Source organism: Brachyistius frenatus, unplaced genomic scaffold (assembly GCF_029030835.1).
Source record: "Brachyistius frenatus isolate BFR_SWC_R1_liver_20210118 unplaced genomic scaffold, ASM2903083v1 Contig_43, whole genome shotgun sequence".
NCBI classification, from domain to species: Eukaryota; Metazoa; Chordata; class Actinopteri; family Embiotocidae; genus Brachyistius; species Brachyistius frenatus.
Window position 1 is genome coordinate 1,759,454 of NW_027210642.1, and position 69,202 is coordinate 1,828,655.

At 41.7% G+C, this 69,202-nt stretch overlaps 7 protein-coding genes across 10 annotated transcripts; 4 read left to right on the top strand and 3 right to left on the bottom strand.

The window, feature by feature from the left end:
- Positions 1-27,147: 27,147 nt before the first annotated feature.
- On the bottom strand, positions 27,148-30,272 carry cenpx (centromere protein X). Its single transcript, XM_069702720.1, has 5 exons — positions 30,217-30,272; positions 29,525-29,576; positions 29,381-29,434; positions 29,204-29,292; positions 27,148-28,547 (listed from the first exon to the last, which is right to left on the bottom strand). Exons 1-5 carry the CDS (start codon positions 30,250-30,252, stop codon positions 28,533-28,535), a joined length of 246 nt encoding a protein of 81 aa, XP_069558821.1. The 5' UTR covers positions 30,253-30,272; the 3' UTR covers positions 27,148-28,532.
- A 492-nt stretch (positions 30,273-30,764) lies between these two features.
- LOC138623402 (uncharacterized) lies at positions 30,765-32,103 on the bottom strand. Its single transcript, XM_069702918.1, is given in 6 exon segments — positions 30,765-31,110; positions 31,281-31,421; positions 31,539-31,634; positions 31,767-31,775; positions 31,777-31,853; positions 32,021-32,103. Coding segments are annotated over 6 exon segments (366 nt in total). The 5' UTR covers positions 32,031-32,103; the 3' UTR covers positions 30,765-31,077.
- Positions 32,104-33,206: 1,103 nt separating this feature from the next.
- Positions 33,207-41,326, bottom strand: LOC138623404 (transmembrane channel-like protein 6). Its single transcript, XM_069702919.1, has 20 exons — positions 41,183-41,326; positions 40,615-40,745; positions 40,253-40,381; positions 40,002-40,151; positions 39,738-39,891; positions 39,500-39,587; positions 39,145-39,402; positions 38,855-39,060; positions 38,625-38,769; positions 37,803-37,946; positions 37,123-37,277; positions 36,521-36,611; positions 36,194-36,291; positions 36,013-36,108; positions 35,858-35,933; positions 35,631-35,764; positions 34,613-34,789; positions 34,239-34,317; positions 33,448-33,523; positions 33,207-33,290 (listed from the first exon to the last, which is right to left on the bottom strand). Exons 1-20 carry the CDS (start codon positions 41,236-41,238, stop codon positions 33,280-33,282), a joined length of 2,454 nt encoding a protein of 817 aa, XP_069559020.1. The 5' UTR covers positions 41,239-41,326; the 3' UTR covers positions 33,207-33,279.
- A 1,538-nt stretch (positions 41,327-42,864) lies between these two features.
- syngr2a (synaptogyrin 2a) lies at positions 42,865-46,708 on the top strand. The gene is made up of 6 exons (XM_069702917.1): positions 42,865-43,074; positions 44,183-44,282; positions 44,646-44,656; positions 44,904-45,030; positions 45,183-45,316; positions 45,401-46,708. Exons 1-6 carry the CDS (start codon positions 42,976-42,978, stop codon positions 45,599-45,601), a joined length of 672 nt encoding a protein of 223 aa, XP_069559018.1. The 5' UTR covers positions 42,865-42,975; the 3' UTR covers positions 45,602-46,708.
- A 1,646-nt stretch (positions 46,709-48,354) lies between these two features.
- On the top strand, positions 48,355-55,329 carry cant1a (calcium activated nucleotidase 1a). Of its 4 annotated transcripts, none has more exons than XM_069702863.1 (4): positions 48,355-48,429; positions 53,334-54,002; positions 54,092-54,295; positions 54,383-55,329. In XM_069702863.1, exons 2-4 carry the CDS (start codon positions 53,357-53,359, stop codon positions 54,751-54,753), a joined length of 1,221 nt encoding a protein of 406 aa, XP_069558964.1. In that variant the 5' UTR covers positions 48,355-48,429; positions 53,334-53,356; the 3' UTR covers positions 54,754-55,329. The 4 variants fall into 4 exon arrangements, with proteins under 4 accessions (XP_069558964.1, XP_069558962.1, XP_069558963.1 ...); XM_069702861.1 differs by lacking the exon at positions 48,355-48,429 and adding an exon at positions 50,254-50,463; XM_069702862.1 differs by lacking the exon at positions 48,355-48,429 and adding an exon at positions 52,287-52,669.
- Positions 55,330-57,640: 2,311 nt separating this feature from the next.
- On the top strand, positions 57,641-61,337 carry LOC138623288 (galectin-3-binding protein A-like). Its single transcript, XM_069702721.1, has 6 exons — positions 57,641-57,687; positions 58,007-58,112; positions 58,348-58,551; positions 59,439-59,573; positions 59,679-59,970; positions 60,116-61,337. Exons 2-6 carry the CDS (start codon positions 58,028-58,030, stop codon positions 61,128-61,130), a joined length of 1,731 nt encoding a protein of 576 aa, XP_069558822.1. The 5' UTR covers positions 57,641-57,687; positions 58,007-58,027; the 3' UTR covers positions 61,131-61,337.
- Positions 61,338-61,655: 318 nt separating this feature from the next.
- Positions 61,656-65,251, top strand: LOC138623377 (galectin-3-binding protein A-like). Its single transcript, XM_069702865.1, has 6 exons — positions 61,656-61,746; positions 62,046-62,151; positions 62,421-62,624; positions 62,807-62,941; positions 63,076-63,367; positions 63,991-65,251. Exons 2-6 carry the CDS (start codon positions 62,067-62,069, stop codon positions 65,087-65,089), a joined length of 1,815 nt encoding a protein of 604 aa, XP_069558966.1. The 5' UTR covers positions 61,656-61,746; positions 62,046-62,066; the 3' UTR covers positions 65,090-65,251.
- The last annotated feature ends 3,951 nt before the right edge of the window (positions 65,252-69,202 follow it).

The following is a 69,202-nucleotide window of genomic DNA, read 5'->3' on the forward strand; positions in this document are numbered from 1 at the left end:
TCAGTCTTGGGCGATGATTTAAGAAAGCACTCGTGGTGATTTTAATGCGATGTCAACCTCAAAGCGCCTTCTAAAGTTTCACTTCATTTCAACAGTAAACTAGAAAATGCGCCGACGTAGGGGACAGTCATGTAGCTGCCACTGACACCTGTTGAGGACATTTTTTTTATTTAATCATGCCATGTATTCTTTTTTTTTCTTCTTGTACAAAATACCTCCATAGCACAATATTTACCATGTTATCCCTCATTTCTTTATTCCATATAAAAAAATTACCTGTAAAATGATACGTTTGTGTTAGTGGTTGGATCTTTTTTTCCTTTTAGCCAGAGGCGGGATAGATTGGTTTCCCCGTTTTAAGTCCTCGTGCTAAGCTACGCTAACCAGCTGCTAGCAGTAGCTTACTATTTACGTCACAGACATGAGAGTGGTATCGATCTTCATCTGTCGCTCAACAAGGAAGTGTAAATTTCCCAAAATGTCCCAAACTTAACTCGAAGCTCACATTTATAGGCATATTTGTTGCAACTATATGAATTAATGGTAGCTACAATGCTACTTCTACTCAGAAGATTTTGAACTTTTGCAACAATACTTCCAGTAAATTGCTTCATGACTGATATTGAAACGTGGAAACTGAAAACTGTTGACAATTGGTTAATACTTTCCTCGAAGGAGCCAGGGTGCAGAAGTTTATTAGAAAAAACATGGAATGAATCAAAGATAAGAATACTGACTTTAACAGCCATCATTCAACATGTGCATCAAAGAGCCTGTTTTTATTCTGTAGTTGTTGTTTTTTTCATGCAGATGCTTTTTTTTTTTCTCCTGTGGATGCTCTTTTATCTTTGAGATGAGTATTCAGTCAATGTGACATTCTATTTTCATCTGTGTCCAGATGGCAGACTTAAAATCACATCCACAAAAATACATGGATAACATCCATTCTCACATGCATAAAAATCTAAACAATTGTAAATATTCAAGCCGCACGAGCCAAACCCGCTGTGATAGCTGGTTAACCCCTGGGGTGTTGCGTTGTAAAGCTTTTATAATCATGTTTTGTTTAAATCAACCTGAATGAGTGGATTTAAGTCTTCAGAGGACGCCATTAATGGCCCAACAGTCTGGCGTGGGCATATATAGTCATTACTGGAATGACTGCTGACATATTCTGCTAAACAAGACCGCGCTCTCATGTGAGGGACAAATGAAGATGAGCAGATGAGAGGTCTTGATGGAGACTCACTCTCTCTCTTCATCCTCAGCTATAATTATGGCCTTTCTTTTTTCACTCTGTACTTCCAGTCAGCTGTGGTATTTTTTTTTTTTTTTTTGTGAAGAAAAGAAAAGAGCCGAAAGACTAACATGCTGCTGAACTGAATGTCATGTTCAAGCTCAGAATAGTAAACACAAAGCCTTGTAATTTGCAGAATGCTTTTGTCATCTTTACCTCCTTTTTTTTTTTTTCTTTCAGCACAGTGAGTGCCACATATGAAAAGCGGCAATCAAAGGAAGCTGTGGAATGCGTCAGGGTAAACAAAAATGAATGACGGTTGTTCAGACCGCTGGTCTTACTGTCACTGCGCTTTATTTCACATCCAAATGATATTCAGTTCGTGTAATCTTATAATAGATCTGTTCCAAGGATAGATTGATTTGCAGCAGACAAAAAGAAGACAGGCAAGATACAGATGGAGAAAAGGAGAATAGTAAAAAAAAGGCTGGCATTAAAAATACAGCGTGGAAATTTCATATGCACACAGTCCAACGCCAAAGTCTGAGCCGTAAGATTGTGTATTACACAGCTCTGACAGACATACTGTGTCTGCTTTGACCCTATGGTTGTTGTCGTGTGACCAACAAGAGTGAAAAGCAGCAACTCTTGAATATATTGTAGAAAACTGACCCAACAAAAGGCTTTAAAATAATCACCCTTCATCCTTTTGATCTCAGTCATCCAGCTCACCTTTTTACACCACTGCGGTTCTCAGTTCTCACGAATTCATCTTCCGTCTATTATGGGACTGATTCACACCCGGACTCAGAATAAATGCATTTGGACTTTTAGTTAACTTTAACCCCTCCTCACCATCAGCTTGCAGCTACACGGCAGAAAAAGAAAACGGTAACGTCTGAGTCGAAAAGCAGTTCCTGGTGTCGTGAAGTGTTTTCATTTCAACTTGTCACTCCAGCAGGTGATTTTGTACCCTCAGTTTTAAAGATAAATGATTTAGTATACCAACATACAGTAACTATAAGCATTGAAATCATCTGCCCATAGTTCGCGGTGAGATTGAAATCTGGTATATTCCTGCCTTTGTGCACATTTGTTACATTTATTGAGATGAAACCTTCCCCAAGGACACTGACTAAACACTGTTCTGATAATCACTCCTGCAAGTCCCTGGCCAAGACTTTCATTTTTTTGTGAACCTTAGAAGGACGAGGTGTGTCGAGCAGCTGTTGCTGTTTCCAACATCTACCTCAGGAGGGAGCTGCAGCTGCTCATGAGTCTGTTCTAATTTCAGCCACAACCATGGACTGCAGGCTCCGTCACCTTCTCTGCACGCCACCATCTTATTCCTCCTTGACGTACGCAATAGATGTGTTTGTAAAATACGAGAGACCTCGACGAAACATGTAGCCATAGACTCACTGGAACCGAAATGACAGCTGTGTGTCAGTGTTTGAGGTCTTCTTATCTCTCTCCTGTTGTGTCGATACTCTTCCTCTGATCTGTCCATGGTTTCCTTTGATGACGAGAGTTAGACAACGGCAGCCTTGTTCTGTGTCTTCCTCCAGGGGACAAATGATGATGTCAAAGTGTGGCAGTTTGTTTTCATCTTTTCATTCTTTCACATGCGTGTACCTCTATACCGCCCTCGTATTGTCTTCGTTTTCATATTCATCCTGTTGTGGTAAGTGAAGAGTTGATATAATGCACTTGTTTAGTTGACAGGGTAGGGCACCTCTTTCATGTCCCTTCTGTAATTACTTCAATTAGTCATGCGAGGGAGGATGGTTTCAGCTGCTGTCCCCGAGAATATAATTTACTCCCATGCCATGATAAAACTCCTCTGCCAACCGTGACATATTCATCATTTTAATTTCTGTCTTTTCATTTCAGGGGTAACAGGATGAAAGACACCCAAAAGTCATCCCCTCATTCAGAGACATGATATTAGGTTGTTACTGTGTTTTATAAGTAGCGCCGTTTTAAAATGAAGGCCTGCTCTTTCCTCCTTCCTTACATTAACCCTGGCGTTTGTCCTCCGTCTTTGAAATGTAAATAATTTGACCGCTCCCATGGTAACACCTCCCATGTAAACAGCCTCAGCAGCACCAGCCCTCCGCAGATATGAACTTTGTTTAGGGGTAGAATCGGATCAGAGAGAGGCGGCTACTCGAGGAGACTTAACTTTAAAAAAAAATCCCTTTCATGTTGTGGAAAAGCGATGAACTTCTGTTGTAGTTTATTGCCGGTGTGATTTTTAAAAGCATCCCACTGGCGCTTTGAAGTGAGGATGGGTCTGTTTTTTCTCTGCAATGGTGTCACTATGTCACCACTCGTCTGTTTCTTGTCTGTGATTGGATCAGATGAAATCCTTTTTGAGTGTCCAAACTGGTCAGACTGTTCTACCAAAGAACTACAATTAAAAATGTAATTCTGTCAAACAGGTGTTTGAACAAATCTGGTGTCTTACCCAATCTGATATGAGGAGGATCACAGGAAGTGATTTGTTTGAGACTCTGCTGTTACTATAAAGTTTATTTCAACATTAGCAGATATAACCTTTGAAGTAGTTTGATCTTTTTTAAGAGTCGATAGCACTCCCATTTCTGAGTTTAGCTTAGCATAAAGATTGGAAACACGGGTGTGTGGGCTTCCAGTAAGTTTGTGCCACATTTCTGTGCATCTGTCCTGCACATAAACTGTATTATTCATCATTTTAATATGATTTCGATTTGAATGTCAGAAATCTATTTTGTCCTCACCTCAATGAAGTTGTCTGTTTGCTAGCATTCAAATAAGTGCACAAAGATAACCTCTTTCACTTAGTTTACTCATGTCCTCTCTCAGTGTTCCTACTTGGTTCTCGCAAACCCTTAAACACTCTCTCAGTAGTTGTCCCAAACCATCTCTGCCATGGATGTTTTCACTTGAACTGGATACCTCACTCAAAGATGGTGTTCGGTTCATTCCTATTAAAGTTGTTCACTTTGCTCTGTCACGCATCAGTGTTGTTGGGTTCATAGCTATTTTAGATTTCCCACATCGAACTGGACTGAATGGATCAAATTCTGATAGAAACAGACATTTTGTGGCTCCAAGAAAAACATATTCACTCCTTGTTCAATGATTTTGTTTCGGAAAAGTGCTGTTTGGCTCTCCGTCCATCACGTATCGAATGAGGACGTTTCTGTAAACAGTTGAATGCATTTTTCTGAGCACAAACTCTGTGGATTGATTATTTTTATGATCAGAATATGATGTACACTTATCTGGACAAATAGGATTCGTTAGTTATAAAGTGTGCTATAAATGTGCCATTTCACGTTCAAGAACAAGGACCATTTGTCATGAGTCATCAAAAATTGTGCTGTTTAGAAAACTAAGCACATAGTCGACAGTTTGAATCCGTTTTGAATTTGTTTTCCTGAGAGTCCCACGTGTTGTAGAATTAAGACCTAAAGTGATGGAAAAATCATGATTTCTCAAAAAGAAAGTTGAAATAATTAAAACTGATGGCTAAAACATTAAATTATAGAATCATTACATTATCTGAGCCACTTACCTGTTTTTTGGTTCAGTAACATTAAGGGCATTTTTTTTGTTGTTGTTGAGAAAATTGAGGTGGGAATACAGATAGGCACTTAACCCCCTTAAAATCTTTTTACCCTTCAGTTTTTGTCGGGATTAAACAACCAAGATATGTTAATTTGTGATTTTTAGCGGTGCTGTTACATTTTGCTGCCTTTGGAGATATCTGGTCAGCTGTTTCCCACTGTTTCCAGTTTTTATGCTAAGATAAGATAACCAAGCTGTTGGCTTTAGTTACATATTTAGCTCACAAACACGAGACTGGCATTATGTTTTCATTTAACTCCCAGCAAAAACATTTATTTTAGTCCAACTATTCCTTTTTAATATGACAGTTTATACAGACCTTTTAACTGAGAACAAGTAAAGGCTCACGAAGAGTGATTGGAGTTAAGAAGATTGATGCCTTCACTGACAAAAACGCCCCCTCTTCAAAGTTAGCTGACCAGACCATAATCGTAGCATCTTTCCTCACTTTTTACTGATTTTGTCATGCATGCCTTCATGCTGCTGAAGCCAGTGCTTCATTATGTTTTTATGGCCTATTCCGGTCAAAGTCACACTGCGGTCACACACGTCGACTTGTTCTCCTGACAGCTGTCTGGGCTTTTTATAATAGCTACTTGAAACAGAGGAAGGTTTTATTTTCCTTTGGAGCATTATTTTGACTGATTCATGTGTTTTTTTTATGATGTTATTTCAGCTCAGAGTGGGTATAAAGATAGTCCCTAAGAGCTATTCCCAAACATTTATATACCTAACACATAAACATTTTTATTGCGCAAATGTAATTTTGTGGGCAGAAATAAGAAGGGAAGACAAAAGGGCACACATTTTTTGATTTCCTTCCAATAAATGTTTGGAATTGTAATAACCTCTGGGAGAGACAGCCTGTTACTGTCTCATGTGGCTACAGGATACGGGTTGCTCTCCCTCTCTGTGGTATGTGTGTCCAAGGGCTTGTTACTCTTTGAGGACTTTGTTTGTTTAATGAAGTGGTAATCTGTTTATACCGAGAATCACCCTCAAATCTGAAGTTCACTGTGTCAAGTGGCACTGTTTATAACCTGCTTAGTGTCTTTAATAGAAATGGCTTTGCCTCCCCCCTCCTCCTCCCCCCATTTTTAAGAATGGTATGTCCGAGATAATGATGTATTTCATTTCATTTCATTCAGCTTCGTTGATTGCGATGCTACCACCTCTGGCCTTGTTCTAAGTAAGTTTGACCCGACACTGATATTGAACTCTATGCCTATGGCTCCGCTGTGCTGAGGGCCAAATGCAAATTGTGTCCTAGAGGGCAGCTGGCAGGGAAGTCCACGCCGGCCAAATGATGTTGTGTTCTGCCTGACTCGGGTGTGTTTGTGCAGCCTTTTTTTTTTTTTTTTTAAGCTTGCTGGGCACTTTCCAGCTGTGGCACTGCCATTTTCCTCACGACCGTCAGAAAAACAACATCAACATTGGAGTTACAGGGAGGGGGACTAAAAACATGATTCACTCCACAGCGTGTTTGAAATGCTAACTAAAGAAAACAAGCCAGCTAATGGTTTTGTATTTATATATTTTCTTTTGGAGGCTTTGAAGTCAAAACCCATGTTGCATGTCAGCCCCAGGCAACTCTGAAAAGTAACTGTGAATATAATGATACCAAAAGAAAAAGCTGGATTGACCTCTAACCCTAAGGGAATATAGATTTCATTTATTAACACTTTTGCTCTGGTTCTGTATTTGGTTTTGATAGCAATATAATTTTATTCAAATGTTTTTGCCAGTGCTTTAAATACCTTCAATGTACAATCAACAGTCATAGTTTTTATTGATACATTTTCCTTAATGATAGAGAGAATTCTTTAACAAATTTTCAATATTAAGTTAAAAAGAGAATAATGAAACAGTCAGACTGTTATCTGCTTGATCCTTGTAGATAAACAGAATAAGAAGTGCAAAAAAGGCTCAACTTTATTTTACAGCCCACATACCTGGCTTGTATAATGTGTACATATGTGTCCAATCCAAAGAACATACAGTGGCAGACCAAAATCTATAAATTAGCCAATCCACGAAACTGCTTTGTAGCTCAATATTATGTCTGTACTTCATAATGAATTCACAAGTTCATCAGAAGTCCCATCATGTTTGGAGTATGCAAAAATAGTCATAATGCGATTGATTTAAAGAAATCCTTCATACCCTTACAGGTGCAAAGTTTTTCAATTAGCTTAGACTTCCTCTATAGTTCCTCATAAGCATATCACTGTGTAATTGTCCCCTAAACATATATTTGATATTCATAATTAAACAAAATATTTTTCAGACAGAATAATAAATCATTGTATCCATCTTTTGCAAGAAGATGTCACCATTTTTTCATTTACCAAAGAGTTCAAATGACTTTCTAGAGCGGAAATAGTCCTTAAGAAAACTATTTTTCTGTGTATTATCTGTTGTAAATTAATATTTCAACACTGAGCACCACAAATAAAATCCCCCTTTACTTTCATTGTATTAGGGAGGGTCAAAAACAGTCAATTATGGAAGATCTGAAAATCTGTGCAGACACAACACAAAGTCTTTGTATGGTCAGAACCAGCAGAGTTATATGAGAAAATATGTTGTTGAAGTCTAGAGGCTGCATTTAATGTTCTGGAGAAGATTTAATGCAGCCCACTTGACCCCTCTGTGTCTGTGTGTGTGTGTGTGTGTGTGTGTGTGTGTGTGTGTGTGTGTGTGTGTGTGTGTGTGTGTGTGTGTGTGTGTGTGTGTGTGTGTGTGTGTGTGTGTGTGTGTGTGTGTGTGTGTGTGTGGGTGTGTGGGCTGGGGGGGTTATTATTACTGCTTCTTGTTGGTTGCGGCGCAGTTCTGTCTGTTCTCTGGGACATCTGTGGGTTGCGTGATGGGCTTTGTGGAACGGTGCTCTGTTAGTGGAGTTAAACAGGCACAGTCACGAGCTCTACCAGACGCCATGGGCACAAGTGGCCTCGTCTCTTTCAGGCTTCGTATACACACACATTCAACAACAACGTACAGCTTCGAGGATGCAAAATAACACGGATACACAAACATAAAGCATGTTCACTTATAACCACAGGCAGACATCCTGATGAGTTTTCAGGCATACTTGATGCGGTGGAGGACCTGGAACATAGATTTTTCCTCAATCCAGCAAAGACTGCCAAATCTCTCAAAGCTATGATTGAGTTTACTTGAGCTGCCATATATTTAGTTTTTATTGGCCTGAGAGCACATGTTTGATACATCCTGACCACAACAGCACCCACCGTTCATTTGTTTCTGAAAGACTTTACACAGCAGCCAGAAGCTTAGTTTCATTCCTAATGTGTTGCTGTCCAACAATTTAATAGCTGCCTTTTTTAAAGCTATCGATTTATTTTATTTGAGGATTGAGTGGGTGTCTGTGGTGTAAGCCTTTTATCTCCTTCTTGACCATTTGTCAAAAAGTGAGCCATAAACCTCCCTGGAGGTTGAGAACAGAACATCTATTACAACTACCACACTGCTGTGTTCAAAGCGACATGGTATCCCACTTAAGATGTGTAATTTGGTAGATGATGATGCGAGCCTGGCCGGTAAATGTTGTGAATCGCGTCGGTCACCGTGCCCTTCACTTGACTGCTATATCTGAAAAGCTGCGTTTCCCTCTTCTCATGTCAGACCCTGATATAGTTTAAATGATTTGAAGGCCAGAGGAGGCTAATGAAGACCAGAGTGTAAACAGGCTAGAGTCATGTTAAAAAGAGAGGAAAAACTCGGGGAGATCAAACAGCCAGTCTTTTGACTTTGATGTTTGTCTCTTTTTGTTGTGAGTTACAGTAGTTTTAAACGTTTTATTAGTCTTCCACAAAGACGCTTCATGTCTTCTTCCTGCCATCTATTTTTCACACGCAGATTTTGACATTTTACTGACACAAACAGGCAGCGTCTCCCTGTAAGATTTAAAACTCCCAAATGTTGACACGAAAGCATCCTTTGACCACTTTGACCAAAGCATTTGACATTCGGTTCTGGTTGCCGCTCCACACTTTACTGTTCAAACAGTCTGAGCAGGATCAGAATTTAATTGACATTGCTGTTACTATAGTTTGTTTTTAGTTATTATAGGAACAACCTGCAGAATCAGCTTGTTGCCTGCTTCATCTGCTCCGTTATGGACGATACGAACTTGATAAGCGAGATGAAAAAAGAAATGACCTGCAGAAGAGGAAGTGCGCAGTCTTTATGCCGTTGTTAGATTTTGTTGTGTTTTTCGCAGAGCTCTGATACGAGGACCGAACCAGCAGAACTACACCCACCGAGGTGCCAGCATGCCAGGCTCGGCAGGCAGGCAGGCAGGCTCTGTCCATCAGCGTGCTCGGCCTTTTATGAGATTACATGAAAGTGTGGGAAATACGACAAGCGTTTGATCACCGGAGACCAAGCTGATTTACTGGTGAACCCAACACCTCGACGTTTAGACCTGGCAGAGCATCACCTGCGGCTGCCGGGGAGAAAGATGAGCGTGAAACGCGGCTCTCTCCCTCCATGGCGGTTGCTACGATGGCTTCGGGTCGAGGTTTGATGCCTGGCCTCGTGGTCCCGTCCGGCCACGGAGCCCCCGGCTTTATCGTTACTGTGAGAGAAACAAATGAGCTAACGCACACCTGAAAATCTGATGACGTGCAACAGAACGTAATTAACAGCATTCTCGTCAAACGAAATGGAAACGTCTGTTTTTCATTTCGTGGCATTATGTCATGCGATCGCACTCCACCTTTGAAGTTGTTTTACCTGAGCGCGGTGGGATTGCGTCCCACATGTTTGTGTCGGGTAAACAGTTGATAGATGATTGTGTTGGCAGTTGGCAACTCTGAGCTGTTGGCAAAGAAGCACCTGGCTATTTGTCAGCAACATTTGTAGCTTCTCGAGTGCGGCGTAGCGGCGTAACAAGCTGTTAATAAGTCAACAAAAACTTAATGGTAAATCAACAACAACAACAACAAGCAATGAAACCATTATTACACAGACTTTATTCACAGGAAATGTTGTTTCCTAATACTTCCCCACTGAGCAGAGTCTGACACATAACCATCAAAGACTATGTTTTCATTCCGGGTTGCCCACCAAGAGGCATTCATGGAACCGTTTGATCGCAGATTGTTTTAATTTGTATTTGTTTTAGTGTTTAGTTCAATATTCTTAAATCCAAATCTGGGATTAGTAATTGATTACGTACAAATGTTCCCAGGAATCCACACACTAACTGCGGCTTTAAGTATCTTTGCCCTCCAATGTGTGTCCAAAAGATATGCCTTTGATGAGTGGATGCCTGACGGAGATGGAGACAGACGAGAAAAGACAGAGACCCGCGAGAAACCACAGCAGTCGATGGCATGCTTTACAAGCATGAGACAAAACATCGAACAAAAGAAAAAAATAGGATAAAGGATGTATTTGCTTCAAAGGTCTTACTGTAAGTGTAATTTTCAAAAGGACTGGGTTGCCCCCGTTCTGTAATTAAGTTCTTCACATTGGGTCTGTCTGGAATTAAAAGGACTATTGCCACTTTGCAACATGGATGTTTTTATATGTCTATGTTTGTCTGTGGTGAAGGATGAAAGGGAGATGCCTTCCCCTGTTTCCTGAAAAGTCTTTATGCTACTGGAAAGTAGACGAGAAAGAGACTCTGCAGCGTTTGAACTTGGATCTCGTGCCTTCGAAGTCTTCAACCAGTCAACAGAGGTGGTTTCATTTTTATTGTGTGCCTGACACTACAATGCTTTTGTTTTCTTTCCATAAACTCTCCGCAGATGACTGTAGACGATCTGAACAGTGAGGACAATGTCGGTAGTGTTTGTCTGTCCGGAGGTCTTTATGTTTGTCTCCACATGGATGTTTTGATGGCTTTTTTTTTCAGACATATTTGGACCTTCTTGTGGCAACTTCAATCAGGTTTCTTGTCTTCTTCTTCTGTTCAGGTTCCAAGAATTCATATATTCAGTGTCTTTGATTTATTTTCATGTTGATCATCTGTGACTTTGCACACAAGTCTCATGCTCTGCGAAGCATGTCTTCATTTTGACATCAGTGCACTGCCCTTTGCTCTGGAGGGACCTGGAATGACAATCTTTTTCAAGTATCTTACAAAGTGAAAATCTGATGACAGTAGTTGAGACTAGTGGACTGTAAAGCATTATCTGTGGTTCCGTGGTTTCTTCCTCAAAGTACAGCTCCGGGGCAGCTCTGAGAGTTCAATCACAACCCCTGCTCTGCTTCCAAACTACTCTTAAAATGACAATGATACACTGACGTCAGGCGCGGGTGTTTTGCTAGAAAATCCAAGGCAGAAAAATAATAATGATACAATAAGACAGGAACTGCTGATTTTCCTGGAAGCTCTGATTCATTGGAGCCTTTTAACTGAAGCTTCTTTGCTTTCTTAAGTCTTTTTTTTTTTTTTTTTTTTTTTTTTGCTGCACTAGACATTATGTCTTGCTGATGAAGGATAGTCCGCAGCATTCTTCAAAGGCACTTAAGATGTATAATTAATAACAGAAATCAGTAATTTGAAATTACAGAAGAGGACACTCAGGTCTCTTTGAACCCATCAAAAATGGGATGACTTGTGGTCCTTTAATTAGCTGGGACTAAAGACACTGGGTTGGGTCTGTCTACCCTATCCCCACCACAAGCACCTCCACCCAACACCCCAGACCAAGAGGAAAATGAGTTATTCTTGATGCGCAAACATTTTCCTCTTATCTGACCCCAAAACGCAAGCTGAGGTTGCTGCTTGACACAGGGATTTTTAAAAAACAAATTTTTATTGGCTTTCCTAAAAAAAATATCTTCTGAATCAGACAGCCATATTGGTTGGCCTGTGATGAAAAACATCACTCACGATCCTCACTGGCATCCGGCCGGTTACTGGCAGAGCCATGCCTGGTCTATCGCGGGGGCTTCTCTGTCAGTCAGAGCCCTGAGATGAGCCACAAGCCACAACCAGTCTGCGGTGGTGTCCGTAAACTTCATGTGGTGTGGCAGTTCACGTAGCCCCACCCCCACCACCCCCGCACCCCCACCCCTCTCTCTGATTCTGGCCCCGGTGGTTAGTATCTCAGGCAGCACAGTGCAGCCATCACATGCTTGTCTAAGCTCTGCCAGCTTTGTTTACGTCTCTGCCTTCCAGCTACGACAGTCAGAGGTCTTTCAGAGAGACGAGAGCTAAATATAGACCAGGCCTATCATTATCAGGATCATTTGAGAGTAAAGCTGCTTGAAGCTACTTTTTCCCCCATTATGTGATAAGCCAGCAACACAAACGGCGACATGCAGTACATTGTGGGAGCATGACCTAATTATTTCTGATGTGCGTTGAAATGATAAATTTGGACCAATATAAAAAATAAAAAAAATTAAAAAAAACCATTAAAAATCTCTATCACTTCATGCCGTTACAAGACGATGTTAATTACCAAAAAAGGGCCACAACCTTTAGAAGCATCGGGACCAAAACTCTCCTGCCTCGTTCGTGTATTGATGGTGCCACAGAGGTCTTGGTGAAAAGCAGAGCATGTGGCCAGTCTCATATTCCTCTCTGCTCTTTGTGGGTGGTCCCATAGGGTGGGGGGTGGAGGCGGGGGGTGGGGGGTGGGGGCATTTGATTATTTTGGGATAATCTTTTGATTACAATTCAATATGGCCCTCTAGAGAGAGTTTGTGTGAATGAGTTGATTGCATGAGCAAAGGCAGGCACCTTCTCTGACTCTGCCTCGCCTCGGCACCATAAAGAGTTTGTTAGTTGTCAACGCTTTTAGTTTCGCAAAGTCTGTGTATCCCTCTTCAAAAGCCGGTTATTTTTTGGAAGAAAAAAAAAAAAAAAAAAAAAAAAGACTTTTCAAATCATCTTTCAGCTGTTCGTTTAGTTTGATGTGTATCTGGGGAGAGTTTGAGCTTTGAGGAAAGGATGATTTACAGAGGACAGATGACAGAGGAGCTTAGGAAAAATATTAACAAAATACCATTTTTGTTCGCTGTGACGCAATTATCTAACCCAAAAGAAAGTGGAAGGGTGAATGTGTGTCATTCTTATGGAGCCAAGTTGTTGCACCCATAGCAGCAGCCAAGCTGATTTTTACAACTTGGAGTGCGGCCTTTGGTAATACCTCCGAGATGTGTCTGAGGGATTCACTGTCTGTTGCTATACGCGATGTATGTTTTTCTTGACGTGTGGGGGAGAACAGGTGCACGCGTCGGGGCAAAAAAGGTCAGGAATGTTGTTTTTACTGTGAGGATAAGGGTAGAATTCACGGAGGATATTAAGATGCATGCCCCCCGCCCCTGTTTCCAAACCGTTTCCATTCTTTCCTCCACCCTCTTCACTGTCCCTTCTGCTTTCTGTGCCCATAAAGGGACAATGGATTAGCTTTCTCCCATTTCCATATGACCTCATCTGTGTTTGATTTTTGCCTACTTGAAATTGGCCATGGGGTTAACATTGAGTCCTTTGATCAGTCCTGCCAGGAATTGGACTTGTTTATCTTGTTTATCTGATGATGGCCCCTTAATAGGGGGGGGCGGGGCATACATTTGGCCGGGGCATGCCTTGATGTGGGCCTCGATAGCTGCAGGACACAGAGAGAAGAGAGGACCAGGACTTCGTAATGGTCGGAGGTGAAAGAAAGACGATTACAGATGTGCTTCGGGGGCATCTGAACCTTGTCCCTCTCTTTCTTCCAACACTTATCAGACCCCGTACAGATGGTCCGTCATCATTATCAAAAAGCGCAGCTTTGCAACATCTTTGCAACATCTTTGCAACATTTCTCTCTTTTCAACCTAAGCAGCTCCTCCCTGTAGCTCTGCGAGATTGACAGTTATTAATCCACATGCTGACGGCCTTTCAAGGCAGTCCGTAAGTGCAGGAAATGGCTTGTAATCAATGAGCTTCTCAAATGAAATGATGTTCTGCTCCCCCTGTTCATTGACTTGCTGATGGAGATGTATGGAAACGGTGCGGGTAGACAGCCAGGCCCCATCCCATCACTCGCCTGGGTCGACCTCAGCCCCCTTGAAATGAAAGCTTTCCTCTCCTGCACCACAGCTGGACTCCAGGGAGCTTGCAGAGGGCCTGTTTATTTGTGCAACAATGTAATCAAGGGTTCTGTCGTTACAAGACCTAGCCTTTGCACCTTTCCTCTCTCCACCAGCTCCATTCTTTCCTCTGTTCCCATCAGCTCCCCTCCCCTTCTTTTACCATCTCTCTTTCACCACCCTCAATCTTTTTCTTTGAGCCTCATCATTATCCAAATCCTTTTGCTGACCCTTGTTGACCTCAGGACTTGTTTGATGTGGTCCTGGCAAGGAGGTACATGAAGTAAAGTTGAAAGTTTATTGTTTGAAGGGGAGATTTCCATGCTTATACGGTTTTGGAAATAAACTTTCCATGTCTTACCAGATTGTTGAATTTTCGTGTGTGTGTGTGTGTGTGTGTGTGTGTGTGTGTGTGTGTGTGTGTGTGTGTGTGTGTGTGTGTGTGTGTGTGTGTGTGTGTGTGTGTGTGTGTGTGTGTGTGTGTGTGTGTGTGTGTGTGTGTGTGTGTGTGAGACAGCAGACATCCTGTGGTCTTGCGTCTTCCTGCGATAATCTACCAGGATGCCTGCCACTGTTGATCGACACATGCACACTTTCTCCGGTTCCAATCAGAGGGAAATGGTGCGCAGTGCTGTAACACGAGGATAATTTGGTCCGTTATGCTGTTGTTTAAATCATGAGATTCCTTCAGTCAAAAGTCGAGCGCAAGTAAACAAGCTCACACATGTGGCCACAATATTGCGATTCTTCTGTCCAGAGATGTTCTCTCTGTGGGGAAAAAGGGGGGGGGGGGTTCTCCGTCCTTTTCATTCAACACTGATGTTTGACAGAACCCATGAGAGCGCTGAGGTTTTGTCCAAACGTATAGAAAATATGAAGCAAAACTAAAGGAAATCTGTTGTAATGTCTCACCTCCACACACCTTTTTTTTTTACACAAACGGATGCAGTTTTTATATTCTGGTTGCATTTTTTTTGACATTATCTTTTCAGTACGTGTCCCTACTGGATGCAGCAGCATTAGAAGAAGGTTGCAAGCTTTTGTTCATGATGTTGGCCTTTCAGTTTTACCTCCGTGTTCTAATAATGAATAGCGTTGCATCTAAAGTAAGTAATGCAGCCATTCTTGCACACATGGAAGTTTATGAGTTATGCCAGCAGTCGTAAATTTGAACATATTTGAATTAATTCTTTAATTGCATGTACATTCACGTCTTTATATTTTACTTCACATCTCATTGTCTCGCACTATTCAGACTTAAAGTCTGCAGCTCATCCTGCTCTCTCACTCAGAATGAGTTCCAAGTGCCTTTGCTGAGCTGCGCTGTCTCCCGTTTCCCTGTTTGTCTCAAAAGACAGACAGGCGGGTTAGTTTTTGGGCTTGGCCGCCTTCTGAACAACAGCATCTCCAGTCTGCGCTGCTCGGCACTGAAGAAGCATCTTGTTTTTCAACTGGTGGTTTTCTGAAGCCACAATGTTTGATGTGGGCTCCCCTTAATCACACAACATGCTCTCTAAACATGAAATACATTCATCTTCGCTCTACGACTTCTGGTCTCCCCTCGCTCCTCGCCCTCTCCCCGGTTCCTCGCTGCTTTTGTTGAGTTATTGTGCAACCGAGTATAGTGAGACAAGAGGAAGACAGCGGCCTTGATCTCAATAAAGCGATTTTGATCCGGCCAATCCAGCAATTAGGCTACTGAGGGAAGAGTGAACCTCTAATCCTTGATGAGACACATGTTCTTTGTAGTCCTAATGTCTCTCTTCCTCCTATGTCCACATCCCTATCTGATGGGACGCAGAGTAAGTATTAAAACGATGCCTCAGATGGAAGCCTACCATTAAGATAGAGATGCTGTGATCTTTGAGGTTGAGGACATTTAATTATAAGCTGTGGGCCCGATGTAGTTGTGTTTCCTCCATCTTGCTGAATAGAGGGTTTTGCTCGACGCTGACTGGAGACCTGGTGCCAAGCTCTGGAGTCAGTGTGTCACTGGCGGGTACTTTGTGGGTACGAGACGAGGCATGCTGCCACGCTGAGCTTGACTCCACGGGAGTCCAATGTGGGGGCAGAGATGAAAGGCTTTTATCTCCCCTCCCTGCTCCCCTCCACCGTCCCCTTCCCCTTGGAGAGCTAACTGGCAGAGCAATAGGTGGAGGATAGAACTAGAATAACCAGACTGGTTGTTAGCATATCAGCCCTTGATGAAGCTTCAAGGGCATCCCGTGTGATCAAAGCAAAGCATTGAGTCCAAAAGCATGACATTGTCTCGCACAACAATCCAATTCATCTGTCGCTGAATGAGGAAGTGGCCACAAACGGCACTGGAAGGCCTTTCACTGTCCCCTAATGGGCTTTGATGATTCAGCACAAAGAAAGTGCCATAATGGTCTCATACAAAGTCTAATGTCTTTTTTCATTTGTTTATTGTGGTCATTAAATCTAGAAAGACCCAACCCACACCTTTGTGTATTCAGCAAATGATGATGAATGTCTCAGCTTCAACTGCTGCAGAGAAACATTAGGCCTTTCTTTCTTTCTTTCTTTCTTTCTTTCTTTCTTTCTTTCTTTCTTTCTTTCTTTCTTTCTTTCTTTCTTTCTTTCTTTCTTTTGCTCTTTCTTTCCCCTTTCTTCAATTCTCCTTCTCTTTCTCCCCCTCTGTCCTCTTTCCTTTATTTCCTCCTGTATATAGTAGCTCTTTTTCCTTCCCTCTCCGGGGTGATCTTGTGAATATCTCCCATCCCCTCTGGGACTTCTTTATTTTTCAGTTTTGTTTTGTTTTTCAGGCACTCTGCAGTTACACCCAGCAGCTCTTTGATGTTGTTGCCTGGGTGCTGGTGGACAAAAGAACCTCCATCAGCTGGACTTAAGGATGGGGTGGCGGGGGTTAAGAGAGGGGATTGGTGAATAAAGAATCAAAGTAACTGGAATGGGGTCTGAAGGCAGAGGACTCTATGTGAATCTGTGAACTATGTACCCCTCTTAAATATGGGCCCGGAGTTCACAGTTGTCATTGCTTTTCATTTTTCGGCTCTGTTCTCCTTTGTGTTACATGTCATTGTAACCACAAGTCTATTTGTTGTCATGTTTGTTCGTGCCTCTGTTGGCACTGTATTTTCTCATGCTTTAAGTCCACCAGTGAGGCATAAAGGCCCATATTTTACTCTTCGCAGTCAGGTGATGTGAAAGACCACCAGCTGCTGTCGGGCCTCGTAAAAGTTTCTTCTCTGTGTGTGCTCATCACCACTGCCTGGCTTCTTCAGTGTCACAGTGCCGTATCACCCTGTGGCACGTTGCTCTCTGGCACTGCGGTTAGAACCTCTCGCACTCTGTGCTTTCTGTCCGCCTAGCCATGCACAGCAAGGGCTACTGATGCCACTGCGGCCCCTCACACCCCCACAGTGGGGGAGAGACAGTCTGTGCTCCCTCAGCCCATCAAATCCCCGCAGGACCACTCTGGTCCATTGGAGGCGAATTCAGCGAGCAGCCTTTGGTGGTGCCGACACACCGGCCCTCTTTCACCAAGGGCCTCATTAAACCTGACAACATCCCCTCAGCCTGGGTTTTATTGTCAAGCCGGCTTAATGCTAAATGGCAATTAAAAGCATCACCAAGGTGCAGGTATTAATGCCTTTGGGAGGCACAAAGGCTTTTCAAGATAATAAAAAAAAAATGACAGCTTAAGAGTAATCAAAAGTTTTCTTTGCAATTGGAGTAAAGATACACTTTGTAAAAGCTAGGTCACCCTGTGTGAGCTTTATTCAGTGTTAATATCCAAAATACGTGTGAAGGTATGATATTTTTTTAAAAGAACAATTCATTATGAAAACTGTGAGATGTGAAATCTATCCTTTCACGTGATTTTGCATCTTCCTCAGCTTTACAGAGCTGTATAGGGGGTTTCTGTACATTGCTTAACCTAACATGAATGTTTTGGTTCACTGTCACTGCTCTCTAACCAAAACACTTGTATTTAAGCTGTTTTCCAACTGGTTCACCATGTCAACTTACGCCAGTGTTTGTGCTTACAACTTGTTTTGCTGCCCCCAAGTGGCAAGAATGTGCTATAGCTGCTTTAAAGCTCCAACATGTAACTTCTTTTCATTTTGAGTAACAGCTTCAAATCGTTTTGACTGTACACTGACTTGTTACCAGGAGAATGGCACCTCTCTCATTCCCACTCTACAGCCTGAACGCCTGTTCCTGCACTTTGCTGAACTGGTCGGACCTCCCGCAAAAAGTGCAATATTCACTGGCAGCAGCTTGCTGAGGTCTTCTTTGTCGCGGACGACCAGCTGTAGTTGATGAGGGATGATCCTGGTCTTCTGGTTGTCTCAGGCAGCGTTTTCAGCCAGTTCAAGGGTCTCAGGAGTCAGATACTCCATCAGAGCAACAGCAAGCGACATGCTCCGCATCAATACCCTTCTTCAGTGGACTGTGGACACGGTTCCCGGGGAACTGAAGCCCAGCATGGAAAAAGAAGGTCTTAGTCTTTGTTCTGGTGTTCCCATGTCTTATTTCTTTCTTACAAGAAGTAGAAAAAAAACTGTTTAATTTGTAATTGACCCCAGATTCGATTTTATAGATGTGCAGTCGTGAAACAGAATTTAACATACCAAAGTTTTGTAATTACCACTAACGTCCACTGAGGCCACTGATGGCCCTGCTTAGAAAATGTTACGTTTTGTTGCTATAAAGTCTTAAAACTATTATGGGATGTTTTCAGGAATCATTGTAGATTTATTTGAGATTATATAAACAATGTACAGAAAAATCTACTTGGACAAACAGCTTCACCTGCTGGACCTCAGTGTTTTTGCCTCGGACATTTTTGTTGTGTGCAAAGTGGAAAATTCAGGTAATGCGGTCGATCTGATCACAGCAGTTTTGTTGCCAGGTTGTTTTCCACTATAATTAGCAGATCAAAGCGTAATGCTCTGTGTCACTTGTTTAACTCACTTCCACATATACAGTCATCAGGGTCTGTTTAGATCCCATGCCCGCAAGACCCGCTGCTCTATGGATTACTTTTGTCCATACATCCTCACTTTTCATTTATTTGCTTGTGTGCAGTCACGAAACAAGCAAAGGGTAAAGAGCATGGGCTCCACATGCTGGAGGGGCTCTGCTATGTAAACCACCAGACTCGGGTTGGCAAATGGCTACGACTGGGAATGGTCATAGCACAGATGAAAAGTGTGTAAACAGTCTGTGAACCATCAATATGCACTTCAGCGAGGTGGAGGGATGCAACTGTAACATCTGTACCACGAGCTCCGCTGGAGAGTAATTAGGCCATATTTATAGGCAACACATGCAGGAAACAGATCCACAGCTTATCTTATTGCGGTGAGGTTTAACACAGCTGGTTTGAGAGGACAATAAGAGATTTCAGAGGCTCTGGCTGCCTGTGCCGTATTTGGTAGCTGTAGAACGTACAGCGAGTGTTTCCCAGCAGATTTTATCGTTGTTTGTGATTCAGAGAAAGTGCTGAAATTGAAGACAGTTCGCTAAGATTTCACTCACTCGCTCAAGACTTCAAACGCACTGTGAAATAACAAAAGGAAGTCTGGCAATCAAACATGGCTGTGTTTGTCTATCTCTATCATTACCACATTTTGAGGTTTTTCCATTTCAAAAATCATGTCTGCTGCCATATAATATAGACTTAAGTAGTTTACTCAGCTGTGGATGAACAAGTTCTGCTTCCCGTCTCCGCGTCAGATATGCTGTGAAGAATAAAACCGTTCTGCTGGCTGTGTTTTTACATTGTTGCTAAGCGTCTGAGCTTCCTTTTCATATTGTGACAATATTTCTTCAACTGAGAAAGATGAAGGAAAGAGATAGGGCCGCCGTCAGTAAATACAAGATTTCATAACCTCAAAAGCACCGTGCATGTCACACCCAGTCATCTCTGTGTTTTTTACATGCGGGTCAGCAGCTCAACATCCTAAATTACCAATTCAGAAAATAGCCTGTGTGTAAACTTCACCCATGACTTCAGTTTTGTTTTTTTGTTTTTTAACTCTTTGATGGAGTGCCTGCAGATAATACAAAAAAAGTAATTCTGCTGTGGAAAAAGTAAGTTCATCCCTGACATTAGAAACTAGTTTTGTCCCCTTTAACAGAAATAACTTATTGCAGGTCTTTTGCATACAGTCTCTGACGGCTTGCTGTAATGTTTGAGCACCCTTCTAGGCAAAACGTCTTCAGCTGCAAGATGTTTGAGGGTTTTTCTTGCAGTTTCTAGCCCATTTCAAATACTGCCACAACAACCTTTTATTTCTGAAGGCCTTGGAGAGCTCTCTAGATCTTGGTGTCACAGTTTCAAGGAGAGGATGGACTCGCATGTATCGACACGGATGCAGAAATCTGTAGTAAACCAAGAACTTTTACTTAAAGATGTTGGATAATATGAGGGAAATGGAGTCAAGAGTCCTCAAAGAAAACAATCAAACAAACAGAATGGCAATGCAGAAATCGGGAAAATATAAAACTAAATCCATGCAAAAAGCACCACAACGAGCTCTTGCCACGCAGGTTTTGACTTTGGTAATCCAGCAACTAGGAGTGACTGAAGTGACGTACATATACACAGACGAGGTGATCGGCGAGTGACTGCAGGTGACGCTGATTAGGAAACTGGGAACAGGTGAGGTGGGCGGGGCAGGCAGGAGACTGAGCATGGAGACAAACACACTGAGGACCTCTGGTGGTTGGACACAGGGACAAGGAGAGAGACACAAGAGATCTCAGGTGGGTACAGGAAGTGGTATGACTTATACGGGGAAAAAGACCAAAACCGTGACACCACACACTTCAATAGCAAGGAGAGCAACAGACCATCGGTGTCAGAGGATTTGGGAAGTTCTGATCACATGCACCAAATCTGGAACCCCTGATTCGAACTTTATGGATTTGAAGTTTTGATAAATGTAAGGGTGTACTTATTTTCCATGTGACTGGTCTAGTTTTTATTTATTTAAATCATGAAAATGACGACAAAATATAAATTTGATCGCTCATATTTATATATCACTTTAATTATTAGGCATTGTTTCAAAGAGGATCAAATGTTTGCGTATTTGAAAATTTTGAAAACAATTTTGGGATGTACTTGTCTTTTCGTGACTGCATATCTTTGAGTGAGATATATTGTTGGGTTGCGTACTCTGCAATTATGTGACTAAATAATGAATCTATTAATTAAAAAGATAATCATCACATCAGTCAATAACAAGCTGCAGGCCGAGCGTTTTTGATAAACTTCACAGATGACTGGATTGTGTAAAGGCATTTTTTTTCTATAAATTTTAGCTCAATGGTTTCTTTTCATATCATCACTCTGAACCGTGTTTTTTTTTTTTTTTTTTTCAGAAAATAAAAACCAGCAGCTCACTTTAGAGACCTTAATGCAAAGCACATTTCACTTGAATTGTCACTCCTACCACTGCTACGCATTTCAGCTCCGTTTATTTCATGTTTGGACGTGAAATCGGAGGGAGGCAGCGGAGGTTACAACGTTGGATCAATACGGTGTTTGCAATCCTCACATCCTTGTCGTAACGCTGACATGAACACCAAATCCCCTGTTTTCTTCAGTTTGATTTTTTTTTTTTTTTTTGGTCTTCTGTCAGTCAGGCAGCGATTGTAAGTGAACTAAGTCCTCATTTCCACGCAGCTCCACAGCTCAGTGATTCAGGTTCCTGTGCCAGGGGTGGTAGCTCCCCGGTGCTATTAGTTAGTGAGATCAGCACTGTATGGGGTGGAAGTGGAAGAGGACCGGGGGGGGGACACCTGGCCTTTTCTCTTTGGGTGCTCAGACATGTCACGGCTGTGCCTCTTGACAGAATCAGGATGCAGGATATTGCCCTCCCATTGATGTGCGTCCTGAAGCTGCACAGCCCGTGTTGTGTATCAACGCAACATGCAACAGCTCCACCCGGGATATCTATGCTTTTATACACGACAGAATATTAGCTTTTAGACCAAATTTGGAACCTGTATCTTGGGTTAGTTAGTAACCTAAAAAAAAAAAACTCGATTTAGAGCATGCTGACAAACATGGGGTTCTTCGGGCCACTTCTGTGTCTTGTGGGAAAATATGACCATATTAAGGATGTCTGCAAATCAGCCAAAGTGAGAAAAAGTGAAAGAGAAAGGAGATTAACTGTTTAGCCAACAGTCTCCTAGTCAGACACCGTAAAAGCCTCTGCACAGTAAGTCAATTTCAAAGGAGCCTCTCTATTCTTTTCCTGATACCTCTCTCTCTGTCTGTCTGTGTGTTGTCAGATGTGTGTTTCGCGGGCTGAGCGATTGAGTGGTTTTTGAACATGCCGTCGCTGTGTTTCATGTACAGAAAAGTAAGAGCACCGGCGGCCCCTTTGAAGCCCTTTCAAATTTATTGTTGTTTTTCCAGGAGAGGCGTTTTTTTTTTAAAGTTCCAGCTCCTTGTGAGTGGATCTCCTCCGTTGCTGATTTTGGAGAGGGTTTACATTTTATGTCTGGAAACAAGCTTTACCTTTTCCACTCTGTTAGATGAAGTTAGAACAATTATGGGAGCGAGGGGGTGCAGTGTACCTGCTTACAAAGGTCAGAGACCATTTGTGTTGGTGCCTTCTTCTTCTCTGTTCTTATTTCATTATTTGAAATCATCACTGGAACAAGAATCAAACCGTGTGATTTGTAGACAACTTGGAGCCGACCGTCCCCTACAGCACATCATCCGAGCTCCTTTTGTGTGATGTGAAACTGGGCATTAACCCCGTCCTCGTCTTCGCCAGGCTAACATGTTTCCAGCAGCTCTGGTTTATTTCCAGTCTGATCTTAAGACAGCCTGCTAAATCACCTCTCTGTCCGTTGCCCTTTTTTCATGCCAGAGAAATAAAAGGAGACCAAGTAGCTTTTTGCATTTCTCTCGCTCTCGAATAGAAAAAGAGACACCTTGCTGGAGACTACCCCGCTGTGTTGCCTATTGACCCCAGAGTTTCACCTTCCCTGCAGTACTACAGAACTATGTGCAGAAACAGGTGCACTTTCAAAGTCAAAGGGGGAACTGGAGCATTGGTTCAACTTGTTATATATCTTGAAATGAAACATTCATGTTAAAGATCAAATACATTATTGGAAGCAGACCTTGAAATCTCATAGGTTGCAGTTGAGGATTTCTTTGAAGTAAAACCACTGCTTTGTGTCCTACATATTTCAAAGTGATTTTTTATTTTATTTAAATATATATTAAAGGGACTACAGAGACGACCTTATTTAATTCATCACGTGCATTAGCCTCCTCTATTACATAATTCCACTGGATACGGTTTTGCATAATAGCCTACCGCAATGTTGGCAAGAGGTTGTGACAGTGCTTTGAGCTAAATGCTACTGCTAGCATGTCAGTCTCGTTAAGACACCGACTATCTTTGTTTTGGTGTCTTAGCATGCTCCCTTTTGATAATTAATATAACACACAAAGTATAGCTGAGGCCGATGGGAAAGTCATTGGTTTTGCTAGTATTTGTTCATAAATCGTATTTTGGACCGATCAAATTATGATGCCAGATGAGATTTATGAAGAATAATGACAAAGTTGTATAGGCATGTAGGTCAGCGCTAAATTTCTCAGCAACCTACTGCCAAGAAATTTTACTCAAACAACACTAAACACAAATTATGTTGGTAGCCGAGTTAAAGTCAGGTGACGGCCAAAGTCGGGTACGATTCTTAGCCCGAAATCCACAACTGTGGAAAACAAATTTGGTGCAAATGAATCTTGAAGATGCTACGATGATTCTCCGAATTGATGAAATATCAAACCCGCTGTTGGCACAACAGGAAAATTCATTTATTGATTTATTCATTCAATTAGTCATTTTTAAGACGTGCAATTAAAATCCAAAGATGTGCTGGAGGTTGTGTAACGCTGTATGGACTTCCATGCCAGTCCACCTGTCATTTAGTGAGATATTTCAGAGGCGGAATGACCAACCAACCTTCACGCCAATAGACGGACATTCCCATCGAAAGAGTCATACCACCATTGTAGAGAAAACATACGCAAGCAGCTTCAGTCCAGCACCCATTTAAGTCAGCGTTGCGTCAGTATCAACAGATCCATGTCAGTACGAGTGATGAGTCCCATACCTGAACCAGAGAGCGAGGCAATCCCTTCACTTTGAACCTGTATCACGAGGGATTACTGCTCAGGTTCGCACAACAGAGCAGACAGGAAGCCGTTAAAGACATGGACCAACACTGCATCCTGACCTCTGACCCTTACATCCTGACCTCTAACCCTTACATCCTGACCTCTCCTGCAATCTGACATGAGCCCTGTCTACATGAAAGCTGTCCTGTTGTCTCGCCGGGGCTAATTTAGAGTTCCGGTGCCTCCGACCACTGTGAGGACAGACAGTCAACATGCCGGCCCCTGGACTTGTGCAGGAAACTTTAGCCAGACTCGTTTGACCCGCTACAAAAAAAAAAAAAAAAAAAAAAATAGCAACGTACCCTCAACTCTTGTTTACACTGGCTTCCTTCGGGCTTGAGATTTTCAAGAGGCAATCACATGCGAAGCAGTTGTGATGCTAGAAATTCAAACATCAGCCCGATGCTCTGATTTTAATCATCTTTTGAATCGGACATCAGAGTCGGACAGCAGTTTGCCTTGTTTACCAGCTTTGTTCACAATATGGTGTTACTGCAGTGAATATTAGCCCGTTGCCGAGGGCTTCGCATGTCTGCTGATGAAGTCCTTTAACAAGTCTAACAAAGGCCAACCTCACACTGTGCCACCTGCCACCAGCTAAAGAGATGCGAGTCATTACTTGGCTTCTTTTTAAATATCATCAAACATCGGCCCTTTCATCATTCCAAGTGCATGACCTCCAGGTTCACAGCTTCTCTAAGCATGACTGACAGATCTTGTGAGGGTCAGTGCTGGAGTCTTTTTATATCACTGCTTTTGATGGGACCTAAAAATAGAGTGCTCCGCTGACCTCTACCTCCCGCACACATCTTTTGACGTCACCTTGCGTCTTTATTTTTAGGCACTCCCAAAATTAATTAAATGGTCTTGTTTCTGTGAGTTTGTGCACCCGTTATGTAAGGGGATTACTTTTGTTTTTATTGCCTATCCCCTGACTGTGTAGGCCACCACACATCGGAGGGAGTCGAAGACAGAGAGTCGAGGGGACTTGGGGTGGAAGAGGAGGGTAATGCAGTTAAGGTAGTAGTACAGGGCTCCAGAAATAACCCAGCTGCGGGCCTAATTGTACATCTCTCTTGCTCCCTTTTCCCTCTTCAGCTGCGTGCCAAGGTCTTTGACCTTATCATCCACCTCACTGGTTCCGGAAGAATCCTTTCCGCCCCCTGCGGCTACCAAAGCCCCGGCCAATACACAGTACACAGCAGCAGACCATCTCCAGCCTCAGACTAACAGCCAAGCGCCACAACCATTTAGGGGTGATCCCAGCAGAGCGCCCAAGTGGCTCAAACTGCCAGGTATGTTCTAATCATCCCAAGCGTGGGCCCCGTGGCTCCTTAACAAAGCTTAGCCTAAGGACCCCAGGCCCCTTACAGAGGCCTGGGGCCTCCCAGAAACCTGCATGTCACAGCAGTACAGGCAACAGAGATACTGCCTCTGTATTTGCATTCTCTACTTACGCGCGCACACGCACTTCTTGCAGCAAATGCATCACCGCTAAATGCCTGTTTTGTCTTTTTTTTTAGACAGCACTATAAATGTCATAGCAACTTTTCACGTGTTTGTAAGAGTTTTGCATGGGGCATCTAAGAGGAATGCGCTCGCACCATGTCCCCTGCAGCATTCCTCCATGGTTAGACAGTTCCGTGCCCATGAGGGGGCCACAAAGGCCTCCTGTCTCCTGAGCACTAATGCATCACAGCCCCAGACCAAGAACAAACATCCATGAACAGACACATGGCATCCCATACATATCATGGGAGCACTTTTGACCGTGTAGTTAAATTGATGAGATGACACCTGTAGCTGCATTGTGGATTATCATTCACTGCTGTCTTTTTTTTTTAAACTTTTTTTTATTATAAAATTAAAACTGCTTGAATAAGGATTTTTCAGACTTTTAAACAGTAAACCAAATGTTCAAATAACTACAATGTCCGTCAGTTACAAAGAGCACAGACTTGCAGCACAGCTAATGAAAATAATGTATGATACCATAAATCTTTTTATGCACACATTCGTGGTAAAAGTGTAGGTTTTATGTGCCATATAAGTCTTCAGCTTTGACGTAGCTCCATTGATTGTTGGATATTGACTGGTTGAATGTTGTTACAGCCACCTTACAAAGGCCAGCAGTCAGGGAAATGGGTGTATTATGATGACTTGTCAGACCGAACCGTAGTTTGGGCCTGAGAAGAAAGCAGCTTTGAGATGACAGAAAGTTGGAAAGATGGGAGAATATGTGTCATTCTAACAGAAACAACAACCACAGAGCAGTGAGCAGAAAATTAAGGAGAGAAATCTGACATAATCCTAACATCCCCTCTCAGGGACTCTTTAGACCAATGCAGACAACTCCACCCGAGACAAACCGTGCTCTTAACCACGATTACCGCTAACCACACACATTCATATTAAAAATGTACGCAGTGCCCACACAGGTCAGGTTTTCCCAGAACTTATAAATGGACAGCCTTGTTTTTATTTCATCATGTTCGAGCTTTTCACTCTGATGCAACCACACTTATCACAATTTTATTAGCAAGATTTAACTTGATTTACAACTAAGAGGTAACTTTGGCAGTCTCGGGTTTCTTCTACAAAATCAGCACTAATATTGATGGCTACAATCAAGCAGATATCCTCTAGCAGTGCTGAGGGCCTGAGCCTATGTGCAGCGCTGTCCAAAGACCAGCCAGAGGGCTGGAGACAGATCGGTCTCTGTCTCCTGGGAAAAGCCTCTCACTCCGGAGCTTCTCCAAAGCGTCTGGACTGGCTGTCGACACTCCCTGCCTTTAATGTATGATCAAGAAAAGCTTTAACTCATTACTCTCTTCAACGCCCCTCCCCATTCTTTTCCTAACTGCTTTCGTATGTTTAATAATACTGCCTTCAGATGTAATTTGTTCCACTAAGATGCATGAGGAGAAAAGTTGTATAGTGGTGCACGCCTTTGCCAGTACAGTCATCCAACAACTCCTATTGTGGAAAAGGAAAGGGGGGGGAGAGGGTGAATGAAAGGAGTTGGACAATCAAGAGAATAATTGTTTTTATTTCGTGTGCAACAATTAACAATCCAGAAAGATCAATTTCCATTTGTGTAAACCTCCACAAAGGATGCAATATAGAAAATACATATTTTACAAGTTTGTTTCTGACTGTGGTAATGAGTAAGGATGTATTGTACTTTTTTTTTTTTAGCAAGACCATTTGTTTTTATATCTACTAATGAAAAGGGAGTATTGAGCCATGACATGCTGACATTTAAGACTGTAATTACTAACTCAACAAATTATTTACTGCACAAAAAAAAGTTGTTTACTGCCCCAATGGTCCTCCTGGCATTATTAAACTCAACGTCACTCAACCACACACACCTCCTCCTGAAGGTCTGCTCTGGAAGTTACCCCTGGGAAACACAAATCCAGCCTGGGCCTTACTAAAAAAAGGTGCTGGGTCAAATTCCAGGTGCCGTGTCCTTGAGCACCTATTTGAGCCTGGATTCTTTACTTTCACCTAAGTTGCTTCCAGCTGTATGTGAGCAGCGTTTGTAAGCGCAGTGAGTCACCCAAGGGCCACACAAATAAATAGTGTGAGGTGTTGCACAGCAATGCTGACTCACAGTGAAGACACGTTGGTCAAATGCACCACTGGTGGAAAACCACCAGAGCTCCTTGGGTTAGAAAACCCCACATTACCCTCTCCCTTGTAGGCCCAACTTCCCCCTCTGCTGTGATGAAAGTGGAGAAAGCACCTCTCCTGCTCGCCTCTTTTGTTTATTTACCTTCAGAATTACACCCTGCTCTTCTTGGACCATGTTCCAATGTGTTTTGTTATGTTTCCTTTTAAATAGAATATCTATGCGTGTGGTCTCGGGCCATGTTTGGCTAACACATGCACACATTCGTGCACACACACACACTCCCATTCAACTTTCCCCCTGTGCCAGAGGTCCCCTTTGCCCTTCCCCCCCACCTCTAACTAAACATCGCAGGACAGCAAAAGGGAACTTCAAAGTGGCCGGAGGGGGTACTCCTTTTTTCCTGGCACTTGTCATCATCTAAGGGACTGGCTGCTCCCCTTATTACTCTAATTGCTTCCAACTGATCCTGGAGGCTTTGATGAAGGGCGCCATGGAGCATGCTGGAAGCACCTGTTGTTGCACGGAGGAGCACAGGTGGCCCTTATTGGTGGTGGCGTGGTGACATCACTGCTGCTTTCTATATTTAAAAATCCCAACACTCAAAATAAATTCAGAATGAGAATCTCAATGTTATCTCAGTTTTGGAAAATTCTGAAATCTCAGTAACACTGAAACAAATAGACATCAGCAAAATAAAACTCGGAACTGTAGAAGCTGCAGGGTTGAACCAGGAACACGCTGGCAGCTCTCTGGCTCCATCTTGTGGCATCACTGCGCTAGAAGTCCAGAAGCTGCGTTGGAGAAGAGACATAAGACTGAGAAGCTGTAAATTGCTTTATTATGTCTAACCAGAATTTTATGTAAAAGAAAAAAAAGAAGAATACTCTCAGTTTGAGCAATTTAGATTGTTGGTTTTCTGGTCTAATCTGATCTAACTTATTTATTTGGAGGTACACTTGTGGGCACTAAATCTATACTAACTGGTTGGAGTTGAGCCTGAACCCTATTCACTAACAGGAACAGTTATGGTATAAGAGGAATTTCATTGTAGGATTTGTACCAATTAATCAGTACTGAACAGATATCAACATAAAAAGTGGTGGGTTTTTCCATACAAGAAGAAGTTTGACTATCAATGCTGTATTTAGCTCTGTAATCCCATGGGAGGTCCTTTGATTGTTCTCACGATTAGCTGTAATACCTGCAGCATGTGGAATAATGCAGAAAATAGTACAGTCTAAATCTGAACTAAAGATTGATTACACAAACAATTCAGAATTCACAAGCCAAAAAAAGGAAGACTCCCTTTCTTGATATTCATGCTGGTTTAAGCAAACAAAAAGCCAGCACACTGGGACAGTCTATATATTATATGGTTAAAATGTATGTCTCCTAAATAACAAAATAGAAAAAAAATGAATTTCCCTGAGCCCATTGAGTTACGCACCAGCTGAGGTAGGATCTTTTCAAAATGTTCAATGTCCACTTGGTCACAGTCCTCTGATTCAGCTTGTTTCTGCGATCTCACAACAGCTTCTAGAAATTAAAACAAAAGACTAAAAGTTGAATCTGTAAGTGGTCAAGTACTGTGTTTCAGACTGAATGTAACTGTAACAAAACTTACCTTGGACAAATATTTTTAGCATCTCTGCCATGAGCAGTGCTGCATCACCACTTACTGTAACATAGTGAGATTTGTTCAGCCACAGACTCGCATATAAAACAAAAAACAGTTTGTCCCTGATAACAAAATATTCATTCAACTCACGTTTGGTTTTGTCCTCCTTGAAGAAACCAGACAAGAGTTTACTTACAGTTTCCTGTATACAAAAAGAGAGCACATAATCATATACAGTGTATGTGACAGTCAAGGTTTCTCCATGGAGTAAGTAGCTAAAGGAAATAGTCTGAGTTATCTTTCATTATGATTATCTATTTATGTCTTTCAACGAAGCAAACTGAAAATACTACAACATTTAATGACTGTTTTTGTGTAGGCATAAACATAATACAGGTGCAAAACTACCTACATTTGTAAAAGCCTTATTTGACTTTTCAGAAAAACATCTGCTTTTATTTTGGAAATTCCTTCTCGTTCGTCGTTTCCGCCTACCAAACTGCCCTCTAAAAAAATGGTCATGTAATAGACTCGGCAAAATTACCGTATGTTGTCTCAGAAAATAGCGACTACAGAGCACTTTTTTTGCAACATTGTGAACCGGTCTCTTATTCGGCATACGTGGTTATGTTGTCAAACCTATGAATAGCTGAATAATTTAACGAGATGTGAAGTTTTAGCCAACGTCTGACAGGTAAGGAACAATGCATATGCTCTGCTAACAGGGCGGCCGTGAGTGCTGGAAATGCATACAATCATGCGAAAAGGAAGATGCAGGGTTCGTTTTCATTTCTCCATACAAGCAAAAACAATCACAGTCGTTGAAGCGATATCGCGCCTACCTTTTTGAAGCAAATTTCAGCGTTATTCTCCGCCATGTCTTCACGTTTCGAGAGAAACTTGGCGCTCTGCGCAGGGATTGGCTATTTGACGTGTGACGACACTCGCACCGCCCCGCGTGTAGACGGCGTTGGCTGGAAAGAGACGGTGGCCGGAAAGATTTGATATTTTAATTTTGAAAATAAGATATTTTATCGTTATAGTTTTACAGTGCAAATTATTTTATAGTTCGTGGTCAATGTATTTTTTTTTTTTCCCCCAATATGTTTTTCTCTCTTCTATTTAAATGGCGTTACATTTCTTTTGTAGGCCTAGTTCATTACACTCGTCATTTCAAATAGTTCACATTCATTTAGTTGTTTAAAAAATTATTTTTTTTTAAAAAGATTTGGCATAAGAGGAATAAAAGATGAAGGCAAAAACAACACTGAATGATGCCATTGATTTCTATATTTTTATTTTTTTTAAGAGTAATTAATGAGCCAACAGTTTAGTCATTTTTACATCATCTTGCAGTGGCTGCACAAAGGGACACACGTCTGATCAGGCTTGTTATATACACATACAAATATACCACACAACAACACAATAACATGTAGACCTAGACAATCGGGGCCTTAGTAGCTCAAATAAAACCTTAAACAGATAAAATAGTGTACATTTACGCAGGATACATATAAACCAATGCTTTGAAAATTGTCAAAGCATTTTTTTTCACATCTGTACAAAACACAAAACCCTTCTGAAAAAGATTAGGGTTACGTTTTTTTTCTTTATTAACTTGTGTTTTCATCTAACCACTGAGCATCTTCGAGCATGTAACCCAGACCTATTGAACGTCGTGGTCAAGTTGTAGTAGGGATTTAGATGACCTCTCTCGGTGAAACCTCCTTAATCTGCAAAACAAATATTTCTATCAGCTGATGAAGGAGCAGGCAACAAAGGCACACTTTTAAAATCAAATCCTGCTAATTAGCGTTTCTTCTTCCGAGCTGAAGGTTTCTATTTTTATTTACATACTGAGAGCAGGCCCCGACAGAAGAGAGACAGCCCGGCTGATACTCACCTTTGGACTCACAAACCGTTTTACTGTCACCTCCATGCCTCCAATATAGTGAGGTCCAGCCCAGTCTGCTCTGTCTGCTTCTTCCTCTTTAGAAAACCTCACAAAGGCTATTGCCTTCTCTGAGTTGGGGATCTTCTTGATCTGTTATGCAATTCAACAAGGAGTATTTATATAATGAGGTAACAAAACCTCCTGGAGCTTTATAATTTATAAACACAGGAACAAAGGCACGAATACAAATCATTTTTCAGTCTTTACCTGACATGATGTGATGGTTCCCCATTCTCCAAAGTAAGCCTGTATATATCCTACATTTAGATAGGGACTCTGGTCTTTTACAACCAATCCATGGTCCTGTTAAATGACAGAAAATGGAGAGCTTTGTGGAATATTCTTGCAAAAAAAAAAAAAAAACAGTCAAAAGATTAAGATCACAAGCTGAGGTCAAAAAGGTAAATAAAAACAGGAACGAGAGAAATTGTTTACCAGTTCATAATTTTTTAGCCAAATCAGCCATGTATGTCTTTGGAAGGCTGATGTACACTCGCGATGCTGTCTTCCTTTCCGTGTTATCTGAAGGGAGGACGAGTTGGACAGTTTTTTAAAGACATGTACAAAGAGAAAAAGTTGTCAAATAAAACAAAAAAATGGAAATATGATACATTTATGTAAAATTAGATCATGACAGTTTACAATTGGATTTTCTTTGCGGGCATGAAATCCAGAAGGATTTTACATACCTGAAGTCATTACTGTGATGTTGACAGAAGACGAGCCTGCTCTTCAAAGTGTAGACCAACTCAAAGTGCAGAGGAGCCTGCTGTGCAGTGGGTATGGAAATCGCCTCCCCCTTTCATTTTTTGTTTTTTTGTCAAGTTCGCAGGAAGAATTTTTTAACAAACAGTCGAAGAGTTGCGTGACTTGTTGAGCAGCTAACGAGGAAATTGGATGGCTTTTTTTTTTTTGGACTACCAGTAGTTCTGACTACCAAGAACTTGGTAATGGAGCAGCAGAATAGTTGACAGGATATTTGAGGGAGGGTGATGCAAAAGTACAATAAATCATCTGCTGATCACAAGCCTTACGTCCAATCTTTCTCCCCCTGCACTTGTGTTTCCAATATAATACGCTTTTAAAGGAAACTATAAAACTGCCATATGTACAAATACCGTACTTCTAACTCGCCAGAGGTTGAAACGATATGTAACGGGCCTACTACCTATTCTGAATATCTTTTTTTTAAGATAACATCAGCTGAATAGTTAGGTCACGAAGGCATTTTCAGTTGAGACTTTATTGTTTTCGTCTGTAGAGAATTCAAATTATGTCATTCTGAATGGGTTCTTAAGAAATTTATTTCAGCATTGTTTTCAGCATATTTTCAGCCCCTGTTGACCACCAGCCTTGTGTATTGTATTAAAAATCAAATCTTTTACAGTAGCAAACAAAGTGGTGATTATTCTTTGTATCTGGTCGGACGGATGATGAAGGAATGTCTACGCTGTTTGGACCCATCAGATTAAAAAAAAATTATGTTTTCTGTTAGAGAACCAATTGGGTTCCTCATTCTAATTACACAGGAGATATGTACAAACACATTTATTTTGTCTTTTAAAACAATACATTCAAGATCATTGTCCATAAACTTTAACAGAATTACAAAATTAACCACAAATATGTAAGTTATATATATATATGTATATATATATATATATATATTCAATAGGTGCTCTACCAAATAAATATGAATGACCCTAAATAGTGATAAGACAGATTTAGTTTTTAGTTTGAGGAATCGTCAAATATCACTGAATATATTTGAAATGATCAAACCTCATGGTTACATAATGTTAACTTTTTGTTCTCTTTGTAGCTTTTAGGCGACATCCCTGATGATGTTGGCAGCAATTTCCACATTTATAGGATAATATCAAAGCTAGCACACTTGTCACCAGTAAGATATTATCTTGCCAACGCTACGCTCTGTTGTCAATGTTGTTCAGTCACAGACTGGGGGAAAAAAAAGAAAAGAAAAAGCTTTGTTTGTATTAAAGATAGTCCCCAAACAAATGCATTCCTCGTTGAGAAATGTGGTCATTTAAGACAATAATCAAACTCGATGCAACCACAGCAGAGATTATTTGGAGAATATTTGGAGGATACCCACCGTGAGGAGAAACCGGATTGTTCTGTTCACAAATCACTTGCAATTTAGTGACAAGGAACTTTTTATCCTTACCCTCCTGTATACAAGATAAAAAAAAGAAAAAAAGACACGATACACATACAGGTTAATAACATACTCTACACGAGTCCTGTATTTTTACCCATACCTGCAGCATGGGTCTGGGTCACGGTCTGTTGCTCTGTTGGGTCAAGACTGAATATCTGAAGAACTATTTGAGGGAATTTGGTAAAACTTTTGTACAGATATTTATAATGTGCATAACTAATTTGCACATCCCCTGTTAGTTGCCACCGTGATGTGGAAATTTGGGGTTCTTTTTGGTGATATGTATGGACAAATACTGGATGAATTTCCATGAAATTTGATATAGATATTCAAGAACGTCCCAATTTGGACATGCTTTGATTTCTCCTCTGATGCCACCAGAAAGCCAAAGTTTTCACTTATCCAGTTAAAAAAAAATCTTTTACTAAATTTGATTCAGTCATTCCCACTCTCCTCAGGAGGCATTCGAATGACTATGTTGATGCCCTAATTGTTCCTGTCTCACCATAATTAAGGTCAACACATCAAACTGTGCTTCTAAAACGAATTATTACATTCCCATAGCATCCGCAGTGCATTGTGTTTAGTGACATAGTGAACATTACACTCGCTAAACATCAGCATCACAGCGTCGTTATTGTGAGTATGTTAGCATTAACCTTCAGTGAAGACTCACCGAGCTTCTCACACGGCTACAGACTCAAGAAAAAAAAGATGACGCTTACATTTTCAATTTGCTTTTCTAACAGACTGATGATGCCCCTTTGGCCATCGACAACTTGAGAATGAAAGTATATCACCAATCTGAAAAAGAAAGAAACGGTCAAAATTCAAATTTAAAAGGGCGTAAATAGTACAGTTACACAAAGTCACAACTGTGAAATGCCTCAAGAAAAAAAAAGACACTTTTTAAACCACATTACAGACACAATTTTAGACACGATGACTTGTGCTCACGCTATACTCGTGTTCAGTTCTCACAGACAACAGGGCCAGAATCAATAAACAATACATTGATGAAAAATGTATATCAGACAGAAACAAAAAATTATAGCGGAAACTCGACAGTTAGGCAAACATCGTGCTCATCACGACTCACAGCAGGACTCCTGAGGCGAGGAATAAGAACAGCGGGTTCTCGACCAGAGAGTTGTAGGCCCATCTGAGCCCCGACAGGATGGGGTGAGCGTTCTGCTGCTCCTTAGCCCACAGCTGCCCCGACTCAAACATTGAGGTAAGATTCCTGAAAGGGCCGCATCCCGACGAGGGTTTAATCCTGTGCATGACAGACATTTTGAGGATACTGTACAAATACTTACAGTCTGTACTGTAGCACCTTTTCAGTTCTTTGAGCTCTAACGTCACCTTTGGATTTAAAAAAAAAAAAAAACTGGTTTGGGTTTTTAGTCATTCTTGCCATACTTTCTCACTTCCTCACAGCCCGTCTTCACTCAGCCCCAAGCTCCTTCATTTCTTCTGAGGACAAACCTTTAAATGAATTGTTTGACATCTGGAGAAATATTTATTTCTTCCCAAGTCTGACTTTAAAAAAAAAATGATAATACAGTTGAGGAGTGTATTGTTTAGTACGTCTTTTTATATACTGCCACCCAGTGAGCATATTTCCTCAAATGTCAAACGTCTACTTCAAAATTGGTCACAGGACTAAAGTCATTTCAGCAACCTGGCGCTGCCTTGCAGGAAAAGATACTGTATTTGGTGATGATTGCTGTTCAGCTGTGTTAACAAGTTATATTAACACCGGATCAGTTTATGTAGAACCAGCCCATATGGCACAGAGGAGAAAGACATATCTGGCTTTGTTTACACAGATGACTTGTGTAAAGGAAAAAAGGGGGTTTATGTCATTTGATTTAGGGCAATAAAATTAAAAAAAAAAAAAAAAAGATACCCCCCCTTCTTTCAGTGTAATGGTATCAAGTGAACAGTATAGAACTTGTTGTCATTTTCAATTTGTATTTGACAGACTGTCATCAAGTGTCAAATATTTGTTTTTAGAAAGCTGTGTGTGAGGTTGTGGAATGCGCGCATGCCTTTCTGTGTACGAACTGCGCGGAAGCATCACAGTCAAGGAGAGGGGACACTGTTTCACTCACATCCAAATCGCGTAAGAGACGGACACGGCGGCACCGAGAAATGAGGGGACGCACAAAAGAGTGATGAACAGCGTTGACATTTGAGTGGCTCTCCAGGGCTTTCTGGGAGCCTGAAAATTCAGCATCAGACTGTTCTGGGAAGGAAACCAGAGAAAGAATGTTAAGCTCGCTCTGCAGCCCAGACACACACCGTATGACGGTGACCGAACACCGCGTGCTGCACTAACCTTTTTCATGTAGAACAGCACAAACAGTTTTATGATTTGGACTGCAGGAAGCAGTGGAGCAAACAGCAACCCGAGCCTGGAAAGAACAGAGGACACGGTTCATTCACTTTTCTGTTTAAATAAGCGATTGTTTTCAAAGATGTGATTTTAATTACCAAGTAAGAGTTTGTCCGTATATGAGCTCCAGCACATTACGAGCAATGTCAAACACTGGCTTCCTGTTCCTTTTCAGCTTTTTCTTGGAAAAGAAGCTAGAGGGAAGATGCCAGGATGTAACTTCGACTGCGACTAGTTTAACAGTAAGTTACTTGAGCATTAAGTAAAGCACCAACTTGCCTCCATAGAAACTCTCCCAAAAAAGTGTTAAGCACTGTAAAGATGAAGTCCATCAGGAGCAGCCAATAAAGTTCTTGTCCCACAAAACTCTCCCAACACTGCAGACAGGAAGACACAAACGGTAAAGAAAAATCTGCAAAAAGTGAATTTAAGCTCGTTCGTTATCTAAAGCCGGTTTAGATAACATCATTAGTGATTATGAAGTCACAGTCTGACATCACTATATGTGTCCGAACCCTCCTCTGGCATTGCATAACTCGGTGTTGTGCCAAAATTAGGATGAATTCAACTAATTATGAGAGGTTTAGTAACACGTTTGTTTGTAACCTGTAAACCACGACTTTCTGGTTCGACAGCAATTCTCCCGAGCCAGCGGTAACAGAGCATTCCAACAACGCTGATCTTCAACAACAGATTCCTGAGAAAAAAACAACCAACAAAACAGAACAAAAAAAAAACTTAAAAGGGAAGGGATGTGGAGTACAGAAGTACGTAATATTGTATAAACAATATTACACTAAAATTGAATTCATTAAATCCCATTTTTTAATTGTTGATTGGGTGCCCCATTTATTTATATATATATATATATATATAGTTTTTTAGATAGTTGTTATCTACTTTCTATTTACTACAGTATGTCTGTAGTTGCGTATGTCCACTTGTGTGTTCCGGAAATTATGAAAAGTCAACAAATCGGTGTAAAAGGGAAAACATACTGAAACTAATATTTGAATTGAACATTCACACTCGTGCAAAAACAGCTCACTGGATGTTCTCACTATTTGCGGTGCTAAGTTTAATTCTAAATTGTATTGCCGTATGCTTTGCCCGGTTTGGCTTTGTTTAGAGTGGTTCCACGTGAATGGTCTGAAGAGGATTAGTGCGGCATGGCTGATTGTGAATTGATTTGTTTGTTTTTTTCTGACCTGAAGATGGAAACATAGACACGAGCACCAGGCGAGTCATGATTCTCTATCCAGGCACAGAAATTGAAGAAGCCAGGGAGTAACAGATTAATGCCCGACACCACTGCAAACAGGAGCAGCCTCTTGTCTTTGAAAACATCCGACTCAATCGTGGCCTGCGAGAGAATGGACAAAGATCACGGTGAGGGCTGCAGACCAACATGTCATGATGAGGATGATGAGGATGAGGAGGAGGAGGAGGATGGAGACCATGGGGGAGAAAGTCCAGTTTTCTTTACCTCAGCAGTTTAACTTTAATAACCATTTCATTGCCGTGCATCTGTTGCTAGACTCTCGTGCTGTGTCGCCAGCTTTAATTTGTACAACAGGAAACCATAAATGTGTGAAAACAAAACTCTAGTTCAAAGTGTTTATAACAGAAAAAGTTGGTGCCGCCATGTTAGACACACTCTTCTTCCGATGTCTAACTTCTCACACTCTCTCAACGGCAGATGTGTGAAGCACGTGGCAGGAAAGAAAAAGGAGAAGTAAATATGCTGCGGTGGCGGAGAGCTTCTTTCTTTTTTCTTTTTTTTTAAATCTCTTTTTGGTAGTCTTGAGAAAACTTGACTCCGGCTCGAAGGGGTGCTCGTATCTGCATGTAATCTTATCACGTCTGGTTGCACATGGCGATCGCTGACCTCCGACAGGAAGTGGACTCCCGCGGCGCTCACAGCGATGCAGGCCAGACACGTGGCCCACGCTATCACGTGGATCATGAAGCGGCGGAGTCGCTGCACGCAGCTCTTCCTGTCCCTGCCGCCGACCATCTCGGACAGCTGCTCCTGTTGGAAAAGCGTGACGTTCAGCCGGAATCATTTCATCAACATCCGTCAATGTGTCGAAAAATCTCATTGGCCGTGGTCACGTTGCACATTTGAACTACCGCGCCTTGAAATGTGCATCGCTCAATCCTATATTTTTCCACTCGTATTCCTTTTTATGTGTTTTATCTTGTTCCTTATGCATTTTATTTGTTTTATCTCATTTCTTTTCTATATTTTGAATTGTTCCTTTGTATCTGTTTTTAACGTGAAACACTGTACGTAATTATTTTGCTGAGAAGCACATTGAGCTGCATTTCTTGTATGAACGGGGCTGTACAAATAAAGTTTATTATTATATTCAGAGCAGATAACAGGTATGCGCATGTTGAGGAGCGTGCAACAAGAGTAACACGAGGTGCGAAGTTGTAGGATCTAAAGCTTCCTGCTCGGAAATTAACTGCGCAGCAACTATTGCGACAAAGTGGCCAAGCATGTGACAGGGAACTTAATCTGTCGACTATCTGATGCTGACAACCGTCAAAAAAGATTATCTTGTGATTTGAATCGCATTTGAAACGGTATGCTGCACCAGTTTGTCCTGTTTTAAACGTTCTGTGTACTCATCATGTTTTTGTATTGACATCAAAATGCGTTTCACTCCAGAGAATCACCCTGAAAATTCAAATGACCGCGTACTTTGAGCTGAGTGCTGATTTTCTCAGACTGAAGCCTGACGGACGTCTTCTTGCTCACTTTGAAGTCCCAGGAGCAGAACACGTTTAACCCCCGATTCCCGTTTGACTTGAGGACATGAAAACTTTTCCCGAAGGACTTCGACGTGCTGTAAAAGAACAGTAAAAATCATAAAACACGCGCTGTGAATAACATCAACACACAAGCAAGTGACAAGTCACGTATTGTCCCACCTGTACACCAGGATGATGCCGATGATGAAGAAGGCGGTGGCGATGGTAAACAAGTAGGCTGCAGGTATGCTGTACGGCATCACCTGGGGCCCGCTAATGTTGCAGACTGGCGGAGTGGAATTGAAGTTCACGTCAGCAGCCACGCAAGTTTTGATGCTGTCGTTGGAGTAGTAGCCGTAAAACATCAGGCTCTGGGACAGATAACCCTGCCAGAGACATTGAGGAGGTTTCTGGTTCAAAAACGTATGTTTCCATACAAACTGCTGGGATGTAATGTCCAGCCATCTCACCATGCCCGTGAGAAGCTCCAGGTCGGTGACACCGTCGAGACGAGAGTCGACAAGAGGAGGGTGGATGGCTTGAGGTAAGATCAGAAACAGGCCGTTAATGATGAAGAGGAGGAGGTTAAAGAAGAGGAGGGTTCGGAGAAAAAGGAAGAAGGAGAGCACTCCGGTCCCATAACGTCCGCTCAGTCTCTTTAACGGTGAATGCCACAGCTGGAGGGAAATGAAGACATGGAGGCAGTGAAACACCCAGTGGCGCCAAATCTGAGGAGGGGGGGAGGAAACACGAGCGTGTGACTGACACAAACACACACACAAAAAAAAGTTGATATCTTATGTCACAAACTGTCATGTCACTCACCCTCGAAATGCTCTCGCTTAGACGACTGCAGCATGGAATATTCCTGCTGATGAGTGAACTTTGAGCCACGACACTGAAAGCAAGTTGCCTAGTAAAAGACGGGCAAAGAAGAGCCAGTGGAAAAGATGATGAGAGCTCACGTCGCCAGCTGAGTTGCGTCAAACATGGTTACTGATCATGATTTGTGTTTCAGGAGCTTTATTTCTCAGACATTTCATGTTTTCACTGTCACGTGTACCTGATTTCCTTCTTCGCTGCCAGGCTGAGCGCCAGGGCTCGCAGCCTGCGCATGCCGTCGCTCACCGAGAGGCCTCGGAGGTCGGACACCAGCTGCTCCCTGTGGTCTTCAGTCAACCCGACGTTAGAGCCATTCAAATTATCCTCCGCGCCTGCTGACACCGAAAGAGACGAACTGTCATTGTAGTTTAGGGGTCAAAAGGTCAAAGACTTTGCAGTTGTCAAAACGTGTGGGGCAGTTTATGGCTCAGCATCTTCTGTTCACCCTCATCACTGATTTCCTCCACGTCTTCTCGGATGAAGCCGCCTTGGATCGATCTGGAAAGGTGGGGAGAATCGTGGGACGAGGTCCGGTGCCGGTGGAGCTGAGATGAGCGTCTGGCTCGTCGAGAAATGCTCGCGGCACTGTTGAACCCTGTGCCAACAAGGGACATTTTTGTAAACACAAATTCAATTTTCCACGTTTGAATGAGCATCGTCAATCAGTGAAACAGTTGAGAAAGATTTGAATCTCACCAGCAGTGCGACTGGGCATTGAGGAGAGCACATTCAGCCCAGCAGCTGACCATCTGTGCATCTGCGTGGAGTCGATCCGCCCTTTGTCATATTGCTTCTCTCTCGTGTGGCTCCTGGGCGACCGGCCGTCTAAAAGGAACATCATAGTGAAAAGTCAGAAAACACCAACCATTATTGTCTCAGTGTCACTAGCTTAAGTCCATCACATATGGGCCGTTATTTATTTCCACTAGCACGTTTACACGGGAGGGATGTTTAAAAGTCTCAATCTACAGATATTACCAGTGAAACGAGCGTTGAAAAATGTAATCAGCTACTTTTTTTAAATTATTTTTTGTTTTTTTATTCTACTATAACTGCACCTGTGCGTTCCCTAAACACTTCCATCTCTAGGGCTTCAGGGTGCCTCTGAGTGCTGGCTGCTGCTGCTGCTGCTGGCTCTGCGATGAGCCGAAAGGAGCAGTCTTGACCCGATTCACCTTCTCCCAGGTTCCTGGAAGAGAAGAAAGGAAGCCAATTTAAGTCCCCATGGCTTTAGCACAAGCACCCAAGACATGGTGTATCTTAAATGTGTCTTTTTCCTTGATGAAATACCACATGGTGTTGTTTTTTTTTTTATCTTACTGAACAGCTGTACTTCCCCACAACAAAAATAACTCTGATACTGTAAATGGCTTCCTGTTTTGAATATGAAGGAGTAAGTGGCCTCACCGCGCTGTCTGTAGGGGCAAGACTTTCAGTGTTCAAAATAATACCGTGCGAATTAAAGTTAGAGTAGAAAACCATTTTATGACTGGCACTATAGGGTAAAATAATCTTGATCTGCCAGTGATGATTCATGGTATCAGCTTCATAATGTTTAGTGCTTCTGAAGACAAAATAAAAACAAATGATGAAACAGCAAACAGAAAGAGATAAAAGAGAACTCACTCATAGTCGGCTTCCATTTCACAGAGGTTGACACTGAAGCTCACACTGTGCGCCATGGTCCTTGATCATCACCGTTTACTGCCAAGACACAGCTCGTAGGGTTGGTCTTCATCAGCCACACAGTGAAGTGCAGAGCAGTGTGTTATATCTAAAGATAACCCTGTCAAAGTCTACTGCCCCGCAATGTAAAACCACAGCTAAAAAAAAAAAAAAACCCAGACAAGATGTTGCTTTGCTTCCTGTGAAATCCTCTGAGCACATCCTCGGCTCAGCCTGCATCACACAGCTGCTGGGACACCAGCCACTTCCTCACTAATGAACTCTGACACAATGACAGAAATGACAAAAAGCACAATGACAATAAATATAAAAAATAACAATGTGTCCAATAATATTATTTTGAAAGGTTTCACTGCAGGTGGTAGTATTTTTCTGTGTCTGTCTTAAAGCTAGTTGGAGTAGACTGGAAAAACACAAGACACATAAACACAACATATTATTACAAACCGAAAGAAGACATGAAAACACAGAGTATACATAATCATAAATAGGATTATTACTGTAGTGTAGTGTGTTTGATGCATTTGGGATGGTTTCACTTGAGGTGACAGCATTGTATTGTCTTACAGTCATGAGTGCGCACTGCCATCTCGTGGTGAAGGTGAGGAACAACAACTAAATATTAACTCCAACTCGTCAGACATGGAACTTATTTTGATAAATATTCAAAATAATGATCAAATTTAAGTTAACAAAGACGCATTTAGGAACAAAATATGATTATTATTATTTTTGTAATCATAGCACATGTCTCAAGTCGAACAATAAAGCGATTTATACTGATTATTATTATTATTATTATTATTATCATTGTCTGTGTTTTTATTGGGGAATTCACTGATAGCCTATACAGTTCAGTAGGCTTACTACTCTGGTGGTGAAAGTAGCACATTTACTTAAGCACTGTAACTGAGAAGGATTTATAGGTAGCCTAGTTGAGTATTTCCATTTCATGTTATTTGTTATAAAACTCTGGATAAAGTAGTTCAAACTAGCTCCACCTGCAGCAGCTACAACAATACCATGCTGCTTACACACTGATGTCTCTGTAATAATAACCTAAATATGTCAAATAGTAACAGATAAGTCAGAGAGACCAAACCAGAACTGTTACTTTAAATACATTTTTTTGCTTTAAATACCTATGTGGTTTTACCGAGGGGAGATTCTTTTATTTTTTTTAATTTTTTTTTATTTTATGCAGGACTTTCCCGTGTAAGGGAGCATTTTATACACGGCCGGATTGGTACTTCTACTTCTGCAAAGGATCTGAGTACTTCTTCCGCCGCTACTGCTGTTAAGCGTCCTTTCACTGTTGTTTTTAAGTCAAGTGTGGTGCGTTGGATGTTGTCATGTTTGTCACCGTGAGCTCACCAAAAAGGCGTATTCCTAACAAACGTGTTGGCTAAACGGCGCCACAGTCGTCATCTCAGCCCCGTTATTAACTAACATGAACTTCTGCACCGCGGTAAACAGGCCCCACGTTTACGCGCTTACTACCGCGTACCACAGCTTTACCCTCCCCTCCCTCCACCGTAGTCTCCGTTTCCGAGGGAGTCCGTGAACGCACCAGAGGTTTAGGGGCGGTCCCGGAAAAGTTTTCAGGAAATAGTTTTGACAAAACGAAACCGTGACGGGAAGGAGTCCTCGGCGCGTCTTGAATCTCTCCTGACGGGCATCTCGTGTGCGTTTCGGGGGTTTAAAAAAAAAAAAAAACACAAAAAAAAAACCAAATGCAGGGCAGCGCTTACGGGGCCTCTCTGGCCGGCGGGACCTTTGACTTTCTGAGCTTTGTAAAACAGCCTCAGACTATTTTGCGCTGCCTGAGCTGGGTGAGTGACTCCACGGAAAACGTTAGCACGACTGGCTAAAGCCAGCTGTCACATCCAACCGAGTTGACGTTAACAAGATGCGCGCTCGCCAGTAAAAACGGATGCGACTGTGTTGCATGATCTGCTGGTCCGGTTGAAACCTTTAAATAAAGTGTAAAACTTTAAAAAAAAATTAAAAAAAAAAAAAAGTACTACTGGTTGATGTTTAGCTAACGGTAGCTAGCGCGTCCGGGCGCAACCAACTGCCACCTGATGTCGGTCGATCTGCCAGGTGTTGATGTTTGTGTGTCTGTTTTTGTGTTTTAAAACGGGATGGTGGTGGGACAGTTAAAACTTCCAGATAATGTACTCCCTTCTTCTTTTTTTTTTTTTTTTTTTGGAGGGGTTTAAAGTGTGTTTTTTGTTTTTTTTAAAGATCGGGGATTGAAACTTTCCTCAGCGTCGTCACGTGATTCACTTTGTTTACACGGTCGTCACACTTTACTTTAAACTTTAAACTTTAACAAGGAAGTAGTTACACAAAAACAAAAGGCAGCTCCATTACAACAGCCTTTCTTTTTTTTTTTTTTTTTTTTTTTTTTAAAGTTGTGATTTAAAATAAATATCGTGTTGTTGTTGTTTTTTTTTAGAGAGTTTGAAGACAGAATACGTTTTCCGAGTTTGCTCCAGTAAACAACAACAACAACTATTTGAATTATCAAAATGAGTATTAAACTCTCTTGTCAGCTTATTGGTTGTTGTTTTTTAGGTTTTTTTTTAGCTCGGCTCAAATGCGAAAAGTAGATCGGGGATCAGGATGACTTGCAGAAGACGTTTCTCTTTTCTGCATCGACAGTTTCAAACAGATCAGTAACTTAGTGCTCAGCTCTTCTTGTCTGGACCGGCTCGACAGATGTTTTACGATAACTTTAGAGTACTTTTTTTTTTTTTAATGGTGAGAGAGCTTCCTTGTGATGTGAATCATGTGATAAAGAGTCATGCAGCCCCAGAGCTGAGTGACTTTAAACCATGCAGCTTTCACCACCTACCCCTGCCATTAACTCTGTGTGTGTCCCCCCCCCCCCCCCTCCCACCACCGCCACCACCACCACCGCCTCTTCTTTTGCAGTTATTTTCCATCGTGGTCTTTGCGACCATCACGTCAGAAGGCTACGTCAACAAAGTGAAGGAGCAGGACGGCAAGTGCATGTTCAACGAAAACTGTGTGTGTGTGTGTGTGTGTGTGTGTGTGTGTGTGTGTGTGTGTGTGTGTGTGTGTGTGTGTGTGTGTGTGTGTGTGTGTGTGTGTGTGTGTGTGTGTGTGTGTGTGTGTGTGTGTGTGTGTGTGTGTGTGTGTGTGTGTGTGTGTGTGTGTGTGTGTGTGTGTGTGTGTGTGTGTGTGTGTGTGTGTGTGTGTGTGTGTGTGTGTGTGTGTGTGTGTGTGTGTGTGTGTGTGTGTGTGTGTGTGTGTGTGTGTGTGTGTGTGTGTGTGTGTGTGTGTGTGTGTGTGTGTGTGTGTGTGTGTGTGTGTGTGTGTGTGTGTGTGTGTGTGTGTGTGTGTGTGTGTGTGTGTGTGTGTGTGTGTGACCAAGCCTGCAACTACGTGTGTGTGTGTGTGTGTGTGTGTGTGTGTGTGTGTGTGTGTGTGTGTGTGTGTGTGTGTGTGTGTGTGTGTGTGTGTGTGTGTGTGTGTGTGTGTGTGTGTGTGTGTGTGTGTGTGTGTGTGTGTGTGTGTGTGTGTGTGTGTGTGTGTGTGTGTGTGTGTGTGTGTGTGTGTGTGTGTGTGTGTGTGTGTGTGTGTGTGTGTGTGTGTGTGTGTGTGTGTGTGGGGGGGGGGGGGGGGGGGGGGGGGCGTGGGAATTGGAGTCCTGGCCTTCTTGGCCTGTGTTGTCTTCTTCATACTGGACGGCTACTTTCCTCAAATCAGCAATGCCAAAGAGAGGAAGTACATCGTCACAGCTGATCTGGTCTTCTCAGGTGAGAGCTTTTCATAGCGCAGTACATAATAGAGAACAGGAATTGCGCCCCAAAAAACAAAACAGGAAGTGCCCCCTCGATGACGTTACAGCTGTCGTCACGTTTCATCTTAACCCTGACTATTCATTTCTCTGCTTTCAAACGCGGGACAGGGGCCTGGACCTTCCTGTGGTTCGTCTGCTTCTGTTTCCTGGCCAACCAGTGGTCCAAAACCAACTCCACCGCCCTCATGACCGACGCCGCCCAGGCTGTCGTGGTCTTCTCCTTCTTCTCGATCGTCACCTGGGTGAGCCCCCCGGACCACTAAACACCCGCTTCAAAACGGGTTGTATTAAAAGATCCGCTTGGTAATTCGAGCTCCTCTCCACAGGCTCTTTTGACCTTCTTCGCGTTCCGAAGATATCGCCTCGGTGTGAGTGACTTTGACCAGGAGTACAGAGACCCGACCAACGACCACGCCGGCCCATACCCGGCCGGCCCGCACGTCAGCAGCGGCCCCACGGGCTACCAGCAGTCTCCTTTCTCCCACAACCAGGAGACCCCGGGGGAGTACCAGCCTCCAGCTTACTGAAGGACTGACATTCTTTTTTTTTTTCTCTTTTTTTTTCTTTTTTTTAATAAAGATGTGTGCCAATGGTTTCATTCACAACTCGGAACCGTTCTCGTGCACTCCCGCTTTCTTTCTGAAAAACGCATGTTTTTGGGTGCGCCGATGTGTTTTTAGTTTGATGCATCTTTGTATGTTGTTTGGTGGATGTTTGCCGTGTTGTTCAAAGTTCCGCACAGTAGGTAAAAATCGTAATTTCTTTGTTCGAAGATGATTGTTTTGACAAAAGAGGGGAAAACGATGCCAATGTTATCCACGTACCAAAACTAGTTGTTTATCCGGTGCCTCTTTCTTTCAATTTAGAGCGCAATTTACAAACTGTTAATGTAATTAACAAACACTTAGGATTCATTTTTCTGTGAGGAATCTGTTTCGCATTTAAAATACAGACAATTTAAATGTTAAATGAACATGTCGGTTTAATTCATGCAGGCATCTTTTCATTTTGCGGTGGTTGAAAAGTGCAATTTATCTATACAGTTCAGGACATATTGTTGTTTGACCACACAAGAAAAAGACAATATTATTTAATCGGTTGGTGCATTCAAAATAGTAATTCTATAACTACTGTAATGTCATATTATTTGCCTCTTAAATGAATTAACCACTGGAAAAGGGCTTTTATGCACTGAGAAACGCAGTTGATTTCCTTCTGTCAGTTTAATGTTTTGAAGCCACTTCAGTTAGAATTTAGTTTTTACAGCCGTTCTGTCTTTTCGGTAGCCAAACCTCAAAATCAGATTTGAATGTGCCTTTTTTTAGTTCTGTTATACAGTTGTTGTAATATCCAGTTCTGCCACAATTGGAGGAATTCTGTGATATTGGGGTAACTTGATCATATTTATTACCCGTCTGTTAAAGGGTACTGACAATCAAGTTAATGCTTGGTTTTTTTTCTACACTGCTTCCCCCCCACCACCACCCTCCTCTTGCTGTGACTTTTTCCTGCATTGTATTTGTACATTTTCACTGTTTCACTCAAAAGATTTGCGATAATTCATTATCAAAGTGCCTTCTGCAATGTTCTGTATCACACGGGGTTTGCCAAATAAAAGATTTTCTGGTTTTGAACCTCTGGGTCTGGCCATAAATTATATCCTCTTTAAAACAAAAAGGCGGAGTCTCTGCAGTTCCTGTGTGTGCTCCCTTGGCAAATATTTGAGAAGTAATTGTACTGTGGAGGAACTCGTGAACTGTGGAGACGGCAGGATTGGAGTCAAACTAGAAAACCAGAAACAAAAAAAGACTGGAAATTTGAATAATGCCTTGATTTGAAATCAAATATTCTAGGATTTCTTTGATTAGATTAGATTTAGACTATATTAGTCCCGCAGTGGGGAAATGTAGTTTGTCACAGCAGCATAGAAACACACAAAAAAAGGTGTACACAATGTGAAAAAAATACATATACGTATACGATAGATAAAAAATAATTATTTTAGAAAAAAAATAAGAGCAACGAATAAATACACACACAGAGACTACATACGCAACAAAATAAATATATAAATACAGCTTGGGATGAATGGAAACTGCTGAATGACATTGAAGACTACTTTTCATAGACAGCCCTAAAAGTGGACAGTCAGTTTCACTATTGGCAGATGCAGTTGAGTGGATGATACCACAAAGTACCAATACAACAATGGAAAACAAAACAAAAACTCTCCATTGCAAGTAGAAGTTCTGTATTTGAATATTACTTGAGTAGATGTACTGTCAGCAAAATGTACTTAAAGTAGCAAAAGTAAAATTACTCTGTGCAAAATAGTCCCGTTTTGAGTGTTATATTTACCATTTATAAATTTTTGAAATATTACTTGAGGTACATGTGAGCAGCATTTTAATGTTGTCACAGTAGAGCTAATTTCAACACCTGACACTGTTGAATAGTCTAATCTGTGTATATATGGCAACTGATCACAGATTTTGAGTATAAAACATTGATCTGAAAAGTAACTGGCACATCAAGCTGTCAAATAAATGTAGTGGGAAAGAAAGGAGATACAATATTTCCCTCTGACATGTCATGAAGTGTTTAATTGCATGCATTGTATCTGTTCTTATGCATCTCATTTCTTTTCTATATTTTTTAAAATGTAAATGTGAAACGCTGTATGCAATTTTCTTGCTGCAAAGCTTGCTTTGAGCTGTATTTCTTGTATGAAAGGTGCTATACAAATAAAGTGTATTGTTATTATTATTAAGTAGCCTCAAACATAAAGTACAACTACCTCTAAATTGTACTTCAGTACAGTAGTGGTTTGCAGGTGAAGTGGTTACATGGGAATAATTCATATCAGACAAATACAAACACTTACAGTAAGTACAAAATGTTTTCCTCGAGGAGATTTAAAACGAGACAAACCTTATTAGACATAATTTTGTATTTGTTTGAAAGATCTTCCTTTGATTCAAACGCACATTTCCACCTCAAATTTCTCAAACTCTATTAGTGACTTTTTACTTGACTGGAAAATATCTCACAGTTCCACGTCGGAACAATATTGGTCTGTATTTTAATTGGTGGGCTCATTTTTAGTAAAACACAACAGAAAGAGGCAGATTTAGATCCCGCGTCGTCCTGCGTCGACACCGCGGTTGCCATATTTCCGACAGCCTCTGAAGGCATCGTGAAGTGACACTCCCTGCGCGCAAGCACCGCGTCATCAGCGCACACACAGGAAGTAATGATCGGCTGTCCGGACAACGCCGAAGAAGGAAGCGGTGCAACAATGACATCGGAGCTACAACCGCCGGCGGACTGAGAGCTGAGGATCGAACATCCGGCGGTGAGTACGAGGCGAAAGCGGGAGGCTGCAGGATCAGAGACGTTTCGGGTGGCTTCTGAGCGCAGCCATTTGTCATGGCATCTGTGTGTTAACCTCTGCGCGTCTGGCACGACCACGCACACACGCAAGAGGGGATGTGTGTGTGTGTGTGTGTGTGTGTGTGTGTGTGTGTGTGTGTGTGTGTGTGTGTGTGTGTGTGTGTGTGTGTGTGTGTGTGTGTGTGTGTGTGTGTGAAGGCATCTTAAATGGTCCTCAACCAAAACAAATCGACCAAATAATGGATCAAACTAACAGTGTACTTTGCTGAGTTTGGGGGCTCCCGAGGTTCAGTGGTTTAGCTCTTGAAAGGCCTGCAGATCACAAAGTGGGAATGTCACACGGCCACCTGGGGCCTCTGAGATGGCCCCATTGATATGCAAATCAATAAGAAATAACCTACACTGTCACGACTGTGGATCAACCTATCTTTTCATTGGACAAAAGCCGCATGAATTCAGGTCCACGGGGTGGTGCACATCTGTTCAGGGGTCCTCGACCTTGCAGACGATTTTAAAAATCCGCCTCAAAAGCACTTAGTGAACTATTTATGGGCCTCACACCCTCGCTCTTCCCTTTGAAGGCCACCTCCCCGGATGGTGTCATTTTACGTGGCACCAGGAACTAACAGCTTTATATTTGTTTCATCTCAAGCAGCTCCACCTGAAGTTTTCCTTGGTAGTTTGGAGTCCATGCGGAGTTACACAACTGTCGGGGAGAAAGTGCATCGGTCATGAAAAGAAATGCCCTCGGTCGGAGCCACAGATATGACAACATTTTGCAAATAGGTGTTGCTCCATCAGAAATGAAGGCACAGTTTTCTATCAGTGTATTTAAATTTGGATTACGATATCGGAATTAATATACACAGATGTTAGGGCTGTGTATTGGCAGCCTGTATCGTGGTAATTGAATATGTTGTGATACTACAAGCAAGGTGATAAACTGTGATTTTTGTTTTATTAAACCTTATTTTTTGGGGGGAAAACTGTCATAGTAATAAAGAACACAGCACCATATGTATCAAATCTGACTAAAGAAATGTTTATTTTATTATTATTATTATTTTTGTACAATCAGAACAGTGGGATCTGCAATTTGCATTCATCTCAGTTTCTGTAACATCCAACCCCACAGCACCACTTTTTGTGCAGACCGAGGACTTCTTCGTATGTAAACCATTATTTTAAAGTTGTTACGGCATCACAAAACATATTATCACGATATTTAAGTGACATGATAAACCTGAGAGGCCAGATGAGAACATTTTATAGATCAAATAACTAGACAAGAACATAGTTGTTGTTTTGGGGGTTTTTTTTGGAGGGGGGCAAGAATCCTGGAAATCAAATACCGCTGCAAAGCTGTCCGAGCACAATGATTCGCTCACCACGAAGTGATGCGGCCGCAGATATTTAAGCTACCTCAGTTAACACCGGTATCGCACATTTTCTGACCGAGTAGCTATTTCTAATGTCTCATGGATGTGTAGTTATGTCATCTTATCACCCAATCCTGCAGTCTTGTACAGAACCCTGCACCTCCTCTGTTGCTGTATTCAAGGCTGATCTCCGGCCTCAGTCTACTCACAGGTCACGTCATAGGAATGCCTTCCGTTACGTAGCTTTGATGTTATCGTAGAGGCCGAAGGTTTGCACGCAACTTCTAAAGAGGCCTGCAGGAATTTCAAGTTTTCACCTTTATGCCCGGCAGCGCCATTGCGGGGGGGGGGGGGGAGAGAGAGAGAAATAAATGTTTCACTAATCACAGGTACCTGGCCATTCATAGGTTACAACGATGAGGATAGCTTAATGAACTCTGCTGGGTTTGCCCCTTTGGACTGGATCATAATCCTCCCAAGTGTAGGTAAAGAGCATAGTTGCACTGCAGAGAATCAGTAAGCAGGAGGAGAGTTTTGAGCTTAGGGCCGACTGCGGTGGTCGAGTGAAGTACGTTTGATGACACAGACTCAGCGTTCTGGCAGGAGGAGACGAAGGGGTGAGCCTATCCTTTTTTCCCCCCCCTTTGTTTTGTTTTCTTCAGTGAAAGTGATGTGGGTAATCCTTAAAAATGAGGTTTTGTTTTTTTCAGGGGAAACTAATCGGCCACTTGTTTGCGTAATTGAGAGAAAAAGTAGGATAAAGTCTGGCCTCAGAGTGCCAGACCTGATGTTGCTGCTATAATGGACTGCTGTTTGGCTCGGGGCCCTTCCTTATGAAAGAGTCTTTCAGCTCCTGCTCTCCTCTCAGAAAAAGGCACACATGTTTAGGGTGTGAAGCTCCTGAATACAGGCTCAGAGGTCGCTGGAATTTGGTTGAGAGTTGATCGCACTCGCGCAGGTTTAACGCTGCCGAGCCTGGCGGTGACAGTTTCACAACACGCAGTTCCTCGGTGGTGTTTGGGCTCTGTTGTGATTGTTGATTCAGCTGAAAGGTCACATTAGTTTATTGGGTGTTTATAGCAAATGTATTATTGGAGTTTTCCCAAGGTTGCGCATAATGTTTGACAACCTTTTCTGTCTGCAACTTGCCACATTCTGTGTCACGAGCCTGTAAATTGAAAAGTTACTTGTTTAACTGGACCGAGGGGACAACTAATGATGACTTTTATTACTGATTAAAAGTCAGATTTGGTTCTTTATTGATCCCATTATGATATCAGAAAATAGTTACACATGGTCGGCTCTGCAGATTTACTTTTTTTTTTTTTTTTTTTTTTTTAATGCTGCAGCATAGTGTTTGACAGACTTACAGCTCCCTCTTGACATAGGATGTCAGTTTCACTGGTACCAATGTCATTTTAAATAACATTAACTTTGGCTATATCTATTGTTTAAGACATTTTTTTTGGTCCTTATACTTCAAATTATGCTCTAAAACTCTGATGGCATCCTCTTTATTTTCCCTTTGTACAAAGAAGTTGGTAAAAAAAAAGCTTTCATGTTTTGTTTTTCTCAATACAGATTGCTTATGTTTTCAACAATGAAATCACTGTTCCTTTTTTCTTTTATGTATTCATTGATCTTTTGCTTTGTGTCGGATCAAAGGTTGTGACCCTTTTTGTCTTCGTGTTGCTCATCATTCTGTCCTGTCCTGTTCTGTTTTCCATTTGTTTAATGAGAGTTTGTTTGGACCCTCTTGAAATCGAGATGATATACATCACAAGGATTTTATCCAGATGCATAATGAATTTGAATTAAAATCGTGAAATATGTTCCTAATAATTTCTTCTAATCCAAAGGGCCAATTTTAGGTGTCTTTTTTTTTATTTTTTATCCAAAACCTCACACATTTATTATATTGTAAAGCGAAGCAAAACTCTGTTAATTTGCATACTTAAGATGATTGAAACATCAAATGTTTGATATTTCTGTTTGAAAATGCTTCAAAATAGTTCAGAATATAAATGAAAACATGGAGGAAGTGTCCGTTTTCATATTAGATAGGCCTCCGATAGATTATTCTGTTGATTATTTGTATTTATAATGATAACTGATTCAAGGTTTTAGTAATTTTGTGGATTTGAATGCTTCTCTTTGACAGACATTACAGTTCAATGTAATATTTTGGGACTCTAAGAGAAAACAAGACATGTCAACATGTTACTTTGGACTGCGGAATTGTAACAGAAATTGATAACAGAGACACAGCAGTAGATTGATAATGGAAATAATTGTTAGTGACAGCTGTACTTTAAATGTCTGGTTTTGTTTTGAACAGTAGCCACAACATCCAGACACTTATCAAGAAATATAAAGTCAAGTAAAGTTTGGCATTTTTGCTTAACAATGATTTTATTATCAAATATATTGGTGGCTAGTTTCATGTAGATATCATTTCAGCACTGGTTAATATTTAAGAAATCTTTGTTGGACAGTGTTTCACAGTCGTAGGCTCTACGTCAGCCGGCTGGTTGTGTATTTCCTGATTTACCTGTTCATATCCGCCGTCCCTTCCTTGTCGCACAGTGAGCTCCTCCCTGCCTCCACGTTGACAACGTCAATTGGCAGCCACCTGGTATTCACTCAGAATGAAGCCGGGCTTCTTCCTGCTTTATGTAGTCATGCTTAACTAATACATTCACCGGTGTGAGCTCTTACTAGAATTTAAAAAGAAGTTTTTAAAAATAAAGCCTCAATTGAGTGATCTGCCTGCCATTGGGACTAAAGCTTTTACTCGGAGAGAGGAGAGTCTACTTATGGAAAGTATGTAAGTTGTAGTTTTTCACATTTTAATAGCACTGATGCTGTCATGTAGCTGGGTTCAGAAAAATGTTTAAAAAAAACTTAATTGTGAAATTTGTGTTTAGTTAGATTTTCTTTATACCACAGTCACACAGAATTATCATCGTGGAAAACAGATATTCTGCCTAAAGCTTGTGCTCAGCTTTCATTTAAGAGGTGGCCCGTTGATTTAGTTTTGGTATTTGCTGTTAAGGCGTAACAGTTTAACAGGCCTTATGTGTTTAGCTGGACTTACTAAGGCGTGTTCCTTTAAAAAAAACAAAAAAACATTATAACCAGAATAATGATACCGGAGAATAAAATTGACCTCCTTAGACCTGTAATGGGACACTAAAGTTTCAGTGTGTAAGTTTTAGGCGGATTTATGGGTGTAAATAACATGTCATATTTCAAAGTGTGTTTTCGTTGGCGTGTCATCACCCGAAACTAAGAACCGTGTTCTCGTTACCTTAAAATTAACCCCGTCTTACACGCTCGGCAGGTCAGGATGACGCAGTTGCCACCTCACCATTGGATTCCACTTAATCCTACACGTTGTCCCTTTACGTGCAAGTTATTTTTTATGTACGAACACGGTCTGTCTGAAACACTGCTCACCACCATGTCTCTCCCTGTTTCTCTGCAGGTGCCCCCAGGCCTCCGTCCTCCATGCCTGCTCCCCCAGGCTTCACTCGACTGGAGCAGAATGAGCCTATGAACGCACTGCGTATCTCTGTCGGCGGGCTCCCCATGTTGACTTCCATGGCCAACACCACCGACCCTCGTTTCCGCCTTAAATGGAGGCCCATCGTGGCGGTGGCCGCCTCCCTCGCCTTGGTCCTGCTGCTCTTCATGCACTTCAGCTCGGGCTGGCACTACCGCACCCACGGCTCGCACAGCTGGAGGGCCAGCCGCAGCGACGGCCGTCAGTCCGACTCCCACTACAACGACACCTACCCTCTCAGCCCGCCGGAGCGCACGCCGCAGGGCACCCGCTACCGCATCGGGGTCATCGCCGACCTGGACCAGAGCTCTCTCGGTGACAAGAAGCTGACGTGGTTCAGCTACATGCGGCGGGGTTACCTGCTGGTGTCCCAGAGCGGAGACAGTGTGGCGCTTGAATGGGATGTGGACAGGGTGGTGCTGGAAAGCCACCTGTCGGAGAAAGGGAGGGGGATGGAGCTGTCGGAGCTGGTGGTGTTCAACGGGAAGCTCTACAGCGTGGATGACAGAACGGGGGTGGTCTACCACATAGACGGAGACAAGGCCGTGCCCTGGGTTATCTTGCCTGACGGCGACGGCAGTGTTGCCAAAGGTTGGTGCTACCCTGCTATAAGTGTGTAAAGGAGTGCTTTCACATCATCTGTACTTCGACTTAAGTGCTTACGGGATTTCTCCTGACAGGGTTCAAAGCTGAGTGGCTGGCTGTGAAGGACGAGCACCTGTACGTCGGTGGTCTGGGGAAGGAGTGGACCACCACTGAGGGCGAGTTCGTCAACAACAACCCGGAGTGGGTGAAGGTAGTAGGCTTCAGAGGGGACGTGCAACATGAGAACTGGGTTCCCAGGTACAGGTCTATGAAGTCTGCCGCAGGGATAGAGCCGCCAGGTGAGGATGCAGATCTAGCCTCGCTTTACGACCGCTTCCACTTCTTTCTCTATGCTTCTTCACCGTGTTCCTCTGAATCTCCACCAGGTTATTTCATCCACGAGTCAGCAGCGTGGAGCGACACGCTGCAGCACTGGTTTTTCCTCCCTCGGCGCTCAAGCAAGGAGCGCTACGAGGAGACGGCGGACGAGCGTCGCGGCACGAACCTCGTGCTCAGCTGCTCGCCAGACTTCAAAGACATCAAAGTAAGTCGAGTGGGTCCGCTCGACCCCACTCACGGCTTCTCCTCTTTCAAGTTTGTCCCCAACACAGATGATCAAATCATTCTGGCTCTCAAGTCAGAGGAGGACGCCGGAAAGATCGCTACATACATCATGGCCTTCACACTCGATGGACGCATCCTTTTACCTGAAACCAAGATTGGGGATGTGAAATACGAGGGCTTGGAGTTCATATAAAGGGCCCGGGGACGGACAGACTCGCTCTGCAGGCCACTGCACCGTGGTTCTAGTTTATTTACAATCCAGGCACTGTTGAACTTACTGCACTGGCTTCTTCCTCGTTGAGTCTATAAAACACATAGCTCCCAACACTTCGTCCATCACCTCCATTACAAGTAGAAGAACTACGACTATGAATACGGTCCTGTCTGGGGCTCTGAGAAAGTGCATGTCAAATAAAACAATGCCAACACGTCTCGTGGTGGATTCCTCCTTCCCAGGCCAAATGTGGTCTTCAACAGTACTGCAGCCTTTCTTATGATGAATGTACAAAAGACTGATTTATCATACTGTGATTTTTTTTTTTTTCCTCCCTAAAAGATACATTATCATGCACATACTGTACACTCTCAGAAGGTCAGAGGTTTTTCCCTCTTTGCTCCAAGTTAAACTGCATCTTTATATTTAGTGGGATAACAGGGGCCTGTTTTTAATCTTCGTAAAACTCAATATTATTTGAAGGATTATATTGTGTGTAATGTTTTTGTATTTTTTTTTAGAGGGGGGGACTAAATAAAATCCTGATTCTTTTTTTTCTTGAGTCTTGTCATTTAATTATCCTGCGGATCCCTCTACTAAAGTTCAACATTACACTTTTGACTGGACCAAAAGCAGTTGTGCAACATCCAGATTTTTCCGCTTTAATGTGCAAGTGGAAGGGCTTGAAAAGGATTGAGTTTGAAAAAGGACTTTTGTCCTCTTTTGAGGACAACACTGCTTATTGACCAGAAATGTGGCTCCATTGTATGTAAAGATTTAAGACTTCAATGCATACATTTTGTCAGTTTTAATTTGAATAGATATTGCATTCTGGTACTGGCAAAAGCCGTAGTGGTTTTATATTATGATTTATATGCAAAAAGACCACAAGCAAAACTACCGCTCTACTTTTTTAATCGCAACCGTTCAAGGCACAAATGTGCAATGTGAAGAAAAGTAGACGGAATATATTTCTCGTATTGCTTCTGTTTCAGAGTCACACACTGGAAATTGGAAGTGCTCACACATCGAAATCTACAATTTTCTGAGGGCCATGTGGAGGTCTACCGTGATGAGACACTGAGAACAGTGTGTGACGACAACCGGGACCCGACTGAGTCCCAGGTGGTGTGTCGTCAGCTAAACTTCCTCGGAGCCAAAAACTGCTGTCATTGGGAAGGACCACGGACAAGGTGAACTCTACTTCCATTTATCGCCCACAAGAGGGCAGTGAAATGATAATAATCAGTGCGGCCTTATGATTTGAGGTGTAACACACCCAACACTACAATATCAGATTTCCGCATGGGCACTTTTTAATGTGTTATTGTCAGAAGGTTTAACAAATGGCTCCCTTTTCATTTTACTATTCAAAAGGAACAGAGAGCCATCTGGTCATTTCTGTGGGAAAGTGGGAATGGCTGTGACTTCCTGATTGTAGCGCCAGAAGAAACGGACAGTTTGAGAGTGAAAAGAGAGAGGAGGTGCATCATGGGAGATCCCTCTGCAGCCTCTTCTGCTTTGTTACTTCACTAGTAGCTGCTGGAGAAATTCTCCCTAAGTAACATTAAAAAGAAATTTAGCTCAGACCATGAACCATGTTTTTAATTTTGTGCATGTAGAGAGTTTATTTATATGCAACGCTCAGTATATGTGCAAGTGTCCTCTAAAATCCTATCACAGACCTGTTTCTCTTTTATACACTAAAAGCTACCTTTTTGGCAAAGGTACAGGATGAAAGTGATCTTCATACTCCACCAAATGAGGTCTATTTGACCCCTCTTGCGAGAACACTATGTAGCTTTTCAGTAATTAATGGTCACGCCACATTAATGTCATCATCCAGGTCAACACGCCCCGGCCAAGGCGAAGTTCCCGGCAGAACCTTCTGGCTCTTAAATGTCAGCAAATATTCCCTTCCAGATGTTTATTTTTAAACATATTGTAATAAGTTTAATTGTGACATCAGCAAATGATAAATAACACCTCATGATTTCCCCATAGTGACTTCTGATTTTGAGGTAAAGCAGCTCATGGAGGACGTAGGCCGGCTAATTTTCTACCTACCCCTATATGACAACTGAGAACTGGTTTCCCAAGTAAAAATCTCTGAAGTCTGCTGCAATGATGCCAGAAAGATTGCGACATACAACATTACACTCGGACTTTCAACTTGAAACCTAGATTGGGGATGTGAAATGTGAAGGCTCGGAGTTCATGCAGAGGGCTCAGACACTGAGAGACTCTGCACTGTGGTTTTAGTTTCTTTACAATCCAGGCACTGTTGAACTCACTGCACTGCTTCCGCAATTAGTTTGTAAAACACATAAGTGCAAATCCTAAAAGCATCACCTTTATTTGAAATAGAAGAACTAAGACTATAAAATATGGTCCTGTTTTGGGCTTTAAGTGATTGAATGTCAGACATAAAAGCCAACATGTCTTTTATCAAATTGTTTTTTGTTTTGTTTTGTTTTGTTGTTGTTTTTTTTAAAAAAGACACATTTTCATACACAGCCCCTTTGACCTTAAGAAGGTACATGTTAAACAGCATCATTATTTATAGAGGGGGAAAAAATAAAGGCTTTTATTTGTCATAAAACTCAATGAGTTTTTATATAAGAACAAATTATAATGTATTTGTACAGTATGATTTTAGGGGCGGGAGTTGAAATTGAATTCAGATGTGGATATATCGACATTAATTATTCAACAACTGTTCATATTTGATCTGCACGCAAGTTTCAACTAGGCCAACATTTGTTCAAAATCTTGCATAACTGCTTTGTAAATTCTGTAATGACCTCCTCCCTCTTTTTAGCAGGACTTTAAAAGGACCAATATTTGCAGTGCAGACTTTAAAATGGGACCGCATTTAAGGGCAGCACGAACTCCATAACCAGAGGAAAGAAGGTAATGTGGGTTCAGTAAGATTTGAGAAAGCTTATCTTTTAAGTGTTACCTTTAATTTTTAATGAACAAATGTAGTCAATGTTAAGTTCACAGAATATTGTATTCCATCGTCATTAAACGACTATTAAAAGTAACATTTTAAGTTTGATATTTACCCTTTGAAGCACTAAACATATGTATTAATATCCAGAAAGACCACAAACAAAACTACCTCTGCTTTTTAACTCACAACCATTGAAGACATTATTTTACAATGCAAAAAAAAAGCAAGCGGACCATATTTCTAACATGGCTTCTTTTTCATAATTTTCTTTGTCAGAGTCCTCAACTGCAGTTGGAAATGTTCACGCAGCGAAATCTACTCACTCTGTGGCTTCTTCTACTTCTGTATGTCCCTGGAAGGGCTCTGAGATTTAACTTGTTCAGTAAGTCATCCGAAGCACATCTCATTTGTGAGAAAACTTTTAAAGAAATGTTGCCTTGAACATAATTTATGGTACTATACTATACGAAATTTGACTGTGAGTATACTGTCTCATGCACTTTTACAAATATATTCTGACCATGGTATTCAGCCCAGAATGAAGTGCAGATTGTTTGGTTGGTTGTATAACGTCTGTTGCCATGGCCTTGGTTAATATCACCTGTGTTTGCATGCAGGGAAAAACCTTGATCCGCAGGAAGGTGATGTGAGGCTGTTTGGCTCTAACAGCATCCATGAGGGCCGTGTGGAGGTCTACCATGATGGAACATGGGGAACAGTTTGTGACGACAACTGGGACGTGACTGAGGCCCAGGTGGTGTGTCGTCAGCTGAGCTTCCCCGGAGCCAAATCTGTTGTCACTGGGAAGGACTACGGACAAGGTAAACTATAGTGCCTAAACAATACATAAACAAGTGGATGAAATAGTGCATAAACAATGCTTTTAATGCATAAACAAGGGCATTAAATACTGCATAAACTAGTGCATACAAGTGGACAACAATAGCGGATAAAATAGTGCATAAACAAATGCATAAATAACTGTAGTGTTAGCTCTTCTGTTGACATGCAATAAAAGAATATGAACCAAGCCGCATTCAGTCAGTCACAATTGAACATGTAACATTTGTTCCATCGATGTCAAATGAAATTGTGCGGTAAATCTCCACATCTCAGTATACTCACTATATCCTGTCCTTGCTAGCTCAAGTACACATGTGGTACACAGGTCATTCATGCTGTATAGCACCACACAACAAAAATAACCATTACATACCCCGCTTAACAGGTCCGTGCTTCCCCAATAAGTGTTCTTAAGCATAAATGATAATAAAATAGATCTCTGTAACATCAATGTACAATGCTTTGAGACGGTATTTACTTCGCGGCCAACCCGCAACTTACTCTGCGCATGTAAACAGAATCTGTAAACATCAGACTAACTGACGCATCATCTGCGGCAAACAGCACACTTTGAACTTTTATACAAGGACGTCAATGTACATCGTTTTATATTTTTGGACGTAGATTTTAGAATATTTACCCCTTTTTGAAACTAATGAATGCCACTCATGAACACGGATGAATCTGTTACAAGGGTAGGCTCTCCACCTACCTGTGCCATCTCTTATGTAATACTGTAGCTTCGGGACACCCGAAATGCCACGTTGCCATCAACCGGCTCAGTGTCAACATTGCATTTTCCACCTGGCTACATGATATTACCTCAAGACTTAACAAAAGTATTACCTTTCCTTTTACCTCATAGCACCTGGACCTATTTGGCTGGATGACATTAGCTGTAAAGGCATAGAGAGCCATCTGGTTAATTGTGTTTCCAAAAGGTGGGGGGAAACTGACTGCACCCACAAAGAGGATGTTGGGGTTATTTGTGAAACAGGAAGTAAGTATCCAAAATCTTACAAAGTCAAAACACCATTTAGAGGAGTAAAAGTAGGTTCCTCTTCATCCTCTTTTTCTATCCAAACGCTCATTAATGTCATTGCAGGTACTAATGTTACCATCAGTGACTCTACCCTCTCACTGGACCACAGTATCAGTCTGTCTGACGACTTCGGCCAAATCCTTGACAGTGGGAATGGCTGTGACTTCCTGATCTTCGTCCAGAGTCCCGCTGGAAGCAAAAAGGAGGACGGGACTCCAGAGAAGGTTGAAACAACGATCTGTGCGCACAAAATAATCCTCTCACAATTCCCACTCTTCAATGCTTCAGAGGGGATCACTAACGTCACGGTCAACATCAGGGCATCCTGCCAATCACATTTCACTTCCTTCATCAGGTATGCTGAAGCTAATATGACGTGTTTGCTACATATTAAGTTCATGATTCATAATAACGCTCATAACATAATAACACAAAGAAAGCAAAGCAAAAAAACATCATTAAAAACTCAAATATATATTTAATATTTTGGTCTCCAATAGGTACATGTACACCCGTAAGATGGATGTGACCTTCTCCTCTGTGCAGTGTATCCACTGGATGGCTTCTAACTTTGGAGTGAAGCAGCTCATGGAGGATGTTGGCCGGCTGTTTTCTAAAATGCTCCCAGATGATAACTCCTTTCACAACCAGGTGTCCCTTTATGAATACGCAGTGGAAACTGAGGACTTAATCCTTAAGGAAAACTGTATCCAGTACCTGGCCTGGAACTACCAAAGCCTGACCGGGTCTCCAGCTTGGACCGAACTGCCAGTGGAGCTCCTTGCCGCCCTTCTAGCGCGCTCAGATTTGGTGGTGCCAGATGAGTATTTTGTCCTTCAGACTTTGGAGAGATGGATCAAGGAGAGCGGCAACTCCACCAGTTTGGAAACTCAGGCTGATCTGTTGAGTCACATTCGTTTCCCTATGATCCCTGCTGAGAAACTGTTTGAGCTGGAGTCTGCCTCTCCTCTCTACACCACTCACAAGAATATGTATCGTGACAGTATGTTGAAAGCATTTCAATTTAATGTTCTGCTCTTCAGCAATCTTCAGATTAACCCAACATTTAACAAAGAAAATGATGATTACCAGTCCAGGATCTACACTGCTGAGCCTTGGAGCACCGTTGTTGACCCATTAAGCGCAAGTTTATACGGTCAAAGCACAACCAAGTCGTTCAGCACTCCTATCCACAACAGCCTAATCTTTAAGGACAACAAGATCCAGTGGGTGGCAAATGTCCTCAAGACTCAGCAAGAATGTTCCAACCATGGTCTGAGGTGCGAGTCGTTTCCTGTAGCAACGCTGCTTCCCCAGAACCAGGTCTCCCAGGAGAGCAACATCCTCTTCCGTAACTGGCTCGTTCTGAAGTGCCGGGGCAAGTACGTCTGTCAGGTTCAGGGCTTCAAAGGCAACCTGGCTCCGATCACTGCGAATGGGATCCAGGTCCTTGCCTATCCCTGCCCTGATGACCTTTTCACCTACCAATTTGTAGTGAGACCAGAGTACATCTGACCCAACATCAGGGCCAGGCTAAATACAGTATGAGCAGTTTGTCTCCTTTTTATTCAGTAAACTGCAAACGTATACATTACCCATGTGAATTATTTTTTCACAAATCTCATGATATATCATCTGGCTGGGTTTTAACAAACATAATCTCGCTTTCCTTTATATTTTTATGGCAAATAAATAAAGTGATTTCTAGATTATTATCTGCAAGTGTTGTCACTTATTTAAAGACTAATTTATCCCTGTGAAAAAACACATACATGGTTTTCTTCTTGAAATATTTATTTAGTTAGAATTAAACTAAATAAATATTTAGAAAAAAAGGTTGTTAACAAAACTTCTTTTGCTGGATTATCTTTTTGCGTTGCCTAAAAAAACTTGCTTAGCTAAAGTTTAGACAGTGTGCTCAAATTTCAATTTAACAAAAAACAATTGTGTAACATCTTGACTTTCTGGTTTCATGAGAAATGAAACTCAAGAAAAGAGTGGGAGTGCCAGAGTGGCGCTATCATTGAACACCCTTTGAAGCAGGTCTTTAAAAGGAGTGAGATTCCAGTCATAGACTTTAAAAAGGATCCACATTTGAGGACAACACGGCTTCATAACCAGAGGAAAGAAGGTAATGTATCTAAATTGCGTGGGAGGATTTACGATTGAAGTTTGACCTTTAATTTTCAATGCACAACTTTTAGTTTACTCAGTTTTAATTTGAATAGATATCACATTCCATTTTCATGAAAACATTTAAGGACGGTGAAAAGCTGATTGATATTCCCCTTATAAAGCACTATACTGATTTATATGCAAGGAAACCACAAACAAAGCTACTGCTCTTTTACTCACAACCATTTAAGGCGTAATTTTACAACGTGAAGGAGCATGTTTCTAACATTCCTTTTTTGTCATTTTCTTTGTCAGAGTCCTCGACTGCAGTTGGAAATGTTCACACAGCGAAATCTACTCACTCTGTGGTTTCTTCTACTTCCGTATGTCCCTGGAAGGGCTTACAAATTTAACTTGTTCGGTGAGTCATCCAAAGCACATCTCATTTGTATGAAAGCATTTAAAAAAAAATTTTTTTTTTTACAATTTTGCCTTAAACATAATTCATGGAAATGAAACATTGCTAGTAATCTAATACAGTAAATATGACTGTGAGTATACTGTCTCATGCACTTTTACAAATATATTCTGACCATGATATTCAGCCCAGAATGAAGTGCAGATTGTTTGGTTGGTTGTATAACGTCTGTTGCCATAGCCTTGGTTAATATCACCTGTGTTTGCATACAGAGAAAAACCTTGAGCCGCGGGAAGGTGATGTGAGGCTGTTTGGCTCTAACAGCATCCATGAGGGCCGTGTGGAGGTCTACCATGATGGAAGATGGGGAACAGTTTGTGACGACAACTGGGACATGACTGAAGCCCAGGTGGTGTGTCGTCAGCTGAGCTTCCCCGGAGCCAAATCTGTTGTCACTGGGAAGGACTACGGACAAGGTAAACTTTACTTTCATTGATCGCCCACCAGAGGGCAGTAAAATGATTGTAATCATTGAAGAGTTTTGACTTGAGGTGTAGCACACCAACATTATAAACTCAGATTTCTGTATGGGTACTGTTTAATGTGTTACTGCCAGAAGGTTTAGTAAATATGTATATCTTTTTCTTTTACATCGTAGCACCTGTACCTATTTGGCTGGATGAAATCAATTGTAAAGGCACAGAGAGCCATCTGGTTGCTTGTGTTTTCAAAAAGTGGGGAGAAACTGACTGCTCCCACAAAGAGGATGTTGGAGTTATTTGTGAAACAGGAAGTAAGTATGTAAACCCTTACGAAACAAAAAACCCTTCAGAACACATGATTAATATCTAAGGCAGTAAAAGTAGATTCCTTTTCATGCTCTTTTTCTATTGGATGTTCATTCTAATAATAATAATGTCATTTCAGGCACTACTGGTACCATCAGTGACTCTACCCTCTCACTGGACCACAGTATCAGTCTGTCTGACGACTTCGGCCAAATCTTTGACAGTGGGAATGGCTGTGACTTCCTGATCTTCGTCCAGAGTGCCACCGGAAACAAAAAGGAGGACGGGACTCCAGAGAAGGTTGAAACAACGATCTGTGCACACAAAATAATCCTCTCACGATTCCCACTCTTAAGTGCACAAGTGGGGATCACTAACATCACGGTCAACATCAGAGCAACCTGTCAACCACATTTCACCTCCTTCATCAGGTATGCTGAAATTTATACTTACATATGCATGATCCATATTAAAGGTCCCATATTGCATAATTTCAGATTTATATTACTTTCTTTGTTATGAAGCAGGTCCAAGTGCTTTACAAATACTGTGAAGGTGTGAAAATGCAACGCTGTCATTTGGACAATCAGTTTGTTTTTGTGATGTTACAGCGCATTTGTGATGTCACAAACTCAAGCTTATGTCTGCTCTTAGCACGGCCCACCGTCTAACCTTTTATGTGGAAGAAAACCCAGAGCAGTCATTCCATCACTGAGCTAGCAAGCAACAAGATGGAAGTGAAGTTGGCCTGGGCGTGTGTCACTCAAAAAGGCCGATCAGAAGAGAGGATCATTTATATCAGTTCACCATAAAGACACAGACTGAAAACTGCCTGCCTTTGAGATCATAGGGCAGAGCTTAAAAGAGAAGTCAAATTGAGATGTTTTTGGTACTAAAAACCACAAAAACATCTTGTTATGGGTATCAAGATGGCAAAATACTCTAAAAAGCGTGAAATATGGGACCTTTAACACCACCCAGGTGTTTTGAGAAAAGTTGATCAAAAACATCCTTATAACAAATCAAATATATTCAACATTTTGGTCTCCAATAGGTACATGTACACCCGTAAGATGGATGTGACCTTCTCCTCTGCGCTGTGTATCCACTGGATGGCTTCTAACTTTGGAGTGAAGCAGCTCATGGAGGATGTTGGCCGGCTGTTTTCTAAAATCCTCCCAGATGATAACTCCTTTCACAACCAGGTGTTCCTTTATGAATACGCAGTGGAAACTGAGGACTTAATCCTTAAGGAAAACTGTATCCAGTACCTGGCCTGGAACTACCAAAACCTGACCGGGTCTCCAGCTTGGACCGAACTGCCAGTGGAGCTCCTTGCCGCCCTTCTAGTGCGCTCAGATTTGGTGGTGCCAGATGAGTATTTTGTCCTTCAGACTTTGGAGAGATGGATCAAGAAGAGTGGCAACTCCGCCAGTTTGGAAACTCAGGCTGATCTGTTGAGTCACATTCGTTTCCCTATGATCCCTGCTGAGAAACTGTTTGAGCTGGAGTCTGCCTCTCCTCTCTACACCACTCACAAGAATATGTATCGTGACAGTATGTTGAAAGCATTCGAATTTAATGTTCTGCTCTTCAGCAATCTGACTAACACAATGTTCAATAAAGAAAATGGTGATTACCAGCCCAGGATCTACACTGCTGAGCCTTGGAGCACCGTTGTTGATGCTCCAATCACAGCTCCATTGCCACTGCACCAAATCCAATACACACCTTCATACGACAGGAGAAGGTATGGCTATGATTATCGTTTTTATCCCACTGTCTCTCCATACCGTCAAACCACAACCAAGTATTTCAGCACTCCTATCCACAACAGCCTAATCTTTAAGGACAACAAGATCCAGTGGGTGGCAAAAGTCCTCAAGACTCAGCAAGAATGTTCATACCAAGGCCTGAGGTGCGAGTCGCTTCCTGTAGCAAGGCTGGCTCCCCAAAACAGTTTCTCCCAGCAGAGCAACATCCTCTTCCGTAACCAACTTATTTTGATGTGCCAGGGGAAGTACATCTGTCAGGTTCAGGGCTTCAAAGGCGACCTGGCTCCGATCACTGCGAATGGTACCCAGGTCTTTGCCTATCCCTGCCCTGGTGACCAGTACAGTTACCAATTTGTCGTAAGACCAGAGTACATCTGACCCAACATTTGTCTCCTTATTATTCTATAGATTCTAATCAAATACTTACACTGTTATCTATGTGAATGATTTTTGTATACGGATGTCACCTGACTGTGTTTTAATCAGTATAAGTATCCTTTTCTTCATATTTTTCATGGGAAATAAAGTGATTTCTAGATACTTTTCTGTTTGTGGAGTCACTTTTCTTTAAAAAGATCTGGATTGTTACAAGAGCAATAGAGAATATAAATCATAATCTGGAGTATGTGCAGGTATGAGACACATGAAATAGCAAGTATATACGGGGGCCAGGTTTATTAAATTGGATTTCTAGCATCAGTCCACTTGATGTATTGAATACTGACCTTCTCAAATTGAACAAGGGCCACGTTAATGAAATAATTTATATATATTTCTTTGGAGGTTTTAGGGCGTACTGACTCGGACATTTACCCTGCCGCTTAAAATAATATCTGCTGTCATGGCCTCAACTGTTTTGTACCCATCCAGCTCAAAGAAAAAGAAGAGTTCATGTGCATATATCATTAGTATGAGCAATGAAATACAGGTCTGTTTAAATGATTGGCAAGTAAAGCTGATTGACAGTACAATGCTTCTACTGGATGCTGTTTCATAGAAAACTAATTCTAAAACATGGATGCTTTACACATATCTTCAACCCGTGTGTCATAAACTCAGTATCCGACCAAATGCGAAATCTTCCCTTTTGTTCCTGAGGTATAGTATTTAATAATGACCAGAAAAGGTTTTTTTGTAAAACATTATAATGTCCCAGTAAAGATAACCTTTGACCTTTTCTACTGAAAATGTCATTACTTCACTATGTTATCCTTTTAAACAATTGTGGGACATTTTGTCATAATTAGCATATAAATGTTGGCCCCAACATATGGCCCAAACGTTCACTTGGACTCAAGGATGAACTGAATAGATTATGCTAATCAAAGGTCAAAGGTCAAGATCAACTTGACTGGTTGGCAGAGTCATACAACCACAAGGCGGTAATTGTAGTTTGTTTTGTTTTGTTCACACTAGGTTATCACAGTTCCAGCTTCTAAAATGAGAAGATTTGTTGCTTTTTGTTTTCATAATTTAAATTGATTTTAATCAATTTCAGGGTTGGACTTTTGGTTAGAAAAAAAACCCACTGTAGCAATAAAGCCCGGTAGAGTAGTTCAAATCTAGCACCTCCTCTACCATCTGAATGCATCCTTAATAATAATATAATATACTTCATTACTGTCACAGGAGGCATTTCTCTTCATTAAATACTTTAATTTATGATACTTCAAGTACATTTTCCGGTTTATACTTTATACTATTGTTCTACTTAAGTAACAATTCAAAGTCAGGACTTTCACTTGTAACTGAGATATCTCACCACTACGCATGGCTTATCTGTTACTTGCTGAAGCCTTATAGTAATATGTAATATGAAACTTGAATTGGCCTTTTAATGCACCCAATGGTTGATATATGAATATATTTAAATGTATCAAACTAATCATTGAATTAAATGTTGAGTCCAGCTAAAAATAACTATGTGAAATATTTTAAAGTCAAATAATACATCCCACCAACAGAATGAAAACACCAAACTTTAAGCATCTCAGCTTTATTCAGCATCATCAGAAAATATAGAGGATATGAAATGATACGTGTTGACAGGGTTTTTATTGAGGATGAGAACACTTTCCTCTTCAAATGAATCATGGAATCTTCCCAAACACTATTGTTTTCACCACACACCAGACTGTCTTCCCACATTTCTGTTTTACATAGCTGACAGTCACTCATTGACAACATGCAGACCTGCATGCCTGGGCTGGTGGGTGAAACAGTAACAGATAATACACAGTGACTCATGATCTGTGGCTGCACCAAACCAGTTGATCAGCTGGAAAGATAACGTGATCAATGTGTATATTTAACTATAACTCCTCTACATTTACTCCTCAGTCTTATAAAAACTGTTTTAGTTTGAGACGTGCTGCACATTAGATGTGAAAGAGGAAGTTCAGATATTTCATCATGACTTGTTTTTTTGAGTAATACCTGGCAGTATTGTTATTCTTGTGTCATTTCATGTACCAAACAATTAACTACGCACGTAATGTCATAACTCCTTTGTTTGGTTTAACTGAGAATTTTGAAAGTCACTTTTATGACCAATGACTTTTGGTTAGTAATCTTCATCATTTAACCTCTAACATTCTCCAAAATGTCCCAATTTCCCTTTCAGTGTATCACAAAAATGTATGACAGCGAAACAATCCAGTTGGCAAGCATGACAAGAATTATGTGTATGTTTTCATAGACACTATATGGTATAAAGCGTATACCATATAAAGGAAGTTTTCAGACAGGGATTCGTATATCTTTTCATAGTATCTCAATGTAATACATTTGAAAAGGATGGTCTTAATGGTCAATATTTGTATTTCAACAATCAAATAATTTTGTGTAATACAAATGCTCTTTCTGATAAAAAAAAACTTTATAAAAAAAACTATTATCTGACCCTGCAGTTCCCCTCAAATGTACAAAGCATTTTCCCATCTTTCACTTCATTGGATTTATCTTAAGGCCACAACTTTACAGTTTTTATTTGCTCTGAGCAGCCTCATCAACCACTTTCAGCCAGAGAAAGTAGCTGTATTCAGCAAAATAAAACACAAACTGTGATAAACCTACTTTATACTGCATGCCTGTCTGCCAGCACTAAATGCAGAAAGGCAAAGTTAGCAGCCTGTTGAAATGTAGTGGGGCATTTAGCAGTTAAAGAGCCACATATTTGCCTCAGGTGCAAAATACTGGAATACAAGAAATACAACTCCAACTGAATGCTAATTTGCTCAATGACTGCTGGATGTGTAAAAAGTGAATTGTGCGCTCGCACATTCACCACAAAAGTCAGCTAAAACAAAAATGTATGATAACAATCAAATAATAAAATTCTTCTAGCTTGATCAGCCTCACAGCAATCATTTTTGAACACACAATCGATGCACAAAACGGTTTGTGGGGTAGAAAAGGTAAAACACTTGCACAACCGCAAACTACTGTTTAAAGGGTTCATTATTTCAAGTGCATTCCCTGACATCCAAGTCACATACGGGCAGCAGTGTTGTCTGGTCTGTAGAGGAAATGATTGTACCAGTCATTGTCATGTCTGCCAGTTGTTTTACAAGTCAATTAATTGAAAGTGAAAGTTCACTATTGAAACACAATAGTCACGCAGAGTGGCAACATTTACTGTTAAGGAAGCTTTATGGGTGTTGCCAGCAGACTCATTGTGACTAACTTGAACATTTTGACACCACTCTGCGGACAGTTAAGACCACTTGACCCCGTAGTCGAAGGTGTGGTTTTATGTTTTTTCTTGGTTTTCCAAGCAGATGTTTCGCCCCCACTTCGTTGTGACGCAATTTGCTCATGCTGATTTACTATCTTACATTGTGACCAATACAATGTCAATAGCTGCACTGATGAATGGAAAATCAGGGGAATTACCGCTGGGTTGTGACTGGTCCCGTGACACAGGGTAGAAAGTCGAAAAGATACGTGGTGGTCAGGTCATGTGCAGTGTGTGCAGGCAACAGGTCAGAGGCAGCGGGATTCAGAGGATGTGGGTCAGTGCCACAGCACCCACCAGTTCCCACAATGAGACCCTCTTTTTATGTCTTACTGGGCACTTCTTTTTGAGAGTATTCCTGGCCTTGCAAGTCTGTAATTTAGGGGATGGAGGTTCAGGCCATTTTTAAGCCCCTTTTGGCATTTGGAGTGGGTAATGTACACAGGGGGGGCTGCTTACATTGCACTTCTTTGACAAATCCGCCATCTTTCAACAAATTAAAACCAAATGTTGGTACAATAATCCAGATCTGAACTGGTGAGCAAAACCCCATTCTAAAGGGAGAGTTGCAGTGTGGGAAATAGCTCAGAATGGTCATGCTGTGAGGTCATTTCAGATATGCCCAGGAGCCGGGGACACGGCTGCGATCTGAGTCAAGCCCACCAACATCAGTTAGCATTCAGTGCAAAGGAAGCCGACTGTTTTGACAGGGGGCCGCGGGCGTTCTCGAGAAGAAGGCATCTGCTGTTCCTACA

What these genes read in the sequence shown, in the direction of transcription:
- cenpx (XM_069702720.1), bottom strand. Translation starts at nt 30,252, where the DNA reads ATGGCGGAGAATAACGCTGAAATTTGCTTCAAAAAG. An exon ending in CTGAAATTTGCTTCAAAAAG is followed by an intron (nt 29,577 to 30,216) that starts GTAGGCGCGATA and finishes TTTTGTATACAG; the next exon opens with GAAACTGTAAGTAAACTCTT. An exon ending in CAAGGAGGACAAAACCAAAC is followed by an intron (nt 29,435 to 29,524) that starts GTGAGTTGAATG and finishes ACTATGTTACAG; the next exon opens with TAAGTGGTGATGCAGCACTG.
- LOC138623404 (XM_069702919.1), bottom strand. Translation starts at nt 41,238, where the DNA reads ATGGCGCACAGTGTGAGCTTCAGTGTCAACCTCTGTGAAATGGAAGCC. An exon ending in TTGGGAGAGTTTCTATGGAG is followed by an intron (nt 36,109 to 36,193) that starts GCAAGTTGGTGC and finishes TCTTCCCTCTAG; the next exon opens with CTTCTTTTCCAAGAAAAAGC. An exon ending in TGCTGTTCTACATGAAAAAG is followed by an intron (nt 35,765 to 35,857) that starts GTTAGTGCAGCA and finishes TTTCCTTCCCAG; the next exon opens with AACAGTCTGATGCTGAATTT.
- syngr2a (XM_069702917.1), top strand. Translation starts at nt 42,976, where the DNA reads ATGCAGGGCAGCGCTTACGGGGCCTCTCTGGCCGGCGGGACCTTTGAC. An exon ending in TTTTGCGCTGCCTGAGCTGG is followed by an intron (nt 43,075 to 44,182) that starts GTGAGTGACTCC and finishes CTTCTTTTGCAG; the next exon opens with TTATTTTCCATCGTGGTCTT. An exon ending in TCTTCTCGATCGTCACCTGG is followed by an intron (nt 45,317 to 45,400) that starts GTGAGCCCCCCG and finishes TCCTCTCCACAG; the next exon opens with GCTCTTTTGACCTTCTTCGC.
- cant1a (XM_069702861.1), top strand. Translation starts at nt 50,424, where the DNA reads ATGACACAGACTCAGCGTTCTGGCAGGAGGAGACGAAGGG. An exon ending in TGGCAGGAGGAGACGAAGGG is followed by an intron (nt 50,464 to 53,333) that starts GTGAGCCTATCC and finishes GTTTCTCTGCAG; the next exon opens with GTGCCCCCAGGCCTCCGTCC. An exon ending in CGACGGCAGTGTTGCCAAAG is followed by an intron (nt 54,003 to 54,091) that starts GTTGGTGCTACC and finishes TTCTCCTGACAG; the next exon opens with GGTTCAAAGCTGAGTGGCTG.
- LOC138623288 (XM_069702721.1), top strand. Translation starts at nt 58,028, where the DNA reads ATGTTCACGCAGCGAAATCTACTCACTCTGTGGCTTCTTCTACTTCTG. An exon ending in TGGGAAGGACTACGGACAAG is followed by an intron (nt 58,552 to 59,438) that starts GTAAACTATAGT and finishes TTTACCTCATAG; the next exon opens with CACCTGGACCTATTTGGCTG. An exon ending in GGTTATTTGTGAAACAGGAA is followed by an intron (nt 59,574 to 59,678) that starts GTAAGTATCCAA and finishes ATGTCATTGCAG; the next exon opens with GTACTAATGTTACCATCAGT.
- LOC138623377 (XM_069702865.1), top strand. Translation starts at nt 62,067, where the DNA reads ATGTTCACACAGCGAAATCTACTCACTCTGTGGTTTCTTCTACTTCCG. An exon ending in TTACAAATTTAACTTGTTCG is followed by an intron (nt 62,152 to 62,420) that starts GTGAGTCATCCA and finishes GTTTGCATACAG; the next exon opens with AGAAAAACCTTGAGCCGCGG. An exon ending in TGGGAAGGACTACGGACAAG is followed by an intron (nt 62,625 to 62,806) that starts GTAAACTTTACT and finishes TTTACATCGTAG; the next exon opens with CACCTGTACCTATTTGGCTG.